The sequence below is a fragment of the Arachis stenosperma genome, chromosome 1 (assembly GCF_014773155.1).
Source record: "Arachis stenosperma cultivar V10309 chromosome 1, arast.V10309.gnm1.PFL2, whole genome shotgun sequence".
Classification (NCBI taxonomy): domain Eukaryota; kingdom Viridiplantae; phylum Streptophyta; class Magnoliopsida; order Fabales; family Fabaceae; genus Arachis; species Arachis stenosperma.
Window position 1 is genome coordinate 9,765,034 of NC_080377.1, and position 72,089 is coordinate 9,837,122.

The 72,089-nt window shown below is 29.0% G+C and overlaps 4 protein-coding genes across 5 annotated transcripts; 2 read left to right on the forward strand and 2 right to left on the reverse strand.

Annotated features, from left to right (window-relative positions):
* The first annotated feature begins 14,106 nt into the window (after positions 1 to 14,106).
* LOC130961815 (cold-responsive protein kinase 1-like) lies at positions 14,107 to 20,791 on the forward strand. Of its 2 annotated transcripts, none has more exons than XM_057887835.1 (8): positions 14,107 to 14,579; positions 16,771 to 17,177; positions 17,818 to 17,952; positions 18,118 to 18,245; positions 18,349 to 18,562; positions 19,273 to 19,504; positions 19,718 to 19,868; positions 20,349 to 20,791. In XM_057887835.1, the coding sequence occupies exons 1-8, from the start codon at positions 14,194 to 14,196 to the stop codon at positions 20,679 to 20,681; spliced, it is 1,986 nt and encodes a 661-aa protein (XP_057743818.1). In that variant the 5' UTR covers positions 14,107 to 14,193; the 3' UTR covers positions 20,682 to 20,791. The 2 variants fall into 2 exon arrangements, with proteins under 2 accessions (XP_057743818.1, XP_057743826.1); XM_057887843.1 differs by having other exon boundaries at positions 17,821 to 17,952.
* A 499-nt stretch (positions 20,792 to 21,290) lies between these two features.
* Positions 21,291 to 28,454, reverse strand: LOC130961829 (cysteine-rich receptor-like protein kinase 42). Its single transcript, XM_057887854.1, has 8 exons — positions 27,979 to 28,454; positions 26,472 to 26,872; positions 25,608 to 25,730; positions 25,387 to 25,514; positions 24,589 to 24,802; positions 23,213 to 23,444; positions 22,051 to 22,204; positions 21,291 to 21,903 (listed from the first exon to the last, which is right to left on the reverse strand). The coding sequence occupies exons 1-8, from the start codon at positions 28,359 to 28,361 to the stop codon at positions 21,580 to 21,582; spliced, it is 1,959 nt and encodes a 652-aa protein (XP_057743837.1). The 5' UTR covers positions 28,362 to 28,454; the 3' UTR covers positions 21,291 to 21,579.
* A 3,788-nt stretch (positions 28,455 to 32,242) lies between these two features.
* Positions 32,243 to 38,908, reverse strand: LOC130974923 (cold-responsive protein kinase 1-like). The gene is made up of 8 exons (XM_057899764.1): positions 38,431 to 38,908; positions 35,694 to 36,100; positions 34,553 to 34,681; positions 34,191 to 34,318; positions 33,351 to 33,564; positions 32,999 to 33,230; positions 32,691 to 32,847; positions 32,243 to 32,593 (listed from the first exon to the last, which is right to left on the reverse strand). The coding sequence occupies exons 1-8, from the start codon at positions 38,832 to 38,834 to the stop codon at positions 32,243 to 32,245; spliced, it is 2,022 nt and encodes a 673-aa protein (XP_057755747.1). The 5' UTR covers positions 38,835 to 38,908.
* A 14,681-nt stretch (positions 38,909 to 53,589) lies between these two features.
* Positions 53,590 to 68,052, forward strand: LOC130961838 (cysteine-rich receptor-like protein kinase 2). Its single transcript, XM_057887863.1, has 9 exons — positions 53,590 to 54,071; positions 56,180 to 56,568; positions 59,258 to 59,336; positions 59,368 to 59,396; positions 60,178 to 60,305; positions 65,737 to 65,950; positions 66,147 to 66,378; positions 67,141 to 67,306; positions 67,756 to 68,052. Exons 1-9 carry the CDS (start codon positions 53,665 to 53,667, stop codon positions 68,050 to 68,052), a joined length of 1,941 nt encoding a protein of 646 aa, XP_057743846.1. The 5' UTR covers positions 53,590 to 53,664.
* The last annotated feature ends 4,037 nt before the right edge of the window (positions 68,053 to 72,089 follow it).

A 72,089-nucleotide genomic window follows, 5' to 3' on the forward strand; every position in this document is an offset into this window, starting at 1 on the left:
TGAGTTAAATCGATTGATATTGAGTTGATTTTGAAATGGTATCCTTGAGGTACGCCACTGAGGCGATTGTTGGATTTAGCTTATTTTGAATTGATTTTCTGGTATTGTGTTGCTGGAAAGGAATGAGGAACGGTTTAGTTGGGACCCGAACCGGGTGGCAAAAGTCCAAGTTTTAGGGGAGGTGCTGCCGAAATTTCTACAAAATCCTACACTTGTTTGTAAAGTTATTTAAAAAGGGTTGGATTTGAGAAATTGTATTATTTGATTTATTAAGAGAATATTTATGTTTTCAAGCTTAATTTATTTACGGAACTTTATGCGTTGAGTTCGGCTTATTTAGAACTGAACTATTTTTACCGTTTGAATCACTGAAGGAAAGAATGATGCTTTAATATTGATTTCAATATAAAAAGGAGTTTTTAGTGATTTTTAAAGGAACCTAGACTTTTGATTGAGTAATCAAGTTTGAGGCATTTTGGAAGAGTTGGAAAAATGGGTTCCAAAAAGAAACCTGAAAGTGGTTTGATTCAAATGAACCGGTTCTGTTTCAAATGAGTTGATTTTTGGACCGGGTTGGAACTTGTGATTTTGTATGGCCGATTTTATAGTAAATTCAGTTTTATTTTGAACCGAGAATCTATGATTTTAAGAGTTTCAATGAATTTTTAAGGAATTTATATAAGTTGACCTTCCCTAAAGACTTGGGACTCTGCCGAGAAACTTTTGTTATAAAATCCCATTGTTGGATGGGTGATTTTGAATACTTTGAAATAAATCTTTAACTTCCCATGGTTTTGGAAGTTTTAGAAAGAGGATGCCGAGAGTGGCTTTGTTTTAAAAAGAGAACTCACTTTGAGTAAATTTGGCTTATGAGCCTAAGATGATTTGAGAAATGAGATCTTTAAAGCCAAAGCTGAAAAGAGTTAAAAAGTTGATTTCAAAGTGAAATGGCTTGAGAAAAGTGAGTTATGGCTTAAATGCCGGTTTTATGAATTTGATGATATTGAATGATGGAAGTACTGTTTTTGTTATGGGTCAGGATGGCTATGTATGATTATAAATATTGGCTGGTTCTGGATTGAACCGTGAGCCGGAATGGCTGTGTGTGATATTGATTTATGGCTGATTATCGAATGAGCTATAAGCCGTAAGGCCGATTATGAATTATGAATTTAAGCCGAAGGGCTGTATTTATTGATAAGTTGATTGGTTCTGGATTGAACCGTGAGCCGGATGGCTGAGATGGATGGTGATCCATGGTTGAATATATGTGCATGTATGCAATTGAATGATTTGTGAATTTAAGCCGAATGGCTGAGATGAAAGTTGTAAGCGAGTATGCTTGTTTTCTCTGGTTGTAAGGGTGACAGGGCACCGATACCCTCTAATGGCGACAGGGCGCATATACCCTCTAATGGCGACAGGGCGCATATACCCTCTAATGGCGACAGGGCGCAGATACCCTCTAATGATAATAATGCGCAACAGAGAGACTGTATCCGGGTTAGCTACCGGACACGTCGGGTTGGCTTGGTAACCGACAGATGATATCATCAGCCACTAGGGACAGGCATGCATCATATGCATCTATGTGACATTGTTTGAGTGTGCATATTGTATTTGGTTTGCCTTTGTGATTAACTGCCAATTGTTCTACTTGCTGTAACTGTTTGTTGGTGCTTGAACTTCCTATCTGTGTTTGCATCTAGGACCCTGTTGGATTGTGGTAATTGGTTAACGGTTGGATTGTGGTGATTGGTTGATGGTTGGATTGTTTGGGCCTAGGGCCGTGGTTGGAATGAGATGAACCGATGGTTGACTTCGGTTTTGTGTTTCTGATTTGTAATAAAATATGAAAGGCTATTTTGGTTCAGTTTAGGTAAACCTTTTTGAAAGGCTTTTGATGTTTTGAAAATTGAACGGTTCCTTTTTCAGAAAAGATTTCTGACTTTAACTTTATTGTAAACTGTTGTTTTTGAAAAGAGGCGTAAGATGGTCAATAATCACTGATACGGTTTATCTTCATGTATCCTATTACAGTAATTCCCAAAAACCCTCTACTGAGAACCCTTTCGAGGATGATGTTCTCACCCCTTACATTTTCCCCCTTTCAGGATTTGGGCGCAGAAGTTATGAAGAGTTTAATTATTTGTATTGAGATGCTCTGTATTGCTTTAGATTATTATTTTTGTACCCTCGCCTTTATCTTATTATATTCTGTAAGAGGGATAGGAATTGTATTGGTTAATGTCTGTAATATTATTTATATATATGTACGTATATATATGGATGTACTCTTTATGAGTTTCTGTAAGTTGTATGGTATGTATGGACGTACGTTGTATGGTGAAAGTATTTTTGGGAATGGTATTGCAGTTTAAAGTTTTTTTTAAACAGGCTCATATTTTATTATTAAATAGTATAAGTGTCGTCGTAATGTCCGAGCTATCAGAGTTCCGCAGCCGGAAGCGTGAGCTTTGGTAGTTAGGGTGTTACAGGATTCCCACAGAATCATGAAACACAACACAGATGTACAAAAGAACTCTAAGGACATCTATGGCTTTTTCTTTTAATTTTGCACTCTCTGCCTTTTTCCACTTTATGGATTTTTCATACAAACCTCACTGTTTGCCTTTTTTTCATAAGACTCAAGACATGACAAAATTAAACAGAAAATACAAAACAAAATACAGTGAAGGAGAAGAAAATTCTATTAGCTTTTGTAGCTCTGAGAACTCTGTGCCTTGCACTCTCACTCCTTGAATCAAACCCTGACTGTTCACCCTTACTAATAGGGAGAAGCCTTCAAGGTTGAAACCAAACAAACCAAGCTAATCTCCTTCTTCTTCAAAACAAAACCGGTTCGGCCAGAGAGAGAAGAGATAACCCATGCAAAACCTAACATGCAATTACCTCTAGTCCTTCCTTGGTCACCAATCTTCATCAATCCGAGCCCTTCATCGTTTCTTGCTCTCCAAGATGAACTCCTGGCCCTTGATGCTTCATGATGATAATAGCTTCATCTGTTCCTATCTCTGCCTCTTCCATCGCGTAGCCACTGTAACTACCTCCTGTGGTGGTTGAGCAAGATCAGAGACAAGCCATCCCTCCAAGGATCTTCTTCTCTGACCGAAATCTTCTCTACCATTTTTGGTATGGAGAAGCCAAGATCTCTTCACAAAATCTTACCACAAGTGAATGAGAATCTTAGCCACAGCATACTTTTAGTTTTCTTTTTCTTGCCATCATTGTGATGGTCTTGTAGCGTGCTTCTTCTTCTCTTCGGTGGCTAGCTGTAGCTTCCATGGTTTGCTGTGTAAAGACCGAAAACAGGAAGCAAAGTAAGAAAGAGAGGAGAGAGAAATTTGAACACTAACTAATGGATTTTGACAAAGTAAATTTAATTTTCACTTCCCTTGCATTAGGTAGCGTGTAGCATTGATGATGTCCATCAAATCAATAGCTAACTCTCTCTCATGTTTCCAATGTAAGTTTAATTCAAATTAAATGAATTTGAAATCCATAAGATGAAAGAGTGAGATCCGTTTGGAAGCAATGAACTTTTGCTTTCTTTGCTTAATGGTTTCAGACGATGTAAGCTTGCCTCTAAGTAATATAATTTTGGGCTTAGTTTAACATGATTCTGACCCAATTAATCACAAATTGCTTCAGCCACTTAATATAACATATTTTGAACAAGGCTAAGAAGCACATTGGGCTTTCAGTAATAAATCAAACATGCCCAATAATTCAGCCAACATAATCATATTTAACATCAAGGCTGAAGGTAAGATGCATATTGATGATTGGCTTTTTGACGGTTTAGAATTTCACTAATAAAATCTCGTTGTAAAGTATAGTTTCTAAACCAACAATAACCCTTTCATACAAAAGATTGTTTGTCACAAGTAACAAACCCCTAAATTTATAAACCGAAGTATTCAAACCTCGAGTCGTTCTCCCTAGGAAGTGCAATAAAGTGTCTTGTTATTGGTTATGAGTTATTTTGGGGTTTTGATAAGAGGCATGAAAGTAAATGGCGATGAAAGTAAACTAACAACTAATAAAACTCTTGGTAGGATATGAGAACTAGAAGTCCTATCCTAGTTATACTCCTCAATTGTGATGAGAATTGTTCATTGCTCCCACTTAGTTAACCTCTAACCATGGAGGTAAGTCAAGTGGATGAATTAATTTGATTCCTCTAGTCCTAATTAACTCCTAGAGGAATAACTAGCTTTAGAGGCATTCAAATCAATTAGCAACTTCTAATTATCAACCAACAAAGGAATTAGATAACTCAAGTGTCACTAATTACTCTACCTAAGCCAAGAGGGACAAAACCTACACCAAAATCCAACCAAGCATTTCATCAAACACTTAGAAGGCATAAAAGGAAAGCATAGTAAATCAACAACAAGAATGAAATCTAGCAACAATTATTGCAAAGAACTAACAACAACAAATCTAGGAAATCACAATTATCATGAATTGCCTCAAATTGCATTATTGAAAGAAAACAAATGAACAACAATCTATCCAAAACAAAATGAAGAATTACAATTATTAAAGTGCATAACTAGGAAGGGGAAGAAGAGAAGATTAAGACTTGATGAAGGAAAAGTGAATTAAAGCATGAATTAAACCTAGATCTAAGGAGAGAGATTAATCTAACCCTAATCCTAATTCTAGAGAGAAGTGAGAGCTTCTCTCTCTAAATTCTAAACTAAATCTAAGTATACTATATGCTAGACTTGTTTGATGCCTTCCCCTTAATCCTTCATCCTTTTATTCCTTTCTCCTAGCAATTGTTCAGAAACCCTCTCAAATCGCCAGGCACGTGTTGCATTAATGAAGTCATGTGCTGTCATCGACGCGTGCGTGCACGGTACGCGTGCGCGTCCCTGGCCAATTCTGCAATGTGCGCGCGAGCGCCTTGTGCGCGTGCACGTGCTTGGTCGAGATCAATTTCTTTGGCTTTTGTGCTTCTCTCCACTTGCATGCTTTCTTCCTTGCTCCCTTGATCCATGACTAGCCTATTTCAACCTGAGATTACTAGCAAACATATCAAGGCATCTTATGGAATCAAAGAGGAACTAGAATGCATCAAAATAAGGCTTAAAAAGCATGTTTTTACACTTAAGCGCAAATACGGGAGAGATTACAAAACCATGCCAATTCATAGGCTAAATGCGAGAAAAGATCATCAAAATACTCTAAATTCAATACAAGATAAACCCTAAAAATGGGGTTTATCACATATATGGGCTTGCAACATTTTCTTTTATTTTCGGCCCAATAGCAAAATCTGCACCAACAAAATTATTAATTAAATAAGTATGAATTAAGATCAAATTAATAATTTTGTAAATAATTATATTAATAATATTTAGTCATCATAAAAATTAATTTAGAGTTTTCCAAACTCATCAACACTAATGTAAGAATTCAATATGGATGCAAAAATATGGTGGTTGTTTAAAGAAATTCAACCTTAGCGAGCTTCTCAAAGGTGTTGTTGGTGCAGGGGAAGTCTAGTCGCTTCATCGGCATATCCGCGACGGCCATAATCCAGGACGATCATCCCTGTGGAGTACCCGCGAATGGATCGAGCCTCGGTTTCTGGTGTTCCGGTGCCGGAACGCTTGCCGAAACCATCACACCTTCCTCCGGCGGTTCCTTTGCTTGCATCTCAAACCCTAACGACATTTTCTGTAATTTTATTAAAAAGAAAAAAGGAAAAAAATTTCTACTTTTAAAAAAGAAAAATAACCTCTGAAAAAAATATGGATGGTATATGGATCTCAGAACTCTTCATTCTCTTGATCGGTGTCTTGAACTTGTTGTCAACTGCTCCTTCTTCATTGATGGCAGCAACACCCTAAACCCTGTCACTGTTCTTTCTACCTGAAGCTGTATCAATAGCCACTGTCACCTCTAACTTATTGTTCTTCATCTCTGCTACTCGTCAGAAACAGATTTGGAGTCCATGCCGTGTCTTCTTTGTTCTTTGCCAGACGCTCTCGTAACTGCAGCACTGACCACCGCCATTCTCTATCTTCTCTGTCAGTTATTGCTTTCATCACTGGCAAGCTCCTTCTTCTTCCTTGCAGCGTGGTGTTTCCTTTCTTCACCCTCATGTTTTCTTCTTCTCTGTAACATTATGTCTTTCTTTCTCTCTTCTCCTACCATTCTGTCTCTCTCTCTCCCTCACATCGTGAACCATATACCTCTATTTTGAATTTGAATTTTAGCAACAACCTTGCCCAGTGCTTTTCTTATTCACTCTCTCACGAAACTTTGGTTTTTTTTTTTTTTTTATTTTGTTTTTCCCTGCCACGTGTCATTCAATGAAATCAAACACTTGTCGAGCAACCAACCCACTACTACTCTCCTTTTATATATAAGGGAGATATGGATATACATGTAAGGCTGCACACGGATCAGATCGGATCGGATACGATATCCATAATTTTTCAGGCCGGATCCGATCCGATCTGCAAGTAATGCGGATCGGATCGGATATCGGGTATATCCGCATAATTCAAAAAAAATGTTTTCAAATTTCATTTGGCTGTTTTTACAAAAAAAAATTCATTTTTCACCTGTTTAAGCATATTTAATTCTAAAATATTATCAATAAAAGTTTCTCTTGAATAACAAAAAAAAAAAAAAAACACAAGATTTAAGTTTAATTATTCTAAGTCGAAGTACAACATAAAAAATAAAAAACAAGATATTATAAAATTAATAAAATAACACACTAAAATTCATATCACATTAGGGTTTATTTTCTTAAACTATGCTATTTATATGTAATGTGCAGATATGCGGATTTGCGAATATCACTGCCAAATCCGCAATCCGATCCTACCATAGTGCGGATCGGATTCGATCCGATCCGATGGCTCTGCGGATCGGATAATATCCGCAAATTTTGGATTGGATGCGGATAATTAATACGGATATGCGGATATTATCCGATCCATGTACAGCCCTATATACATGTACACCTGGAATGAAAATACTGTATAGCCTATATCCAAAGAGTGTAGCATTCTGTGTCTGAATTTGATGTTCAAATAATAATAGGAACATACAAGAAAAGAGCATAGAATCTGTTTGAGCTTTAGTTGAATTGTGTTAGTATTTGATCTTCAAAAAGGCATGGCTTGGCAATAGCTTAATTTTTTGGTTTTTTTTTTCACAGAATAATTAATTTTCCTTCTAACAGTGTTAAATGAAATTTTGTACTAGCTTAATTCATGGGTCATGGCCTAACCAAAATCCAACAATATTATAAATTCTATTGAGAATTAATTAGATGGCGACTTTTTTATTTAGGTCTTAGTTTATTTTTCCTTTGCATTGATTCGAATGTCTTAAACCGTTGACCTTGAAGTCGTTGATGTCATGGTTTGTGTAAATAGACTTTACCTGAACGAAACTTAAATATTTTTTTTTCTTTAGTAATACTTAGTTTTATATCCTATTCGTCAGATTCTTTTCACGAAATACTAATAGTATGTCATTGAAAATACAGATTTAATTTTATTTTATTTCATTAGAAAATTCTAAAATTTAATTTATTACATTTTTCCATTAATTTTTAACCATCCTTAAAAAATTCTCATGCTTAAACCAGAAATTCAGACTTCTAAAAGGTTATGGCCCCTATTTACTCTTATATCTTTCACAATCAAGGGACACTAAGTTAGCAATTCTCTTAGTCCACCTTTTAGTCGAATATCAGGAAATTCCTCAATTCACTCTATACTGACCAAAATCCTATCAATCCGACTACAAGATCGACTCCTGAACCACGTGAACTTCTAATCATTAAGAGGTAAGTTCACCAACTGCAACTCATATACCCAATTCTTAAACTCTTCTGCTGATGCCGGTAAACTACTCGTCCCTTTGCGTTCTTCAACCTGCAATATATATCTCATTAAAATCTCCTAAAAAGTAGAATGGACCCTGACAAAAGCCCACAATATAGCTCAACTCCTCCCACACCAACCGCTTTCCCTCCCTCCCATATGCCCTATATATCAAACAAAAAGCACAGTTAAAATTGTTTTTCATCAATACTCCTTCAACGCACAACCATCTCTCCCATTTATAACAGTTTTTGGATTTAAACATCTCATCATCCCAAATTAACAGCAAATTTCCAGAAACCCATGTAAACTCCACATACTCCCATCCCACAGTACTATACTCTCAAATTCGTGCAACATCAAACTTAGTGATCTCCTCCCTCTTAGTTTCAAGCAAACCTAACATGTTTAGTTTATAATTTTTCTTCAAAGATTTTACCATACTCAATTTTTCATTCCCCCTCAACTGAATATTTCAACAGCTAAAAATCACTTAAACATATTTTTACTCATCTTATTGTGATTCTTAGGCCGAGTCCTTGTGTTTTTTCTTTTTGTTTCGCAATCTTTCTCATCACCGCTATTTGGGGGATGTTCAATTCACATGTAAGCTGAAGGCCTTGACGGTACCTTTGCGAAAATGGCACAAGAATAATTTTGGGGACATGGATAAGAGACTGATGCTATTTGAGGAGGAAATTAAGAGGCTTGATAATCTGGCTAGTGATGGCACTTATAATGGTACGACGGAGGCTAGAAAGAGGGCGTTGGTGAGCTTTTGTGAGAAGTGATATTTTAAGAAGGAAATCCACTGGAAACTGATGTCTCGGTCTCATCATGCTAGAAACATGGATAAGAATACTAGATACTTTCATAACATCGTCTCAACTAGAAGAAGGAATAACAGGATCGATACTCTGATGATTCTTGGACGGCTAGTACAGAATCAATCAAGAATAAAGGTTGCAATTAGAGGGTTTTATAAGGACCTGTATCGACAGAAATATGTTCCGAGGATTGGTTTTCGAGATGGTTTGGTGAGGCGGATTGATGGAGCTGAGGCTGTAGCATTGGAGGTTATTCCGTCTGTGGAGGAAATTAGGGAGGCAGTTTGGGACTGTGAATCTTCTAAAACCCCAGGTAGTGATGGGTACAATATGAACTTCATCAAACAATGATGCGAGGAGATCGGTTAGGAGTTTACTACAGCGGTGATGGCGTTCTTCCAAAGTGCTAAGCTACCAATTGATGCAAATATAACGTGGGTGATGCTAGCTCCAAAATTTGTGGGTGCCAAGGAGATCAAAGACTTTCGACCGATTAGTATGGTGGGGTGTGTGCATAAGGTGATTTCGAAGATTTTGGTGAGAAGAATGAGAACAGTTATGCCGAGTTTGGTAGAAGAGATACAGAGTGCGTTTGTGAAAGGTAGAAAAATTCATGACAGTGCCCTAATTGCATATGAAACGGTTCAATGGCTCAAGACGCGTAGAAAGAAGGCAACAATTATAAAACTAGATTTTCAGAAAGCATATGATAGAGTTAGGTGGAGTTTTGTGGATATTGTGCTATAGAAGATGAGCTTCAGACAAAGATGGAGGAATTGGATGAAGGAGTGTGTCAGTACAGCCACTATGTCAATCCTGGTTAATGAGTCACCATCCAAGCCGTTCAAAATGGAGAGGGGCCTAAGACAAGGAGATCCACTTTCTCCTCTTCTGTTTGTTCTTGTGTTTGATGTGTTGCATAGGATATTGGGGGAAGCCATAAGGAATAAGCGCATTACTTCGTTACTGGTTGGGAGAGATCTTATTAAACTGTCACATCTTCAATTCGTGGATGGCACTATTTTGTTTTGCCCTCCGTAGATAGAGACAATTGTGAATTATAAGAGGCTGTTGCGTTGTTTGGAGCTGATGTCGGGTCTCAGCATCAATTTTGATAAATCGAATCTGATCTCGGTTAATTGTGAGTAAGAGTGGGTGGAGCATATGTGTGGCCTTCTAGGATGTAAGCAAGCTGTCTTACCTGTTAGATACCTTGGGATCTCTTTAGGGATGAATCCGCGTTTAGTGAAGACTTGAAAATTGATCATAGATAAGGTGGAAGAGAAGCTCAACTTATGGAAAGCAAATGTTCTAAACAAAACTGGTAAGCTAGTTCTCATTAAATCGATGTTGAATAGCCTACCGATCTATTACTTTAACCTGTACAAGATGCTGAAGGCAGTCACTGACAAGGTGATTGCATTACAAAGGAGGTTTATGTGGTGTAAGGAAGATGGTAAGTATGGTATACCTCTAATGAAGTGAGAAGTGGTTCAGGTGCCAAAAAAGGCGGGGGGATTGGGAGTTGGAGATGCAGTACTCAGGAACACAGTGCTCTTGTTTAAGTGGAGGTGACGATTTTTAAAGGAGGACTATTCATTGTGGAATAAGATTGTTTATTCTTGTAACAATTTGAACCCTAATGTAATGCTATCAAATCAGACTATACCGATAAAGGGTGGCCCATGAAAAGGCATCTATCAGTTGAATATCAAAGAACAACAAGTGAAAGATAAAATTGTTAGTGAGCTGGCGATGGAAGTAGGGAATCGAATAAAAACTCTGTTTCGGGAAGATAATTGGGTTCAAGGTGGTCCTCTGAAAGCGAGTTTTTCAAAGCTTTTCTCTATTTCAAACCAACAAGGATCTGTGATAGGGGACTGTGGCTTTTAGGATGGGTTTGAGTGGATTTGGAATTTTCATTGGAGGAGAGAGTTGTTTCAATGGGAGTTGGTACTTGTTCATCAACTTCATGAGAGATTAAGGCCACTGAAGCTATCAACTGGTAGCGAGGATAATCTTGTTTGGAAATTTGATAATAAAGGTATTTTTCTACTAACTCTTTTGTGCAGATGTTGCAATTAGAGATTCTTTTGAAAGAGATTACAAGCTATAATTTCACAAGTTCAATTTGGAAAGAGTTGGTATCGTCGAGAATTAAGTTTCTTTGGATGGTTTGTCCTAGTCGGTAGGGTGAATACTAAAGTGAGGTTGAGTAGATTGGACGTTATTCATCAGAGTGACAATATATGTGTCCTGTGTAAAAAGGAGATGGAATTTGTTCATCATTTGTTTCTTTTAAGTGAGTTTACGTGGCAAGTGTGGTGCGCTTGGTTGAGATGTTTTCATAGAGTTTGAACTGTCTCAGGAACCATTAAAGGTCTGTTTGAGAGACTGACATGCTTAATAGAAAAGAAGAGCAGAGGATGTGGCTAATTGAATTCTTTGCAATAATATGGAACATCTGATTGAAACACAATGACAAAATTTTCAACAATGGAGAAGCAAATGTTGAAGTCATACAAAGAAGAACGTTTTTAAGTTACAAAAAGTGGACTGATATTAATCTTTTTGGTTATTGATGATAATGACCAAAATGACAAAAAATTGATCACCTTTGTGATTGGATTTACTTTTATTGTATTTGTTTATTTGTTGCTCTACTTTAATATGTTGAGCTTTTTTTGTTTCAAAAAAAAATTATTACGTTTCTTTTATAACCTTCTAATTATTCTATTTTTTTTCTTTAGTTTCACAGTAAATACATGTGATATATTATTTTATGTTTAATTTTGCAGTCTATGACAACGTAATTAAAAAAAGTACACATAAATATAAATAATTTATTTTTAATACAAATAAAAAAAGTTCATTTAAATAAAAAACCCTATGAAATATAATTATCTCAAGAATAAACATTTATAGTTGACTTTATTCCTATTATATAAGTTGACTTATTTTGGGATTAAATATATTTTTATCTTTAAAATTTGTTAATGTTAAAAACTCATAAGCTTTATTTTTTATTTTAATTTGATGTTAAAAAAATTTAAATTATATTAAATATATCTCTTGTAGCTAACTTAAAAAAAAATTAAGACCATTTTAGTAACAATTTTCATAAGAATAACTTTTAAAACAAACAAATCAAACATAATTGTTTCTAAATTTTTTAAAATTTTAGCTGTCAGTGATATATTTGATAAAAATTAAAAATTTTTTGGACAAAATTTAAATAAAATAAAATTTAAAGATATTTTTAAAATTTTTAACAATTTTTAAGAATAAAAAATATACTTTACTTCTTTTTTTTTCTAGCATTATATAAGAATTAAAGTTGAAATAAATAACCAATTAATCTGAGTTACCGAGTAAATAAGTCACCCTGCTACCACAAATTCTAACAGCTGTGGAAACATGGAGCATTATTTCTGCATTTGGAACTTAGTTGAAGACCAAGACTTAATTAATGGCAAGTTGCAAGGGCAATGCATTCATCATGTTTTATCTTATTTTGTCTTTGCATCATATAGGAATTGAAGTTGAAATAAATAACCAATTAATCTGGAATATGGACTCTGTTATAATAATAAGGTAGTATTTATTTTTAAATATTAGAACTAAGATTGGAACTCAGTAGAGGACAATATTAGGTCTAATTGGATTGAGAAGGTTGGTATTATAAATGAGGAGTTGTCAAGCGGGTCATGTCCCTATTCTTTTGGTTATGGGCCACGCACTTCAACAAACCATGTTCATCATATGGTTTTTGGAAAATATGTGGAAATTTGATGATATTGAAGTGAAAGGGAGTATTAAGTGTAGAAATGTGACCAAAAGTGATGAATGCTATATGGAGTATAGACTGACAGTTGCTGGTGTTTTTTTGTTATTTTATCTTTTGATGTTGTCTTGATGTATTGCTATGATATGTCATGTTAGTTTTAAAGTTGTTGGAATTGTTAGGGAAATTTTAATTATGAGAGTCGAGATACAAAATTTTTATCCTTTAGTATTTTTAGAAAATGGGGATACAAGATATTTAAATTTTTGAAATTAGAGACTGAAATTTTAATAACATTTTTTTAAATATTTTTATTTAATTTTTAAATTTCAAATCTACTACTTAATTTTTGTATGTATCTTAAACTAAATATGATATTTAGACATAATTCAGTACAATATATTTTATACCAAACACAATACAAAGATTTAATTTAATTTTAATTACTGTCTTTTAATCTCAATCTCTCTTCTAAAAGCAATCTAAAAGATCTCTATGGAACATGGAGCATTATCCCTGCAACTGGAACTTAGTTGAAGACCAAGACTTATTAATTGCAAGTTGTAGGGGCCATGCCATTCATCATCTTTGATGTTCTTGTCTTTGCATTGTTGTCATGCTCTGTTGACCTTCAATTCCTTTGATGTCATGGTGCGTGTGGACCTGCCTACCCACAATTTCAGCTTTCTTTTTTTATTCTAATTTTTCATTAAACTGAACTATTATAATCTTTTTGGTAACAACCAAGTTAGATTGGTTTAATAGTTAATTTACTAATCCGCTTAAAGTAAGTGTCGAGAGTTTAAATCCTTAACATGACCACTATATATAATATTGTCGATTCATTGAAATTTTTAAATCCTTCAAGGAAGAAGAGAATTTGTTCTTTGCAAAGTGATTTCTACAATTCTACACTTCACTTTGTTTCATGATTAATGTTCCATCCTTTTGATTTTCTTTTAACCCTTATGTTTAATTTCCATTACAAGTCGAGGGGGAAAGTGTTTCTCAAATCAAAGATAAGCAATAATTATATCATTTTTTTTTATTTGTCGCCTAAAATGAAGTGGAAAATAATAGTTTAAATATTGATCCAAACGAATGGTGTGCCAACATTTTAGTTTCTTGCTTTCCGCTTAAAAAATATTTACAATTACTTTTAGTTTTTTACATAATTTTTACTACTTACAATAAAAATATGATAAGATACAAATAATTTAAATATTACAAATTTAATTTCATATACTATTAATATAAAAAAATTTTATACAAATATTAAATTGAGTATTATCACATAATTAAAATTATTTTTCTAAAATTTATTATTTAAAAAATTGTTTGAAATGGATGAACTTAATTAGAACACTCTGTATGAAACTAAGAAAATTTTTGAGAATATTTAAAAAGTGTTATCCATTTTAGTATATAAAATATCGAAAATATTTGATAACCAAAGAAAATCAACTAAAAATAGCCATAATTTACCTTATTTAACATTTATTAATTATTACGACAATTAATGAATACTAAATAATACAAGTTTTGCCTATTTTTTTATCTCCCTAGCATTATCCATAAAATATCTATATATATAGTCTATACATCATTAATGAGATCTCTCTATGTTCACATATACATGCACAACACCCAGCCAAATCCATAGATAATAATATCCCAACTTTCATAACCAAAACAATCAATGAATAAACCACTCAAACTCTTGGCCTTGACCTTAATCATATTATGGTCATGGTGGACTTCATTCCATTTCCATGGAGCATTAGGAGACCCCCAAACCCTTTTGCTCAACAAAGGTTGCAGCCAATACAACGCAACCAACTTGTCGAATTTCAACCAAAACCTAAACTCAACTTTGAGAGATCTTAGAAACCAAAGTAAGAGTATGGATTTTGGTACATCACACCATGCCGTAGGAGCGGATCCTGTCTACGGCATGTTTCAATGCAGGGACTACTTATCAAAGGCTGATTGTGCCACGTGTTTCTCTGTTGCGGCCGCCCAAATTCGCAATTGCTCCGCCGGAGCTAATGGTGCCCGGGTGATATATGATGGATGTTTCATCCGGTAATTCATACAAACTCCATCAACTATAGGTTATAAAATAAATTCTTTAATGAGGTCTAGAGTAAGAAAATTTAGACTTTCACAACTTTTTCTTTTGTCGACACCGTATATATGAGTTTACTATAGTTACAGTCCAATTATTTTTTGTTCCTTTTTTTTTTGTTTGTCAACATCACAAAACTCTTGAAATATTATGCATTTTCTTCCTTTATTTTTCTTCTAATTTTTCATCAAACTTAGAATTTATAAAGGAAGGAATATTTCACTTATAAAATTAAAATTAATGTTTAATTATTCTGTTTGTCTCTATAATTTTATTGAGTTTACAATTAAGTCTATATATATATATATATATATATATATATTAATTGGATTCCTATATTACTTTCAATTTTATAATTAGATACTTTTTTATATTAAAAATATTAAAATTAATAAAATATTTCTCTCAAAAAATATGTGATCAAAAATCTAATTAGTTTTTTAATTATAAATAATTTTAATTTATGAAAAAATATTCAGTTAATTTTAGTATTTTTTATAATAAAAAGATCTAATTACAAAATAAAAAATAATGTAAAAACTCAAATGAAAAAAATTTAAAATTTAATTAAAAATTTAATAAAATTATATAAATGAATAGAATAATTAAATCTAAAATTAATTATAATAATAAAATGTATAACCAGTGTATTAATGTCTAAATATTAAAAAAGAAGAAAAAAATGTTTCAGGAATGAATTATTAACAGGCGATGATATAATAATGCATGATTACTTTTTTTCTAGTTGAAATTTTTTTTTTGGAATTTCTCATATAATATTATACTAATTTTTAGTATAACATGTTAGAGGATAACGAAATAAAATAATATATAGTTGATTTAGTGGATTTTTGTGCAACTTGCATAGTTGCATGTTATTGCTATCGTATCATTAGGAATTTGATGAGATACCATTATCAATATTTTTATGTCATGCTTTATACACATTCCCAATAATAATACATAATACATTATTCTATATTTTATAGCCGTCTATATAGTATATATATATGGTCCAACAATATATTATTAATTATATTTGTCTATGTTGATGGCGCATAAATAAATTTAGATGTGCAAGTTCAGACTTTGTTGCCCGTTGCTTATCCAAATGCGTTGACCAAAAATAGTAGTATATAGGAATATGATTAATAACTTACTTTCATATGAATAGATATAAGAAAATGGAATGAGAGACAGAGTGAGGCAGAGTTTGGAACAATTATAGAAAGAAATTAAAGGAGGAGGGAAAGTGAAACTGTGGCGGGAGACAAGGGATTTCTACCTAAAAAGAAATTTTAAATTTTTTTCATGGTATTGTGCAATGTTTATCCTTATCAAATACATACGAAATATGAATTTTTTTGATAAATTATTTTGCAACTACTCTTTTCATAAAGTTATTAACATATTTTTTTTCTAATAATATATCTAATTTTTAATAAATCTAATTTTAATATACTAATAGTATAAAATATAAGATTCTGAAAACTAAATCGGTCATAAACTGATCAAGTTATAAATTTAAAGATTTAAACTATTCTGATATTCAAATTCGATACAGATAAAATTTTTTTTTTTAGGCTTCTTTTTAATTTGTACTTCGTAAGAATTAGTCGATATTTACAATTAAATCCTCCCGTTTCTCAAGATTCTATAGGTATTTCTATATTTCCTTTCTACAACTTATTCCAAGCTTCAAAATACAAGTCATTTTTTTTAATATAAGAGAAGATCAATTTCCATTTCTATAAAATGGGATATGATATTAATTGAAATTGAATTAAATATAATAAAATAATATTTTTATGTATAAAATATATAATTTTTTTAAAAAATATATTTTTTGTGTTTTATTATTTTAAACCAATTAATCCTTAAAAAATTACACCACCGTTTGAGTTTGATTTAATTCTCAGGCAATCGTCAAATTACATATATAATTAATAAAAAAGATGGTTACTTTTACTAACATAAGTTACATAATTGGATGTATATACAAAAACTACATTAAACTTATAATGTATCAAAATTAAATTCATTTTTAATAAACATAAAATTAGTTTACATTTTTCGTAATTAGAATTTCCAACATCACACTTAAATATTTTATGATCAAAATAATAATTATTCTTTGAATGTATTTAGGTACGAAAGCAATGAATTCTTCAACCAAACAACTCTACCGGGTAACAGCATGATTTGTGGTAACAAAACTGCAAGTGGAGGATCAAATGCTTTCAATGGAGTTGCACAAAAAGTGCTACAAGATTTGCAAACAGCAACACCAAGAATTCCCGGTTACTTTGCAGCTACCAAGACACAAGTAGCCGCCGGCGGCGGCGGCGCAATCTATGCCATCGCACAATGTGCTCAATCCGTGTCTGAGGGAGGTTGTTCGGAATGCTTGAATGTTGGTGTCACCAACATTCAAAGTTGTCTTCCTAATACAGATGGTAGAGCATATGATGCTGGTTGTTTTATGAGATATTCTATGACACCATTCTTTGCTGATAACAAAGTTGTTGATGTCACACCATATTTGAAACAACAAGGTATATATACATTATAGAATAAGAAAAAGTATAGGTAGACAATAAAAATATTAAACAATGTGAATAATGAATATATTGAATGTTCAATTTATTAGGTATGCGGATAGTTATTTTAATATTAAGATTTAGGTGAGTAATTTGAAGTGTAGTGTGTTTTACTTGAATTTTAGAGTCCGTTGTTCATATTATTCAAGAAAGTCATTGGTTACTACAAAATTAGCCTTGAAAGATTTCGGTCGCAACAAAATTATATTAAAAAAGTTTTGGTTCTTTTACGGACAATTTTTCTTTAAACTATCGAAAATTGACAACTACTAAATAACTAGTATACATAATTATTTAGTAGTTGTTTTTAGGTTGTTTAGAAATATTTTTTTAGTAATTTTTGATAGATAATTTTATCATTTTACTCTTCTTTTAAATTGGCTTTCTATGCATAAATGTATATTTACAAACCATTATGCATCTAAAATAGTAGATTTCTTGGAACTAAGGCAAATGTATGAAAATGAGTTATTTATTAAATATTTACTTATTTAGTAGTGGTGAAAATTTGTTATTTTTCTTGATGTTATATTAATTACTTGGAAATGAAGTCAATGCAAAATTTTATATATAATTATTTTTCCCCTTGTCTTAGAAGGAGGAAATTCAAGCAACAACAAAGGGGCTATTATTGGTGGTGTTATTGGAGGTGTAGTACTTCTAATTATTCTCTTTGCATTGTTTGTGTGGCTTAGAAGAAACAAAAAATTACCAACAAGAGGTCCTAGAGGTGAGACACTAATTATTGTGAAGTCTAATAATATATTTTGATGGTTCTTACTAAAAAAAAAAATACAATGCCACATCATTTAATGTTTGGAAAATATAAATTATGCATGTAGAATAATTCATTTATTTAAGAGATTCAAAATTATTTGTATGTTTTTTTTATCAGGTGACTTATTGGGAGCAACTGAGTTGAAAGGTCCAGTTACTTATAGGTATAAAGATTTAAAAAGTGCAACAAAAAATTTTAGTGATGAAAATAAACTAGGAGAAGGAGGTTTTGGAGATGTATACAAGGTAATTAATAACCATGTGTTTTTTAAGTATAATTATTATGTTTATGCTATGTAGAGGTCATTATTATATAAATCAGCATATAATAATTTAATTTATGGTACAGGGTACTCTGAAAAATGGAAAAATAGTTGCTGTGAAGAAATTGGCTTTAGGCCAATCAAGAAAAATTGATGAAAGTTTCGAAAGTGAAGTGAAGCTTATAAGTAATGTTCACCATAGGAATCTGGTTAGACTTCTTGGATGTTGTAGTAAGGGCCCAGAAAGAATCCTTGTTTATGAGTACATGGCAAATAGCAGCCTTGACAGATATTTATTTGGTAACTTATTTCTTTTTTCAAGCTAACTATTTTCTTAAACTAAAATGTTGTTGACCAAAAAATAAGTAACAGATTATGTAGGACTGCACATAGATCGGATCGAATATAATATTCGCATTTTTTCAAGTCGGATTTGTTCTGATTCGATCCGATCCGCATACTTGTTGATCAGATTGGATTAGATATATCCGCATAATTAAAAAAAACTATTTTAAGATTCTATTTGGTTGTTTTTAAAAAAAAAATATCCAAAAAATTTATTTTTCACCTGTTTTAGCCTATTTATTCTTAAAATATTATCAATAAAAGTTCTCTTGAATAATAAAAAAATAATAATAACTCAAGATCTAAGTTTAATTATTCTAAGTTGAAGTACAACATAAAAAATTAAAAACAAGATATCATAAACTATGCTATTTATATGAGACGTGCGAATATGCAAATCAGATAATATCCGCAAAATTCGGATTGGATAATATCCGTAAAATTTGAATCGGAGGCGAATAATTTTCACGAATATGTGGATATTATTCGATTTATGTGCCACCCTAAGATTAGGAGTTTCTCATAATATTATTTATCTAACATTTCTTTTTTTGTCTTAAAAAAAAGAAATATGTATTATAAGGCTCACATAACAAGCTCAAACTAATATGCCTTGATAGTTTTCCTTTTTATTGACCATTTATTTATTTATTTTTAAAAATTAGGTGAGAAGAAGGGTAATCTGAATTGGAAACAAAGGTATGATATAATTGTAGGCACAGCAAGAGGTCTTGCATATCTACATGAGGATTTCCATGTTTGTATCATACACAGAGATATAAAAACTAGCAACATACTATTGGATGATGATCTTCAACCTAGAATTGCTGACTTTGGTTTAGCAAGGCTTCTACCTGAGGACAAATCTCACCTTAGCACAAAATTTGCAGGAACTCTGTAAGTCAAAACAAGTGCAATAATATATGGTTACACTGCTAATCTCAGGTGCAATCAACTTCACGTGAAATTGATAATTAGTCAAATTATTTAATGTCTCTCAACTATCAATTTCACGTGAAGTTGACTGTACTTGAATTTTCACCTAATTTCAAATAAGTTATATTTTTTTATCGATTATGTTATAAAATTGTGCAATTAATTAATTGACAGAGGATATACGGCACCTGAATATGCAATTCATGGTCAATTATCAGAGAAAGCTGATGCTTATAGCTATGGTGTTGTGGTCCTAGAAATTATAAGTGGTCAAAAGAGTAGTGAATTGAGAGATGATGCCGACGGTGAATTTCTCCTTCAAAGGGTATGCGATTTCAAAGAATTAAACCCAGCTTACCTGTCAAGGATTATTTGATTTGTGAAAAAAAAATAATTTTTAATTTTTTTTTTCTAAGACTTTGTAGAAAAAAAAGTAAAACAATTTCATTTGTTTACAAATTTTTTTAAACAGCTAAAACTAAAATAAATTGTTGAAAATAAAAATATAAAAATTTTTACAAATCAAACAATTCTAAAGCACTCTTTTATAATTCAAAATTTTTAACAAATTTCTAATCATTTAAGTAATTGGTTTAAGCAGTTTTTATTATTAATTTAAATAGTCGGTAACACATTAGCAAATCATTTGTTATAAAAGTCACTTAGACTAATTACTTAGATAGTTAGTCATTAATTAAAAATTTTTAAATTGTGCTTTGTTCTTCAGATAAAGAATAATTAGGGAACAAAAACAACATTTACTCTAACTATTATAACTTTGGTTGTAACAATAATTACTCAACAGGCATGGAAACTGTATGAGAAAGACATGCACTTGGAGCTAGTGGACCCCACATTGGACCCTGAAGAGTATAGTTCAGAAGAAGTGAAGAGAATCATAGAAATTGCTTTGTTATGCACTCAAGCATCACCTTCCACAAGACCAACAATGTCCGAGGTGGTTCTCTTACTCAAGAGTAAGAACTTATTGATGGAGAATATGATGAGACCTACTATGCCTGTCTTTGTTCATTCTAGTAATGTTAGGTCTCAACATGACACATCTACTTCAACTGCTTCATCATCTGTCTCTGCATCCAAAGCTACAGTTTCCACTTCAGTACTATCTGCTCGCTGAATAAGTGAATATGTGTATGTGTTAAAAGAAGAAAAAGATTAGGCTTTTTAATTTCTTTCTTTAGTGTTCTTAAGATTGTACATTAAAATATTAAATAATAAATACTGATATGTTATATGGTGTTTGTTTTGTTCATAGTATGATATATTAATGATATATAAATTTTAAAAAAATATATATATAATATACATATTTAGTAAAAAATAAGAGTTAAGGCACAAATATAATATTAGATTTGATATTTAGATTTTTAATATAATTTTGTATTTTTTTTTATTTTTAAATTTTGTTTTGTATCTTCGTCATCTTTATCATTAATAACAACAGAGATAAAATTAATTTTTAATAACAAATATATTTATGTCTTTTTATTAGTCTCTTAATAATTTAAGAGACTATATATTTATGTACATTTATCACTATTTGATATATTTGATCATTTTCAAGCATTGTGGTCTGTAATCTAGATTTCATTCTCGTTGATTTAGGTCTTGTCAACTGCTAAAGCAGGACGTTCACTTATTACCAATAAAATAGTTTTACACGTCTAATTACGTAATGTCACACTAACAAAAATAACTATTTTTACATTAATTATATGAATGATCATTAAAAAAATAAATGTAATTATATGATTGTATAAAACAATTTATAATATCAGTGTATCAAAATTAAACTCTTTATATATATACCCTAATAAACTCTAAAATATGAAGCACAACTTTTGGTCCTTCATCTATCACTTTACATGTAGGTAGTAACGGATAGCGACAATTTTGAAGACAGATTGCGATAATTTAAAGAAACTGTTATCATTATCTGCTGTCTTTTATCTAACAACTCTCAGTTATCAACTTGACGTGAAGTTGATTGTACCTAAATTTTTACCGAATCATAATCATCTTGCTGATACTATAGAAGTGGAGACAGTAGCATTGGAAGTAGTTGTAGAGGAACCAGCGGTTGAAGCAGAAATATCTCCTCTGGCTTTCATATTTGACTCAACAAACACAGGCATTGAAGGTTGCATATTCTCAAATAAGCCTTTGCTTTTTAGTAACACAACTACTTCAGACATTGTTGGTCTCATTGATGCTGATGCTTGAGTGCACATCAATGCAATTTCTATTATTTTCTTCACTTCCCCTGTTTCATATTCATTAACTTCTATGCTTTTGTCCACTAACTCTATGTGCATTCCTTCCTCGTGCAGTTTCCATGCCTATTAAATTTAAAAATGCAAACATGAGCCAAAATGTTTTGAAGGAATACAAGGTTTAAATAAGTTAACCTTTTCAAGAACCAAATTCAATATATATTAGCAAAATCATATTTAAATTAGAGAAAAATATATAGAAAATTTTCTTACTCGTTGAAGAAGATATTCATGTCCATTATCGTCAACCTTCATTTCGGTACTCTTTTGACCACTTATAATTTCTAGAACTACAATGCCATAACTATAAGTGTCTGCTTTTTCTGATAATTGGCCATGAATTGCATATTCAGGTGCTGTATATCCTCTGTCAAGTTCATAAAAGTTATATCATAGTTAAATAAAGTATAAATTAGATTTAATTATTTTGTCAGTTTTTATAGTTTCACTGAATTTTTAATTAGATCTTTGTACTTTTTTTTATTGAGTCTCTGTACCATATTAGATTTTGTAATTAAATCCTTACTGTGATAAAAACGTTGGAATTAACAGAATATTTCATTAAGCAAAATGAATATACCTAACACTTGACTGAATATTTTATATAGTTTAACAGAATATTCCGTTAATTTCAACATTTTTGTCACAGTAGAGACTTAATTACAAAATCTAATATGATATAGGAATCCAATTAAAAAAAAATATAGAAACTTAATTAAAAATTCAATGAAACTACAGAAATCGATAGAATAATTAAACCTATAAACTATTCTTACAAAATAAGTGTATCTTTGGTAATGAGACTAATGATTTATTTACATTCAAATTATTTAGTAGAACCTAACATTTAATTTTCTTGATATAAGATATTTTTTTCACTTTCTCAATTAAAGAAATAATGCTCTTTTTAATTAGATGAGTCTCTTTTTCCTTCTAAAATAAAGATTCATGGAAACAAATTAAACGATTTTTTTTTCTTTTTTCACATACATATAAGGTTACTAAACAAATATAATAAATAGGACAAACATTTACAATAAGCAAGCTTAGTAAAATATTTTCAAGCATGATAATTTTGGGTATACACTTAAATAGGTTCTTGAAAATTTTAGCATCGAATATTTTTAATTTTAAAAAAAATCATTATGTTAAAATCATTAAACTTTACAAAAATAAAATATATAAGTCTTTTCGTCACATTTTTAAGGATCTATTTATCCATATAAAAATAAAAGATTTAATTAATAACGACTTATATATCTTATTTTGTAAAGTTCAAAAATCTCAATTTAATAAAATTGTTTAAAAAATAAAAACATTCAATACGAAATTCTTTAAGAATCTATTTTAGGATATACTCTATTAATCAACTTACAATGTTCCTGCAAATCTTGTGCTAAGATGAGATTGATCCCCTGGAAGAAGTCTAGCCAAACCAAAATCAGCAATTTTAGGTTGAAGATCATCATCCAATAGAATATTTCCACTCTTTATATCTCTGTGAATAATAGAAACATGGAATTCCTCATGAAGATAGGCCAATCCCCTTGCTGTCCCTAAAATTATGTCACAACGTTGTCTCCAATTCAGGGAGCCTTTCTTGTTACCTGCCTCACAAGTGCGAAAACAGAGTATACGTTTAGAGAATGTAAGGCTCTTTAAAAAATAAGTTTAACTATTTAGTTGGTTTTTATAAATTTATTAAATTTGTAATTGGATTTTTATATTTTTTTATTTAAATTTTTATATTGTTTTTAATTTAATAATTAAGTCATTTTTATATAAAAACATTAAAATTAATATTTTTATTAAAAAATATATAGTAAAAGATTTAATTAAGTTTTTAATTGTAAATACTTTCAATTTGTAATTAATTCAAATATTTTTTATATTAGGAAGGATTTAATTACAAAATTAAAAACAGTGTAAAAATTCAATTAAAAGAAAAAAAAGGTATAAGAACCTAATTATGCTAGGTAATCAAATGTAAAAAAAAATTATGTTAGGTAATCAATGACTTTCTTGAACAACATGAACAATAGACTCTAAAATTGGTCCAATTCAAGTAAAACATACTACACTCTAAATTACTCATCTAAATTTTAATATTAGAATAACCATCCGCACACCTAGTGAATTAAACATTCGATATATCTATTGTTCACATTATTTAATATTTTCATTGTCTATCTATATCTTTTAAAAAAATAACATAATCAAATGGTTAGCATAATTAGTAAGTTATTATCTTTAAATTTTAATTATTTATCAAAGATATAATAAAACAGAGCATTAAAATTTATCTAATTAATAAACAGTACAATACTAAATCCTCTTTATGTGGTAAGAAATTGTTTAAGGAGAGTAGTTTAGTTTAGTTCAGAACCCTATTAGGAAGTAGGAGAAGCAATTTTTTTTAATTATGAAAAGTCACAATACAATACGTATGTTGATACCATTAAAATAATTTATTTATAAACTATTATTAATAAAAATCTTTATACTTAAAGCGATAATATTGATTTAATTCAATTAATTTAGTTACTAAAGTTACTAAATACAATAAAACGACTTTGTTTCATTCATCCATACAAATTTAGTTACTAGATTTAATAACGTAAAAAATTAAATTAAGTATTTTCTAGTATAGTCCTAACTCCTACAACCTTAAAGATTAAAGTAACCATTTAATCAAAAAATAAATTATGGAGTAATAAAATGCATAAATGAGAGATGGATGTAGGTTATTACCAAATAAGAATCTGTCAAGGCTACTATTTGCCATGTATTCATAAACAAGGATTCTCTCTTGGCCTTTGCTACAACAACCAAGAAGCCTCACCAGATTCCTATGGTGCACATTACTAATCAGCTTTACTTCACTCTCAAAATGATCTTCCATTTTGTCAGTTTGCCCCAAAATCAATTTCTTCACTGCAACAACTTTTCCATTTTTAAGAGTACCCTGCTTAATAAACATGAATATTATCAAAGTTTAAAAATGAAAATGGTTTATTTTAAAAAGATTTAATTATTCTGTTGATTCTTATAATTTCATCGAATCTTCAATTAGGCTCTTTTTTTTTTAATTGAATCTCTATATTATATCAAATTTTATAATTAAGTTTCTGTTGTCACAAAAACATTAAAATCAACTGAATATTCTATTAAACAAAATAGAATACAGTCAAGTGTTAGATATATTCATTTTGTTTAATAGAATAGTCTGCTAATTTTAATGTTTTGTCACGACAGAGACTTAATTACAAAATCTAATATAGTATAGTAATCTAATTAAAAAGAAAAAAAATATAGAGACCTAATTAAGAACTGGATAACACTATGAGAACCGATAAAGTAATTAAATCTTTTAAAAATTATTTTAAAAATTATCTTATTTTTCTTTTAGATTCTTTGAGCATGATCTTAATTGAGTAAGCTTTTTTTTTTCCAATTTGGGTACTCTTGTATTAATAATCTCTAAAAGATGTGATTAATTTTCTAGAATCCTTAATAATTAAAAAATATAAAAAAGAAACTTAAATTTACCTTGTACACATTACCAAAACCCCCTTCTCCTAATTTATTTTCTTCACTGAAATTTTTTGTTGCAGCTTTCAAATCATTATACTTGTAACTAACTGGACCTTTCAACTCGGTTGCTCCCAATATATCCCCTGCCAATATGTGAAAGCATGAATTGCTTAACAAAATAAAAATAAAAATAAAAACATTAAATTAAAAAAGTCTTCATTTTCTAATTGTTTTACCTCTAGGAACCCTTTTGGGTTTTTTGGAATGTCTATACCATGCAAATAATGCAAGTAGGATCACAACAAGAACTACACCTCCACCAACACCACCTATAATGGCCCACTTCTTGCTTGAACCTCCTACATTCAAAAGGCGAAAATTAATAGTGTCAAAAGTGATTAGTTTAACTTAATTAATTAGAGGTTATTATAAAGATATAGCGTAATGGTAAATCTTTCAAAAATATATTTCTAATCATAATTCATATATATAAATAACAAAAAATATTGATTTTTTTGGTGATGATTTAAGATATTAAATATATTTGAATATTTTTGTCTAGAAGCTAAAATAATACCTAGAAAGACGTTTATATCAACATATAAATATATAATTACTCGACAACTAAAATATAAACACATGATTGTGATTGTACAATAATATATTTTTCCCTTAATCAAGTTAATTACATAAGAGACGAATTCATGTATAATATTGTGGGAAAAGTATCCCGTTAGAATTTAGAAATTTTAATAATAATAATAATAATTATTTGTTTTATTTATGTTATGAAATTTAATGCTATTAGTTTAAATTATTCTAAAAAATATTTTCTTATTAAACTTTACCATTACTATCAATTTTTTTAATATTTATGACTCGTTATATATTATTAGGGGTTAAAATAGGCGTAGCTTGTTATAGACTATTTACTAAATAGTGAATATTAAACATGACCTATTGACAAATTTGGCTTGATCTGAAACCTGATAAAAAGGTTTAATAATTTTAAAAAATAAAAATAGTAAAATAAATAAATAATAAAATAAAATTAAAGATATTAAATATATTTAAAAAATGGTATAAAAATGCATATATACCTTGGGTCAAGTATGGAGTGATATCAATGGTTTGATTATCAGAAAAAAAGGGAGTCTGTGAATATCTCATAAAACAACCAGCATCATAAGCCCTACCATCAGAATTAGGAAGACATGTTTGCAAATTGTTGTATCCAACATTCATGCATGCCAAACAATCACTTTGAGTGGCAGTTTCAACACACTGTGCAACAGCATAGATTGCACCACCATTATTATTAGCCAATTGTGTCTTAGTGGCAGCATAAAATCCTTTGATTTTTGGTGTTGCTGTTTGGAGATTCATTAGAGCTTGTTTTCCAGCTGAAACAAAATCATTGCCTCCTTTTCCTGTTTTGTTCCCACATTTTACACCATTCCCAGGTTCAGTTGTTTGGCTGAAGAAGATATTGCTCTCATACCTTATATAATACATTTTCAAAAAATATCATCATGTTAAATCACAATCATAATTAGTATTAGCTTTCCTTTTATTTGCATATATCTTTTTTCTATTTTTATTTTATTTATCTTATATTAAAAAATTATTTTTAGAGTTTAATGAAGATAGAAAAAGACACATAAATAATTTGTATATTACAAAAAATAATTCGCATTATAACATGTGTATATAGCTGTATTAATTTTGAAACTCATAACTAATTTATAAACAAAATTACTATAACATAAAGAAAAACGTTTTCCTAACATGATATGTAGGTTAAATAGGAGAAAATAAAAGAATAAACAAATTAAAGTAACTTTTAAGAAATCATTAAAAGTAAAAACCTTTTTTTATCAGATAAAATTATTTCTTATCACCATGAAAATAAAAAAGAAAGACACATTATTTTTTAGGTTAAATTGCATAGTTAGTCCCTACATTTTTAGTGAAATTATAAATTAGTTCTGTACTTAAAAGTTTGTAATTAGTCCCTAAAGATAATTAAAATTTGTAATTTAATCTCCACCGTTCAAAAAATGATCTAACAAAATATTCTCAAAATATGTTGAGAATATTCTATTAAAATAGAAAATATGCTGAAAATATTTTGTTAAATCAAACACTTTTTGAACAACGGGGCTAAATTGTAAATTTTAATTCTATTTAGGAACTCAATCACAAACTTATTTTGCACATGGTGTTGAGGTTGACTGATATAAAGGTAGAGACTAATTTGCAATTTCATTAAAAATGTAGAGACTAACGATATAATTTAACCTTGTTTTTATTAAAATTAAAATTAAACAGGCCTAGTTTAACTCTAAAAATTAATCGAAAGGATAAAAAGATATCTTATATTTATCAATCATATCAAAATTATATTATTAAAAAAAGTGAAATTTATATAATTTTTTTTTGGAATAATACGATGGAAATTTAGGTGCAATTAATTTCATGTAACGTTAATAACTAAAAATCGTTAAATGATTTAACGGATTTAACTAAATTGATAAATTTTACGATTCTCATCACATGAAATTAACTGCACCTGAGTTTTTACATTCAAATAGCAGATACATATACCTTAGGAAGCAACCATCATAGATGACTCTGGCACCATTACCATTTGAACAATTCCGAATTTGAATGGTAGCGTTGTTGAAGCAACTCAGACAATCCCTTTGAGAAAGATAGTTTCTGCACTGAAACATTGTGTATGTGATAACCTCTCCCCTCGCTTCTTGTGCAGTTCCAAAGTGCTTGCTTTCATTCACTATATCACTCCTAAGCTCCGAAAACGTTCCATTGATGTTGGCAAAGAAGCTTCTCAAGTTGGTTTCGTTGTATGAACTGCACCCTTGGTTTATTAGATTCACTTGAGGATCTGCAACAACAACTGCACCGTGAAGATGCCATGTCCACCACCACCATATTAGGGTTATGGTCACCACCTTAAGTTGCAACATCTTTACTTTTTTTTTCAGTTCTAATATATGAGAGAGAATATACTGTTATATATCAAGAAATTAAGCTTGGCTTAGCTTGTATATATTTTTGGCTTTGCCTTCTTATATATATATATATATATATATATATATATGTCATATGTGTGTGGTGGTCTATATTTATATATAATTATATCTTCAAAAATGTTTTTATGTGTGTGGTGGTATATATAATTTTTGGCTTTGCCTTCTTATATATATGTGTGTGGTGGTATATATTTGTATATAATTGTATTTTGTCTTTCTTAATTACCACTTGTGAGAAAGTTGTAATCATTAATCAAAGTTAAAATAAATTTCGGTAATATAACTACGTAGATGTTTGATAACAAAAAAAACTAATAAAAAAATAGTTAAAAATTATCTTATTTATAATATTTATTAATTATTATTAAAATTAATAAATATTAAATAAAATAAATTTTGATTTTTTTTGTTTCCTTAATATTATTATATCACTATATATACCGTTATTATCAGTATAAAATGTTAGTTTTGTTGGGAGAAATAATAAATATCAGTCAAAATAAATTATAGTGTAAAAATATAATGTTTGTTATTTTTTATTTATCAAATATAGAGATAATAATTAATTTAGTCTTGAATTTTTATCGGATAATCAAATTGGTTCATGAGTTTTAAAACTGATCAACAATTTAGAGACCAATTCAATTAATTATCGGGTGAAAATTTAGATACCAAAATGATTGTTATCTCTCAAATATATGGCATAGTTATGTATCTTGGTTATACCAATGCAACTTATATTATATTATATATATAATCACTTTTTTCATATGTGAAAATTCATTCTATATATATTACAAGATGAGAGTATTAGAAAGAGGAGAAGAGACGGTGGTGGGCGCGGCCGGGGCAAGTCAAGTGCCGCCATTGCCCCCACTTTGAATATTTCAATGGTGGGAATCTCAGTCCCACTCACTAATTAAAAATATTTCTATATCACAATAATATATATAATATAATATACTATAATTAATTAATTATCATTCACAGGTACGACAATTCTAATAAAGTAATAATTCATCACTTATTATATATAATAAAGTACGTAAGCTACTTTAATTTTATGCATTTACATATCAAATATGTACCAAATCATTTCTGGTATTAAAAATATAAGTTATTGCTTATATATTACAACACAAAAATTTACTAAAATAGTGATCGATTTTAATGATTAATAAAATTAATTGTTAATAGTAATTGATTTAATAATCAATATAAATTTTTATGGAATAAAATAAAGTTAGTAACTAAATCAGTAGCTAAAATTATAACTGACATCTTAAAATTATTTATTTTAAAAACTTAAATAGTTACATTATTTTTATGAGATCGTAGAAATCTATATAAATTGCGATTTGCAACAGATTAAATTAATTAGGTTATTTTTATTACTAGTGTTGAGTCCAATGTCATATCTAAATTTTTCCACAAATTATTGAAAAATATCTATATCAACCATATGAATAATGGAGGAAGAAAAAAAAAAAGAAGAACGACACTATTTTCAATATTGTAGACAAAACTACAAAAACCATTAATGAATAATAATGAAAATGAATTTTTGACCAGAGATTATTTATATATTAATTATGACAATGGATATATGTTAATGTGCGTGGATTAGGACCAATGACACAAAGGTAGCGGAGTCAATACGGATCATGTTATTTACCAAGAAAAGATTAGCCACCAAGCATTATATATACTTCCAAAATATCTTATATTATTATTATATATTTATTATATTCTTTTTTCAATTTACTTGCAAATTGAGCCAATGGTTTCTCTAAGATGTGTTAAACTAACCGCCTCTCACTAGTAATGACATAATCATGATATTTTGAAAATTCGTCAGCTCCAATCCTAACGGTATCTGTGGGAAAAAATTTGAATATATATAAGAAGTCTTATCAATAATATAATTAATAAAATGATAACAAATTACATTATTTGTCTCTTGTAAAATAATAATAAATTACATATAATCACTTTCTTGATTTAATTTGTCATTTCTATTATTTTCCTAACGGAACATTGATTGAGATAATTTCTAGAATTTTATATGAGAAAAATATTATGATTATTGATGTTATTTATTGTAATTAAAATACAATCCATATATGTCAGTCTCTTTTATCCAAATAAAAAATAAAACACTATATGTCTCACACTCTAATTTATTAAACTAATAAACAAGGCGTATATAAATTATAAACTAAGATATGGATGGAAAAGTATATACTATAAACTTTATGAACAAGATATGTAGTGACTTTAGTTTTAAAAATATAAATATAAATAAATTATAATTTATTTTATAAATTAGAATTTTTTATTTTTAAAAATTATTTTATTATTAATAATTGAACTAATTTTATAACTATTTGAATTCAATTAAATACATATTCTTATATATATATATTTTATGATGAAATATTTTACATAATTAAAATTATAATTCTATTAACTTATAAGTAATGAAACTTATATGTATATTTTAATTTGAGTAATTGATATTTTAATTTAAAAATAGAGGTTAGTTAATAATATTATTATCGAATTCGATATCCGCCGATATGAGTAAAATATCAGTACTCTTTGCTAAGCTTAACTTTACTAATGCTTCACCAAATACCTTTCACCTTTAAGTTACTAATGTCATTTAGATTAGTAACTCATATATTATTAATTTTATATATAAATTATTATTATTATCGTTATTATTATAATTATTATTATTATAACTATTTGACTTTTTTATTTTCGATTACCTAGTCTACGCTTTCATTTATATATATATATATATATATATATATATATTATTTACTAAAGTTCGTTCCTGTATATATTATTATTATTATTCACTATTTAACCTAATACTTCAATCATTATATATCCACTAAAATTTATTATTATATATATATATATATATATATATATATATATATATATATATATATATATATATATAATATTAGGTTTTGTAATATAATATTATGTTATTATAATTCATTCTTTCTTTTAGTATAAGTATAATTAATTATTATAATTTCCTTTCATAAAGTTCATTTATATAATAAAGGAAGCCAAAGCGACTTGCTTTCTTAAGTCATAAGTATATATAAAGAAAGTATATATATATATATATATATATATATATATATATATTCAGTTTTCTTTCAATTTTATCTGTCCGTTTTACGAATATCTATGCGAATGTGTCACAATTTTTTGTTTATCATTTTTGTTTAGTTTATCATTCAAAACTCCTAGATATGATTTTATTCAACTATATATATATACATATCCTTTTCTTTTAGAGGTCGTAATACTTTATCACCTCTACTTTACGACTTAAGTGTAAGGCTCTGTGTAGTAGGATAATACAGGATATACGTATAAGATTATTACATAAAATCCAAAACTTATGAGATATAATAAATAGACCAATATTCTATTTTTTTGGTCCAATAATATTGATAATTATATTTAAAGGTAAAATATATTTTTTATCATTAAGATTTATAATTGTTTTCAAAAATTTTTCTAATATTTAATTTTATTTAATTTTATTTTTAATATTTTCGATTTATTCAATTGTGTGCTTAACATTTTAGATTTGTATCAAAATTATCTCGAAACGTTTTTAATTTTGTTCCCAATATTTTAAATGTAGTTAACACTGAAAGATAATTTTAATACAAATAAAAAATATTTAAAATAAAATTAAATACAATTAAAGATTATAAATATTTAAAAAAAATCACAAACGGTTAAAGACAAAAAAATATATTTAACCATATATTTAACAATCATCTACCTGATACTATAGAGTTAGTAGAGACAGTTGCATTGGATACATTGACCCTAGAATTAGTTGGTGTAGAGGAATTATTATTTGTGGCAAAGATATCTTCCCTGGCCTTTAAATTTGACTCAATAAAAGTAGGCATTGAAGGTTGAATATTCTCAAATAAGCCCTTATTATTGCTACTAAGTAAGATTACTACTTTAGACATTGCTGGTCTCATTGTGGCTGATGCTTGAGTGCACAACAAAGCAATTTCTATTATTTTCTTCACTTCTTCTTTATCATATTCATTAGGGTTTATGCTTTCATCCACTAACTCAATGTGCATGCCTTGTTCATATAGTTTCCATGCCTGTTGAAAATAAATTCAAGAACAAAAGTTAAATGGTAATAAAATGTTTTTATTAATAAAAAAAAATTGATACCAAATTATAGGATAAAATTCTTACTTGTTTAAGAAGGTATTCTTGGCCATCGTCAATATCAATGTTCACTTCTGTACATTTTTTACCACTTATAATTTCTAGAACCACAATTCCATAGCCATAAACATCGGTTTTTTCCGATAATTGGCCATGAATAGCATATTCTGGTGCAGTATATCCCCTAATAAATCCATTTTATATATATATCAAAATAAAAATAATACTCTTTGAATAAAAATATATATATAACAAGTTTATGCATCTAAAAATTTGTAAATTACACATTTAAATATTCTTTAAATAATAAAATTATTTGATTTATTTTGACTTACATTGTTCCAGCAAATCTTGTGCTAAGATGGGATTGATCTCTAGGTAAAAGTCTGGCTAATCCGAAATCAGCAATTTTGGGTTGAAATTCATCGTCCAAAAGAATATTACTAGTTTTTATATCTCGATGTATAATAGAAACATGAAATTCTTCGTGTAAGTATGTTAAGCCTCTAGCTGTGCCTATAATTATATCGTAACGTTGCCTCCAATTAAGAGAACCTTTTTTGTCACCTATAAACATAGTTTATGTTAATTAAGATATGATAAAGATTAAAGAAGAAAAATGAAAGAGAGATTGAAGAAGTAATTAAGTAATAGTGGTTGTATAATTAAAAGATTGATAATACTAACCAAATAAGAATTTATCAAGGCTCTTATTTGCCATATACTCATAAACAAGGATTCTCTCTTGACCTTTATTGCAACATCCAAGAAGTCTAAGAAGGTTACGATGATGCACATTACTTATAAGTTTTACTTCAGTTTCAAAATCATCCTTCATCTTCTTGGATTGGCTTAGAATCAATTTCTTGACTGCCACAACTTTTCCATTTTCCAGAATTCCCTGCCCGGTTAATTTAATTTAAACATGAAATGATTTAAAAAACAAAAAAAATATTTAGAGAGGTGGCATATATATAGCATTAGTCTTAATCTTAAAAAAAAAATTGTTTACTTATTCTTTTTCTTTTTAACAATTAGTTTTTGTGGGCTTTGTTGTACCTTTTGCATGGGCTTCCCCTGTTTTTTGGAACCCAATAATATTAATTTATCAAAAACACAAGTGAATATTGCTGCTTTGTAATTTATAATGTCACATTTTTTAGAGAATGGAAATTGACACTTTTATTTTAATAATATTAATTTTTTTTTATAAATTTATACAAATATATATAGGAATGAAATTATTATTTTTTTAATTATATGTTATTTTCAAATTATCTTCATGATAAAAATTTTATCTTAATAGTTATTAACACGGGCAACAAAATAATAAGGATGAAAAGTAATTTAGAAAAGTCTCAAAAAAAGTGACAATATCAAATTTGATAATAACAAATCACAACCAAAATTAAATTATGCTCTAAAAAAATGATTTACCAATAATAATAGTAGTATTTGGGCTTCAAGGGCCCTTGTTAATAATAGGTGATTTATTCTATAAATATATTGAGTAGCGTTATTGTTTACCTTGTATACATCGCCAAAGCCTCCTTCTCCAAGTTTATTATTTTCACTGAAATTTTCTGTTGCAGCTTTCAAATCATTATAGCTGTAACTAATTGGACCTTTCAATTCAGTTGCCCCCAATATATCACCTGATAATAAGTAAAAGTTAATTAATTAAGTTATAATTTCTTTGTAAATTAAATGTAATATATTTGAAGGTTTTATATAAGTATTCCTAAACATGTAAAGTCTACTGTTGTCTAATATCAAGCATGAATCGTGAACCTTTTTATAACGGTTAATTATAATTAATTAAGAAATTAAACCAGTCCCAATCACCATGTCAAATTATTAAAAAAAAATTCAAGTTGTTTTACTTGTACCTCTATGAACCTCTTCCTTTTTCTTGTTGGATCGTTTATACCAGAAAAATAATGCAATGAAGATGATCACAAAAAGAGCAATGCCTCCCCCAACACCACCAATAATGCCCCATTTATTGCTTGAACCTCCTATAATATAAGGCAAAAAAAAAAAAGTATTCAACAACAAAAACAATAAAACATTGTCCCACTAAATAAGGTCTGCTACATGAATCAAATTAGTCCATGTCATGATGAAAATTCGATTAAATTTTTATATTGGCTGAGACTGACTATATACCACAAGTGTAACATAAGTGGAGTATTATTCTAATTAAGACAAAAAAAATGTTATGTATATATTAAAAATTAGTCATTATAATAGTTATTATGTATTTATATATAAATATATATTATGTTGTTCAATTCATTTTTAATAGATATTTTATATTTTAATATTTATTTTATATAAATAATTAATTTAATAGTTAATTTAATAAGCGAGCATGGTTGAATCAAATAAGATTATAAGTATATAATAAAAAATATTAAAGCATACTTAATTAATCTGTTAAACAATCAAAGAACTTCAAATAACTTGTAAAGAGAGAGGATATTGTCACTCTAAAATGGATAATGTTACTTCAATTTAATAAGATTATATTATAGATATATTTTGTATATATTATGAAGAAGTTTTTTAAATGAAAGTGACCATCAATTTGAAAATGACAATATCTATCTTTTAGCTTATATTATTGCTAAACAAAATCTTGGAGAATATTTAAAGTGTGTATTTTTTTATTCAATCATACATGCACGTACATAAAAAAATAACCATTAAATTAGGTATTGGTATAAAATATATATCAAAATATGAAATATATATTAAAAATAAATTAAATAATATATATTTATATATAAATATATAATAATTGATTTATTGTCTGATTTTTAATATGTAAATAATATTTTTGTTTTTCATTATATATGTGTATGTGTGAGTTTGTGTAAAGAAAATTAGGAGCACTTAGTTGTCTTTTTAATTTAGTTTCTTACTTATGTTTTAGTATCTCTTATTTGGTCTTGATTAAAGAAAAACAGAGCATCATAGTACCTATTAATAATCAATTAGTTAATTCTATAATAATAAATTGCTTACCTTGTTTTAAATAGGGAGTGATGTCAATGGTTTGATTATCAGAAAAGAAGGGTAAATTTGAGTATCTCATAAAGCACCCTGCATCATAAGCTCTACCATCTATGTTGGGAATGCAATTACTCTTTAAGTTAACAAATCCAAAAGTCAAGCAATCCAAGCAAGAGCTTTCAGTGGCGGTTTCAACACATTGCGCGACAGCATACACGGAACCGCCGCCACTAGCTATTAGTGTTTTAGTGGCAGCAAAGAAGCCTTTGATTCTTGGTGTTGCTAATTGGAGATTCTTCAGAGCCTGAGTTACAGTTGCACCAAAAGTAGTAGCTGTGTCTGATGTAGGCATGCTCCCACATAATACACCATCGTTCCCAGGTTCTGTGGTCTTGTCGTAGAACATATCACTGTCATATCTGATCAATATATTTTGGAAACATCATCCAAATTGTTAATAATCAAACAATAACCAATAATGGTGTTAGAAAAGTTTTGAAGTCGATTCCATGACTCTAAGTTCATTTCATACCGGATTAGACTGGAACAGAGTTATATACATTCTTATAATAAGAATATACTTTTTTATTATGAGAAAAGGGTAATTTTAGCATATCTAAATAGATATATGTTTACATATAATAGATCCTTGTGTTGTTTGTTCTATTTAAGATTAAAAATAGATATAATTAGATCCACTTTTTACTTCTGTATTATTATTTTAGACTTTATTTACTTCTTTGGACTACTAAATATGTCATTAAATCGATAATACTAGAAATTTATAAGCGTAAAAATTTGATTGAAATAAAAATTATACAAAATGAAATAAAATATTTTCTAAAAAAAATAATTTTTAATCAATTTATTGTTAAAAATCAAACCACTTTAATTCATCTACCATTTTTTGACAAATTTGGTTGTTTTCTTTAAAATTTGTTGTATCTGAATTATTTTTGTTATGAACCAGATCAACTTAATAACTGTAATGGATCCGGCCTATTAAGTTTCATGGGCCCTCAACAAACCGGCCCATTCAAGGCATATCCAAATTCTAATAACCTGTTAAATCTCTCTTTATCTAAGCAAGCATTCTTTCTTGACCAAAAAAAAAAAAAAAAAAAGCAAGCATTCTTTGACTTTTCAAGTGTAGTCTTGTATAATAACCAATTTTTAACTAATCTAATTGAACCAACGATTAGTTCAGTTAGATTCTCATGTCCATGGATACTAGTTAGGGAGGGGTTGGAGTCCTCCACCTTTTCCACGTTCTAAATTTTTGTCTCTTACTTTTTTGAGTTTTCAAAATACTACTAATTAATAGTTCTCATGTTGGGGTGGTAAAGTCAATTTTATTTGCGTTTTTCCGTTTAATGAATTGATTCAACTTGATTGTTCAATGAATCCAACTATACCTTGGGCAACTAATAATAATTACACTAACAATTCGAATGTATTATTCAATTAATTTTCTACTTCTATTAGAGAGTTTTAGAGTAATAATTGAAGTGCGTTTGTATACTTAAAAAGATTTTGAATTCAAATTGAAAAATTAACCACTACCAAATTAGACCCTCTACATTATATTCTCTAATAATTTAGTCAACTAAAATAATAGTGATTCCCAAGATGGAAAAATCATACATCTTTGTAGTAAAACAAGAATGATATCATCACCCAACTAATAAATTAATGGTGTACCAAAACTAACTTAATAATAATCCTTTTATTATTTAAAAAAGAAAAAATATGAAAAACAATGAAAATATTAAACAATGTGAACAATAGATATATAGGATGTTTAATTCACTAGGTATACTTATTCTAATATTAAGATTTAAGTGAGTAATTTAGAGTATAATATGTTTTATTTAAATTAGACAAATTTTAAAACTCATTATTTATATTATTCAAAAAAGTCATTAATTATCTAATATAACCCTTTAAAAAAGGGTATAGCTGTACTCAGCAAGCACAGGGAAGGCGATGGCCAGTTGGTCACCCTCCACCAATTTCAAAGTCAACAGAAACTTACATGTAGCTCAACACTTTCTTTTTCTAATTATATTAGACATATACACTAAACATTCATCATTAATTAATTATTTATATAAAATATATATTAAAATATAAAATATATATTAAAATTAAATTATACAATATATATTTATACATTAATTTAGTAGTTAATTTTTTATATATACAAAATATTTTTTTATTATTGTTGTGTTTGTCTATTCATAAGATGAGAGTTATTAAATTCATGTTCAAACATATTAGAAACTTATTAATCTTTTATTAAAAATTAATTTTCTCTTTATATATATATAATGATTGGGGACCAAAGTTTAAGAGCGCAAAGGCAGCCGTAATTTATCTTTTTTGGTTCTTTTAATGCTTTCACTAACTTTGGTTACAATAATTTTATAATTACAATTATAAATATTAAATGTATAAAATTATAGATTGTAAATTAAATAAGATTATTTTAGTTATTTTTTTGTTATATTTAATTATACTATCATGACATGATATAAAAATTTAAAAAAATAAAAAAATGATATATATATAATTATATTTTAAATATAAAAAATTCAAATACATTTAATTTGATGTGTGAAATTGAAAACTAAACGTGTTTAAATAATTTAATAAATTTAATTAAATTATTATTTATCAGTTCTTGTTTATTAATTTCACTGTAAAATTATCTGAACATGTTACTGTTTACCTTCAAACAAAAACATACCTTAGAAAACAGCCGTCAAAGGTGACTCTGGCACCATTACTACCATCGGAACAGTTGCGGTTCTGCGCGGCGGCGGCGTCGAAGCAAGCGAGGCAGTCGGTCTGAGAGAGGTAATCTCTGCACTGAAAGAGAGCATAAGTTGCTACCTCTCCCCTTGTTTGTTGTGATGTTCCAAAATACTTTCCACTTCCCGTTATCTCTCCCCTCATCGTTGAAACAGTTCCATTCACATTGGCATGTAAATTCTTCAAGTCTGTTCCGTTTAGCGAGTATGAACTGCACCCTTTGTTTATTAGATTTGTTTGTGGATCTGCAACAACAACAACTGCACCGTGAAGATCATCATGCCATGTCCACCACAAGCAGATCGCGGTTATGGTCACTATCTTGAGTTGCAGCATCATATATGTGACTTTGAGAGAGAACTGAGTCAACTATCAATGTAAGTTTGATTTAGCTTTATACTCATTTCTGTGATATTTTGGGATTATGTGATGGGGACAAAAGCTGAAGACTTGAGAGTGATTTATGAATTATGATCCGTAACCGGATAGAGAAGAGTAATGTCACTCGCATCATAGCCATTGATTTAATCTAATGGTTTAGAATTTTCCTTTCTGAAAAACGACCATTATGTCAAATTCTCATATTCACCATTTCCATGCTCCATTAATAGCATCTCAAATATTGAGTTCAATTTTATTTTAGATTTTATAAAATATTATATTAAAATAATTTTAATAGAATATTTTTAAAATATTATTTTTAATATTTATAAGAAATAAGTTTATTTAGGATTAAAATTTGTATTAAAATTAATAGATAAAATAAAATTAATTTTACTTAAAAAAAATCACATTAACTGAAATATTAAAATAGACTAGGAGGAGGTGGTTTTGGCAATGTATATAAAGTAAATTTAATTTTAGAAATAAAATAAATAAATAAGATCATAAAAGAATGTTAAATGTAAAAAAAATTATTATTTTTTGTCGGTGCAAATTAAAAATATATTATTAAATTATTAGAATAAAAATATTGAACGGATAATTAAATGTATTGACAAAAATTAATAAATTTTGTTAGTATCAATTACTTATCTATGAACAAATTAAACATTCAAACTCATAGATCTAAATAGAAAAGTTAAACCCATACTAAGCTTTTAAGATATAAATTTTAAATCATTTTCACATAAACTTTCCAATTTACATGTTATTGAGCAGGTTTGAAAAATGGTAAAGTTATTGCGGTGAAGAAATTGTTCTCACTTCTCAGGTCAATCCAAGAAGTTGGAGGATGACTTTGAAAGTGAAGTGAAGTTTCTAAGTAATGTTCATCATCGAAACCTTGTTAGACTCCTTCGATTCTGCAATAAAGGCCAAGAGAGAATAATAGTTTATGAATATATGACAAATGGCAGTCTTGATAAATTGTTATTTGGTAAGTTCCATTAATCTTGAGCACTTTTCTTTTATGTACTCTACTTCAGTTTTTGGGTATGGATATTTTATTTACTCTTCCATTTTCAAAATAAGTATTTTTTATTTTTAAATTTATTAAAAAATTAGTATATTTAAACAATTAATTTTTAAATAAACTTAATAAATAAAAGAACAATTATTATTCTTATTATTTCCATCGTCTTATATATTAACAACAGTATTGAAACAGTCAAACTGTTGAGTTAAGAAATAGATTATTGGACTAATCACCCAATTAGTTTTGGTTACTTTGGTTGGAGTATTGCAAGTCAAAATTTCTTGTTGCAGCAGCCCAATAAAATAGACAAGAAAATCAAAGCTGATGGGCTGTACAAACAAAGGAAGTCCAAATGAATCAAAGCAAATGAAATCAGATGGGCCAAAGAAATCAAACGGGTTGCATGAATGATAACCAATCCAAGCCCGATTGCATCTCTCATTCAAATTCCTCCAATTTACTTTCACCAAAAGCAACGTTTATTTTTTAGCTAATCACTGAAAAAGAAAGAAAGGTTGAGGTCTAATCAACTAAATCAAACCATATCAAGCTAAGGCAGAGGTCAAAGGTAACATACTTTCTCTTGCATGCATATTGTTTTCTTTTTCTTTTCCCAACTTTTTGCCCATCCGAAATGGGATACATGGGAAAGATGATCTCTATTCAATATTGCTGTGTATCTACGGTTAAAAGTGTGTCTTGGGAACCAAGTAGTGTTTCAATGGCTAAGATATGGGTTTATCATTAAAATTATTTGTTTCTGCTGCTCTGTGACTTTCAGTCAACAAAGGTCAGAACCAAAGTTTCTAATTTGGGGATTAATTGAAAAAGTGACATGGTGAGTTGGTGAAGCACAGTGCTCTAGGGTTGACCTAGGAGAGAGCAACTCAACAACATGCAAGGAGATACAAAAGAAGATTTCTCATCATTCTAAAGCTAAGGAGAAATAACAGAGTTTTGTGAGTTGTGTTCTAAGAAGAGTTCTCTGAAGAAGTTCATCAACTTGGACACTGCTTCCTAGTCAAAGGGGCATTCCGCCAGAATGAGGAACTAAATAAGAAGTTAGCAAATCTGGTTCATCACATAGTAAAGAGGCTATTGAAGCATTAATCTCCTTCATGTTTTACAGATTGTAATTTATTTTTCAATGTTTATCTTTTTGTAATTTCTTGAGGTAAAAGATTGAATGAGAGAGTCATTGAAAGAGCCTAAGAGTGGAAAGAGGCAGAGAGATACACATGAGTTAAAAGCCTAGAGTGGTTTCAGATTTCTTTAGGTTGATTCTGTGTCTTGTATCTTGTACCTGTAAGGTATCCCTTTCTTAGTTGGGTTAGTACTAAGAGCAAATAGTTAGGTATTAGCATAACCAAGTCAAGTTAGGGTAGAACTTGAGTGTGAAAGGATTGTGTCAATCATGTGGAATTGGTGTATGTAATACTTTAACTATAGTAAAAATTCCACCACTATTGCATTGCACAAGGCAACCGAACCAGGATATATGATGGTGTCAGCTTCTCTCTTCCCTGCTCTGTTCTGTTTTATGATATTCATAAGACAAAATGAAATTGTCTCATAAATTTTTCGCTGATGAGTTCAAACAGATTCAAACTGAATGTTTGTTTTAAATGGTTAAGTTAATTAAAGTAAAAAAAGGTCATAGATTCAACCCCCCTTTCTCTAAGCCTTCTACAACCTTCACAGATAACTAAGAAAAAAGGTTACCTAAATTGAAAGCACCATTATGATATGGTTTGAAACTTATCTATAATATAATACTTGTTAAAAACTAAGACATTATTTAAATTTGTCTTTAAAAAAATTTCTTAATCAAATTATAGTATATCAAAATTTTAAAATTAATCATATTTGTCATTCAGTCGTTCCATTAATAATTTTTATCAACAATTAATGTTATGAAATGTTAATTGACAACATACATGATACCTGTCATGTCTAATTAAACATTAACCAAATATGTTTATGAAAATCTATTAATTTAATTAGTTCTTTGTCCCAATTACATAAATTATATTTTCAATATGATCTAACGACTAAATTGATAGATTTTATAAAATATTTGGTCAGCGTCCAATTAGACATGTTAGGTGTCATGTATACTATTAATTAACATTTCACATCATCAATCCTTAACGGAAATTGTTAATGGAGTAACTGAATGATAAATAGATTAATTTGTAATATTTAAAAGATCAATTTGAGTGATAAAATCTTTCAAAAACAAAATTAAAAAACGTCTCATTTTTCATAGATTAATTTGACTATTAATCCAATAAATTATATTATACATATTAATAAATATTTAAATTCATTTTTATATTTTGTTATGTCTATATATATCATATTTATTTTAAATACAGCTTTATCAAATAATATTGTTGTAACTTTTATTTATTGAAAGTTACTTTTGTTGAGTTTGGAAAACTTTAAAATATAACGATGATGAAACATTATTAAAAATAATTAATTGCAAAATTATTAAGTTATTAATTTCATTTGATTGATTAATAGTTTTGCTAATGTGCAGATTTGGCTATTGGGCGAAAAATATCATGGTCCAATATGTTGAGGAAACATTCCGTCTTTGGTACAAAAATATTTTAAGCATTATGGCTGAATTGTTTGTTGTGTCAAAAAATGTTAATTGGTCCAGAGAAATAATAAGAAGCCCAAAATAATTTCCTTTTGATCCAACAAAATGGTTGGTCTGAAATGAAAGAAAAGAAAAAAGAAATGGTACATGCTTTCCACGGTTACATTTTTTCAATAGGTTATGAAATTTAAAATTTAATTAATTTGGATTTATTGCATGCATTGGTAACAGGAAAGAGAAAGTTCAAATTGATTTGATTGATTTTAATGCTTTACACGTTACTATGCATAGGAGAATAGCAGTGGGATTTAATTTGGTTTAATTTCATCCATTGCTTCAAAGTTTCCTTCTCTCTTTTCTCTCTTCTCTCTCTTGTTTTCAGATTGTCACTTCCATCAGAGATGAAGATGAAAGAAGCTATCAGTAAAAATCACAGAGAGGCTAGGAAAAAGTAAGCGGCTAAGGTGACGATGGCCCGTGCAAAAGGAAGATCCAAGGTATGGTATGGTTGAGATCTTTTCCACTAAAAGCAAGATATGGTGAAGAAGATTCAAGATCTCCAAGCCTAAAGTATAAGCAATCCGATTCGGTCAGAGAAGAAGATCTCTGAAGTGAAGCTCGTTTCCACTTTTGTTCATCCATCACAGAAGGTAGCTACTGTAGTTACGTGGAGGGAGAAGCAAAAATGGAACAGATGAAGCTGTCAAATATCAAGATTTCATCAAGGGTCAGAATTCTTTCTTGGGAACAAAATCAAGATGGAAGGCTCAGATTGATGAAGTTTGATGAGAAAGGATGAGAGAGAGATAAATGCATGTTGATTTGCTTTCGGTTTTCCCTCTCTCTTCTCTCTGTCCGAACCAGTCTTGATATTGAAGAAGAAGAAGAAGGTGACTTAGTTGAACCGGATTTCAACTTTGGAAGCTTCTCCTTTTATAATAAGGTTGAACGGCCAAGACTTGAAGTAAGGAGAGAAAGCACAGAGTTCTCATAGCTACACTAAGCTTACAGAGTTCTTCTCCTTCAATGTGTTTTATTTTGTATTCTTTTCTTTAGTTTTGTCTGTCTGAGTCTCATGGTGAAAAAGACAAACAGTGTGAGGTTTGTAAGAAAAAGCCAGTGAGAGGTAAAAGGCAGAGGGTACAAAATTAAAGAAAAAGTCATAGATGTCTTAGAGGTCCTTTGTACATCTATGTGTTGTGTGTCATAATTTTGTGGGAATCCCCTTGCAAGTTGGGTTAACACTTAGCAGTTGAAAATTTGGTAGGTGACCAAGTAAAGTTCAGATTTGGGGATAGATTCTAGACTTGTCCCGGATAGGAAGGGTAGTTCCTAGGGAGAATTAGTTTTTGTAATCAAAAGATTATAGTGAAATTCCGTCACTGTTGTGATGGAGACTGGATGTAGGCTGCATTGCACCTAGCAGTTGAACAGGATACATCTTGGTGTGATTCTCTCTTTCTCTTCTATCCCATTTTCGTTTTGGCTGCATAGGAGACGAAATTAAAAATATCTCCTCACCAGTTATGAGATAAAAAGAAAATGTTTCTTGACTAGTGACGAGACAAAAGGCAGAAATATCTCCTAAAATATTCTAAAAGGCAGCAAGTGTTACATAGCAAAAAAGAGACTAAGATTCAACCCCCTTCTCTTAGCCACTGATTACCATCAACTTTTATTTTATTGTATAAGATAGACAACACCTGAATATGCAATTTACGGCCAATTATCAGAAAAAGCTGATACATATAGCTATGGTAGTGTGGTCCTAGAAATTATAAGTGGTCAAAAGAGTACTGAAATAGTACATAAAAATAATGAGAATCCTCCTCAATCCTAACCTATGCAACAAGCTCAACAACCTCAAGAAGTGTCATTAAGGAGATCCATAAGAGAAAGGAGAAGTACAATTTCGGATGAATATGCAGTATATCTCAAAGAACATGAGGATGGCATTGGTTTGACAAAAAATGACCCAATCAATTTTTTTCAAGCCATGCAAAGTTCTAACTCTAAAAAGTGGATCGATTCCATGAAAGAAGGGATGAAGTCTACGAAAGACAATGACGTTTGGGATCTCATAGAATTACTTGAAGGTATGAAACCAATTGGTTATAAATGGATATTTAAAACCAAAAGGGATTCTAAGGGTAATGTCGAAAGATATAAATCTCGTCTAGTCGCTAAAGGCTTTACTCAAAAGGAAGGCATAGACTATAAAGAGACTTTCTCTCCAGTATCATCGAAAGACTCTTTTATAACCATAATGGCACTGGTAGCTCATTTTGACTTGGAGCTATATCAGACAGTATTTTTCAATAGTGACATTGATAAAACGATGTACATAATACAACCAGAAAATTTTGTATCAGGTGATTCAAAATCTATGGTCTCAAACAAGATTTCCGTCAATGGTATCACAAGTTTCATCAAGTCATTATCTCATATGATTTTGAGATAAATATTATAGATGAGTGTGTATACCGCAAGTTCATGGGAGTAAATACATCTTTTTGGTCTTATATGTTGATGATATTCTACTTGCCAGTAACGATATAGGCTTGTTGCATGAAACTAAGAAATTTCTATCGAACAAATTCAAAATGAAAGATCTTGGTAATACCTCTTTTGTATTAGGAATCGAGATACTAAGAGATCGCTCTCAAGGTATTCTTGGATTATCACAAAAAAACTATATCGAAAAGATTTTAAGTAGATATGGTATGAAAAGTTGTAAACCAATGGACACACCCGTAGCTAAAGGAGACAAGTTCAGTCTCAAACAGTGTCCTAAAAATAATCTTGAAAGGACAACAATGCATGATAAACTGTATGCATCAGTACTAAGGAGCTTAATGTATGCGCAAGTCTGCACACGTCCCGATATATCATTTATAGTGGGAGTGTTGGGTAGATACTTTAGCAATCCGGGCATGGATCATTGTATAGCTATTAAACACATAATGCATTATCTGAAGAGAACAAAGGATTACATACTTATTTATCGGAGATCAGAAAATTTGGAGATCATTGGGTACCTGATTCCGATTTTGCGGGATGCCAAGATAATAGACGCTCTACTTCAGGCTGTATCTTCATTTTGGCTGGAGGAGCTATTGCATGGAAGTCTAACAAACAGACTCTTGTAGCTTCCTCAACAATGGAGGCAGAATACATTGTTTGCTTTGAGGCATCCAAACATGACATATGGTTGCAAAAATTTATCATTGAGCTTTGTATAGTAGATGATATTCAAAAGTCATTAAAGATAATTTGTGACAACAAGTCAGCAGTATTATACTCTAACAACAATAAGAGCTTGACAAAATCGAAGCATATAGACATCAAGTTCTTAGTTGTTAAGGAGAAAATTCAAAAAAAAAGATTTTCATAGAACATATAGGAACAGAATATAGCTAGCAGACTCATTAACCAAGAGATTGATCCCTAGAGTCTTTCATGAGCACACTGCTCGGATGGGTGTTAATATTTATGATGCATTGGTTTAGTGGAAGTTTATTTTATGCTATATGTCCTATGACAGATATTGAGTTATTTTTTCTGCAGAATTAAGTTGATGGTTTATTTCATGTTATGTGAAATGTTCATTTTACAATATATTTGTTTTGTATTTGATCTCAATAAAGTTTTCAAGTTGGACTAGCTGGAAATAGACATGCATGAGATCACTTGGCATGTAATTTCCATATTACTCATCCAAATTTGATTTATATCGTTAAGTATATTAGGATAGTGATTGTCGTGGTTTAGTCATGACATTTAATGTGATAAAAGGTGCGGTAATTTCATATCTAATGTATGAGACGAAGATTAGAGATTGTTAAAATAATAAGGAAAATAGCATTCAGATGCGTGCATAAATTTTATAAGATGTGATTATGTTAAGAAAGAATATATGTAAGAGTGACAATTCAGCCGCCTAGGGATACAGAAAGTTTTGGTTGAGAAAGATTGAAAGAACCACAAGATTAAGACAATCCTTCTGTCTAATTTCTAATTTCTATTAATAAAGGTACGCTTTCGCATTATGATATATTTTTTGGTGATTCAATATGAATGATTTGAGTTATTGAAATTAATTTATTCCAACACTAATTCATCGCGAATTAGAGCTCCATTTAAAGGTTTGTCGCCAGGGACGGATCCAGAAATATTATTATGGGGGGAGGCCAATGACATATATAATATTAAAAAAGTATGCAAAAAATTATATAATGTAAGATGTATTAAAAAAATATACTGATAGAGAATATATTTTAAAGTGCAAAAAATATATGTATACTTTTTACTAATGAAGTAGTCGATTCTTGGCATTATAAAATTCATCGATAATACAATCTGTGTCAAATTTTTCAGCAATTTTTTTCAATATAATTAAAAGACAATTAACAAGAAATTCATATTTCATTTTATTTCTGTGTCATTCTTCACAATATTCATAGCTAAAAAAGATCTTTCAGTTGTAGTAGTTGAAATAGAGAGAATTATTACCAAATGAATAAAAAAAGACGATCACAAGAAAAAAAAATATACTTTGTGGCATTTAAAAAATTTTATTTAATTAAAAAATATTAGTAATAATATCTTTTTAATATTTTTTAATATTGTTACTTACTTTTTAGATATTAAAAATCATTAATATTTAGGTTGGACTAGACTATTATTTATAGGATAAAGTATACTTTTTGTTCTTGAAGTTTGACAAAAGTTTCAAAAGTACCCCTAAGTTTTATTTTGTTTCAATTTTGTCCCAAAAGTTTTCAATTTGCATCAAATATATCCTTGACGACTAAATTTTTAAAAAATTTAAGACCAATCTAACAATAATGTATGAAAATTATGTTTGATTTGCTTATGTTGAGGGGTTGTTCTTATGAAATTGTTGCTAAATCGGTCTTAACTTTTTTAAAAAATTAGCCGTCAAAGAAATATTTTTTATACAAATCGAAAATTTTTTGGACAAAATTAAAATAAAATAAAATTTAGGAGTATTTTTAAAACTTTTATTAAATTTCAGGGACAGAAAGTATATTTTACTCTTATTTATACTAGACTAAATATTAAATAAATTTTTTAAATAATTAAATCATACTTAATAACTTACTAATATTAATTTTTTTAAAAAAAAGTTGGGGGCGAAGCCTCCACTCGCCACTCGTATGTCTGTCCCTATTTGTCGCTAACCAACGGACGCTGCATGCAAGGAGTAAATTTTATTATTGTGCCATTTTAACATAATAATATATATAAAAAATGAATTCATATTGAGGAATTTTTATAATTTCACAAAGTTTTCAATTACATATAAAAAACATGATTGTTCATAATTAAATCAAACTTGGTTTCTTCATTGGTAAGAATTTGAATATAATCAGAGTTTGCTATTACTTAAATAGTTAAATAAGTGTATGTAACTAAGCATTGTTTAAATAACTGCATGAATAAATTAAAGGACAATATGCCAAAAAACGAATATTGCCAATACATATTTGAAGTGTCATAATTATAAACAAATTTACGAGGTCACCTCTAAGTTTTTGCCGTAATGTCAACATAAGAGTTTCTAGAGAACGCAAGAATGAGAGTGAATGGAAAACTAAACTGAATATCATTGAACGAGTAACGTGTTGCATGCGCTCATATTATACATGTATGTATGTCTATCAGCAGGGACGGACCCAGTGCACAGGAAACGGGGGCATTTGCCCCCACTAAATTGAAAAAAACAAGTAATAGTTTTATATAAATATATATATTTGCCCCCAATATCATTATACTTTTTGTCTCCACAAAAATTTACAAAATTTTGTCAGATTTATGTTAAAATAAATTTTTATTAAATTTAATATGTAACAATGTTTATTTTGTTAAATTTGATTTAATATAAAAATTAAAAAGTAAATAAATTAACTCGATAAAAAACTAATGAACAGTATTAATATAATTTTTAAAATTAATTAATTAGTTAAATATCAAACTAAATCTCAATCTTTTAAATATAAATAAAATTATCAATTTTTTTTGTCTTAAAAAATTAGTTGAAATAAGAAAAAATAGTATCTATCTATTAATTAATATTTTTTATTTTAAAATTATATAAAAATTTTTAATTTTATCTCTTAAATAATTTTATTTGTAACAACTATTTTGGATTAAAAAGTATTTTATGTCATAAATATTATAACAAATAAATTTTTTAATTCAATGGGTGGTAATTAATATTTGAAAATTATAATGAGTAGTACTGTAGTAGAGCAATTGTTTAAAAGCATAGAAGTTAATTTTGATATATTAAAATATGTATATTTTTTTATATAATCATTTAATTACATTTATTCTTTTAGATACAATTTACATGATGAATATAAAAAGTTATTTTTTTTAATTATAATACATAATTAAATAGATGCATAAAATCTTTAATCTGATAGTGTATTAAAATTAAATTAAAAAATATATAAAATTTTAATTATTTTAAAAATAAAGGGATAAAAATAATTATAAATTAAATTTCTATTATTTTATATAAACATACTTTTTATATATAAGTTTAGTTTTTTTTTGTATTTATATATAATTATAGTTTCAAATTATAAATACTAGTATATCAATAAGCGCTAACATGCCAACTAATTCACTTTTTTATTATTAAATGTGTATAAAAGTAAATAAAAGTAAAATTAGTTAGGATGACAAATTATTTATAATTTAATTAAGATGTTTTAAGTTCAAATTCTAAAAATAAAAAATATTTTTTTATAAATTATATATAATGAATAGTATTTTAAGAACGAAAGTGTTCATTAACTTTTTTTAATTTTTATATTTCTATTATATTTTTAGTATAATTAATAATACTCAATAACATTTATTTTAGTATAGATATTTTTACCTCTACTCCTAAAATTTTTTGGGTCCGTCACTGTTTATCAGTGTATATAACTATATATATATCAACAACTAACTAATATAGACTCTAGCATAATTAACCAAGCAATCATATTTTAACTAACTTTGCATAACAGCGACATACACATATGTACTCTTTGACTGTATTTAGAAAGGAAATTGAAAGGGAGATTGAGAAACAGAAAATGGGATATAAAAATTAGAAAATAAAGATTAAATTAAATTTTTATATTGTGTTTAGTATAAAATGTATACGATTAAGTTATGTTTCAGTATTATATTTGGTTAAAGAAAAATATAAAAACTTAAAAATAAATTTAAAATTTGAAAAGTTAAATAAAAATATTTATTTAAAAAATATGTTATTAAAGTTTCAATTTTCGTCCTTAAACATTTTAGTTTTACGTGTCTCTATTTTCTAAAAGAGTCCCGCTAGGAAGACAATAAACTATTTGTACAATGATTTTGAGATTCACCAAAGATCGAACTCTTACCTTTTGGATCTAGCGCTCTAATACCATGTCATGATGCACTCATTCTAAAAGCTTCAGCTGATAGAAAAAAATAACACTAATAGTTATATCTCTAATACTTCATAAACCTCTATTATACACATTATACAAATATTTCATTGGCTACTCATACTTTTCCTTTCTAAATTTATTGAATAGACTAAAATTTTGTGTTTTAATTTTTAAAACTAAAATTTTAGTTTTAATTTATAGTTATCAAACATAATACTCAATCTCAAGAAAACAAACTCAACCTTACATCGCGTTACAAATTCAGAATGGCTTTAAGGACGGCCCGAGTTTATTTTTAAACTTCTCAAACAATATAGATGATAAGAGTTTAGTTAGGATATTAGCTATTTGTTCTGTATGTAGAAGGTATGTGAGTGACACCATATTAAAGGAAACAATTATAAGAGGATATTTGTTTAAATTATTCAAATCCATAATATTTAACTAAATATATTATCCAAATAATCATAAGAAGATAAAGATGACTATGATCAAAATAAAGTAGTAGGGGCCTAGGGGGAAGAAATTGGCCGGCCGAGCCGGATTATTTTGGCTAAAGATTATTAAACAATGTATGGTATGCATATTTATTTATAGTATGTATTGTATCTCACTATTGCTCTAATTATTGGGCGAATTCTATGATATTTTTTATTATAGTGACTAAATTATCAAATTTATTTTTAAAAGTAAATAATAAAATATTTAAAATAAAAATAAATATTTAAAATTTATTAAATATTATTTATTTATTTATTTTTAATAAATTAAACACAATGTAATAAACTTCATAGTATTTATCTCATTATTGTCTTCTTATATTTGTTTTTTACATACTTTTAGCTATGCTTCCATCGATATTCTTGTTACACCTTGAAATTTCATCTACAGTCTAATGGCGAGGGGCAATATATAAAGTTTATATATAAGATAATGAGTAATAATGATGACTAGCTAGCTAACAAACTAAAACTCAAGTAACATAATTTTTTTATATTCATTTTAAAATTATAAGTTTGAGCTTTTTTATCTTTAATAAAATAAATGATGACTAGATCTCGACCACATATATCATCAATGTATAATCATTTATTGAAAATATTATTTTGGAAATTTTCAATTTATAATCATTTCTAATTTTCCTAAACCTAATTTATTCACTACATCCATATAATTTTAATCTAAAAGTTATCTATTCTATTTTTACTGTCCATATTATTAAAGAAATAAAAAAATAGTTAAAATTTGTGTTATTTAATATTTATTATTGTAATAATTAATAAATACTAAATAAAACAAGTTCGAACTATTTTTTATTATTATTTCTTATTATCAAACATTTCCATTATGTATTGTGTATATAGTAGAAATATGGAGAAGTGTTGGTCTTTCTTTTTTAAAATATTAAAAACGATTATACTACTTGTACACTAAAATTAGTCATTACTAGTATAAAATATATATATATGTTAGAATACAAATAATACACATTAAAAATAAATTAAATCACAAATGTATTTATATACAAATACATTAATAAATAATTTTAATATACAAATAATATTTTTATATTTAAAATTATACTAAAAATTAAACATTTTTATTTATACTTAGCATCTCAACTAATTTCATGTGTTACTATTTATTAATACACACAGTTAATTTATGAAAGATAAATGCCTATAAATATATAATTATGCTATATGTAAAAAAATAAATCAATTACCAAATCAACTATTCGAATAATACAACATATATATGTTAAAAAAAGTATATGTAGATAATGAGAATACTAAACAATGTGAATAATGAATATATCGAATGTTCAATTTAATATGTATGTAAATGATTATATTCATTATTTTTAATTGGATAGTTATTTTTTTTGACTTGGTTTACTCATGCACAGTTAATAATTACTTAATTAGTGGATATTTAATTCATTAGATATGCGGATAATTAATTATTATAATCTTAAAATTTCGGAGATAATTTAAGAGTAAAATATTTTTTATTTTATTGTGTCAATTTTAAAGTTTATTGTTTATATTATTTATAAAAGTCATTGTTTAACTAAAATTTGTATGTTAATTAACAACTACTATAACATAATTTAATGTGAAGTATTTAGTTAACAACATTATCCGATCCCTGCCGTCGGGAACCTCAGAGGAAAGTTGACTAACGTTTCTCCACATTTTATACTCGCATTATTGTTCCAAATAAAAAGCTAGAGGTTGAAAAAAGTGGTATTGGAAGTTTCACCCCAACATACCTAGCTTTTTTGTCTTCTCGATTTGTTAATTGTAAGGACAATGAAATAATGGATCCACTAATGTGTATTATCAATTTTATTTTTAATAATCATTATTTAAGTTTTTATTATATATATATATATAATAACTTCTTTAATAATCTTAATTATTTTCACAAATTATATGTAGAGACTTTTCTAAGTTTGTATTTATTGACCAAATCCAATTCTCAATATTACTTTTAGGTTATTTTTCTTATATTATTGTGTCATTAATTCTTTTTATATATTTTAATATTTATTTAATTTTATATAAATAATTAATTTAATGACTAATTTCACTTACACATACATACATAACATGATTATTTTTTTAACATTACTCAACATATTTATAAAAAAAAAGCATTCTTCTAACAATTTAATTATATTTTTATAAAAGATTATTATAACTATGACTTAATTAGATATATATAAAATTATTTTATACGCACGATGTATCAAAATTATATATAGGGATGTCAATGGGACAGGGCGAGGGCGGGGGCGGGGGATGCTTCCCTACTCCCCATTCCCGCCTTCAGATTTACTCCCCGATCCCGCTCTCGTTTCCTCCCGTGGGGGAATATTGCTCCCCATTCCATTTTCCACAGGGTCCCATTCCCTGCAGGGACCCCATTCTCCATCTATCTGATAGTTCTAACTAATTATTAATTTTCATATGAATAGAGATGTAAGTATCCATTCTATACAAAAATAACAAGATTTTATACAAAAAATTTAAACGACAAGATGGTGACTTCTTTCGAAATGACGCAGTGGGGAACGCAATGGCGAACTAGGGGATAGAGAAGTGGACAAGGTGGGAGACGCAACAATAGAGAGGAGAATGGACACGATGACAAAGTTATGGAAAGGAACGCCGCAAATAGAGAGCACGACGCAGTGATGATCATGGCACGGTGAGGTGTGACGATGCGGTGAGAAGGAAAAGCGGCGAATATATATATGTGTGTGTGTGGGTGTGTGGGTGTGTGTGAAATGACTAAAAAAGATATATGAGAAATAAACTATTAAGGACAATTCAATAAATTTATAAACTTCGGGGATTTGCGGGGATGGGGCGGGGATCCCCGCTCGGGTCTCCGTTCCTGCCTCGGGGGAATTTTGTCCCCCATCCCTATCCCACGTCCCCATCTCCATCCCCACGAAAAAAATTTTCCATAGTCAGATCCTCATTCGGAACAGTTTCTGCAGGGATCCCCGTGTCTCGGAGAGTTTTACCATCCCTATATATATATATATATATATGTGTGTGTGTGTGTTCACATACACATACAATTAGAAACAACCATGAAACCATATTCCATTATCCCACTCAAATTCTAAGTACTCTTATTGAATAAACATTAAAAGAAAAAAAAATAGTAATAATGTTGAAATCATTACCGTTATCACTACTCAAGGTCCTGGCCTTGATCTTCAAAATTTGGTCATGGTGGACCTTATTATTATTAATGTTCGAAGGAGCCCTAGGAGACCCTCAAATCAATTCACTAATCAAGGCTTGCGGAAAGCTGGTCCCAACCATCAGCTTGATCAACTTCAAGAAGATTCTGAATGCAACATTGGAAGACCTGAGAAACCAAAGCACAAGAAAGAACTACTTTGGCACTTCACATAATGTTATGGGAGATGACACTGTATATGGCATGTTCCAATGTAGAAGATACCTTTCTAACACCGATTGCGCCGCCTGTGTTGCCGCTGCCACTGCCGATATCCTTAGTTGCTCCGGTGGGATTAGTTCCCATCTTGTATACGACGGGTGCTCCCTCAGGTACGTATTCGTATATATATACCACCCCACATACACCCCCATTTTATCATTCTCCTACAAAACTCATATTATTATAAACAACAAATGTGAAATATTAGTTATATAGCATCTGTTAGATATATAATTATTTATGTTGCTTTCGATTTTATCAGCTTAAATTTTTAGAAATAGTGGTAGCATGATAATAAATGACGGATTTAAAGATTTTAGAAATGGGGTCAAATTAAATATAACATAACAAAAAATTAACAACATATAATTTATAATATATAGGTCAAAATTAATATATAGAAATTAACATTTAGCTATATACTTTAAAATTTTGGTATTTTTAAATTTGTTTTGTGATATTTTATATAACTAAAATATCAATTTATCATCTGAAATAAATTTTGAAGCATTATCTTTTTTAATATATACAATTATATAATCTGCCCAAAATTCATCTTTCATATTTTTAAAGTCTTATTTTAATAATTTTTATTATTTAAAAAATCTATTCAGTTGTTATTATTGTCATAAAAAAAATCAAAACAAGAAATTTTTTTATAGTTATTATTTTTTTTATATTAATCCAAACCTATTTTTTTCAATAACTTTTCAATTATTTATATATTTATACGCTTTCATTGTTTTTTAAATCTATTTGTTAATTGCTACTAATATATTATAATACACATTATAATTTATATATATTAAGTTATTAACATATGAATTTTTTTAGTATATAATATACTAAAATATATTTAATCTATAATATATATATATTAATTATATAATAATAATAAATTAATAATATTAATTTTTTTAAAAAAATTTGAGGACCATGGCTATCTTAGGCCCCTTGAATCCGTCTCTAATCATAATATATATAATATCAGAATTTTGACATTTTGTATCTAAAAGACCTATAATTTAATTCTTAATGAATCTCAGAAGAAAAAAAAAGTATAAAACAAATAAAAGAAAAAAAGACTATACAAAAGAATTTAAATAAACTAAAAAAACTCTTATTTAAAAGAATATTAAAAATAAAATTATTCATATTTTTTTCTATCAATTTAAATATTTAAAAAGAATAATGTTTATTATTGCCTTTTTTATTTTTTATTATCCTTCCCATTTATTATATCTATTTTTCTGGTTATTTTTATACTAACAAAAGAGTTAGAAAACAAATTTGTTTAACAAAATGTCCTTATTTAATAACTAGTTCATTGAATTGATTATATCAACATTTTAATGTTTAGTATACTTAAAATTATTCTGTCAAATAAAAAATAATTATTATTATTTATAGAAAAATATTATATAAATAAATTATTTTTGTAACTAATTTTTTTATGCGTCTTTTTTTAATTAGTTTTTACTGTGTCAATATACTATATGTTATATCAATTTGATTGAATTTAATTATTAAAATAACTTAATTATATAATATTATTGCTATTATTTATATATATATATATATATATATATATATATAATTTATCTAAAAAATTATATATATTTTAGAACTAATGGTTTTATAGTATGATATTAGAATAAAATTATGATTAAAACATATAAAATATGATATGATATTTATTACTTATATTTTTCTAAAGATAGAAAAGATTGAATATAAGACAAACATTCTTATGCATAATAATTTATTGAATAATATTACATAATTACTAAATATTAGTATTTTTTTAGTACTTAGGTAACAATATTTTACATTCATATTTATATACGTTTTGCACACAAAAAATATATAATTTATACTTATATTTACTAAAAATTTGCATACATAAATTAATATAGTTTGTATTTATATTTTTTAGAATTTGTATACACGAATTAATAAAATTTAATTAAAAATGTTAGAATATATAATTTAGTATTTATGATAGTCAAAATGATGACCAAAAATAATACTAATTAAAAATTGTTGGTCTAAAGAGTTTTTCTAATTTACTACTGTTGATCAATCAAATTTAAAACTAAGAGTTAATAATTGAAAAACAAACTCATCAAGTCTTTTATTAATAATACCAATCATGCTAAATTAAGGTCAGATTAACATGAATTATATATATTTAATATAGAGTTGAAATTGTTTTTAGATATGGACCATTCAGCTTCTTCACTGATGCCATTCGTGGTGTCAATGGTATTCTGTGTGGAAATCAAACTTCAAAGGGAGAAACCAATAAGGATGATTTTAGTGAGGAAGTAAAACAAGTGCTAAACAAGCTACAAATAGCAACACCCAAAATCCCTAATTACTATGCAGCCACAAAGACACAATCAATCTATGCTATTGCACAATGTGTTGAAACTGTTTCAGCAAATAGTTGTCATGCTTGTCTCAACCGTGGATTCAACGACATACAAGGTTGTCTTACCTACACAGATGGTAGGGAATATGACGCTGGCTGTTTTATGAGATACTCTCACAAACCTTTCTTTGCTGATAACCAAATCATTGATATCACACCCTTCTTAGACAAAGGTATATTCTTTTGGAAGAATTTTAAGTATATTAGGTATATTGGTATTCTAACAATTTTAACCATTGATTTCAATTATAAAAAAAAAAGGATTAAGTACTGTTTTCGTCCTTAAGATCTTGGGTGAAAATCAAATTCGTCCTCAATATTTTTTGTTATTAAAATCATCCTTAACGTTATAAAATCTTATAAAATCATCCTTTTATCTATGAATAACATTTTTTAAACAATTTTACTATTAAACAAAAATAAATAAAAAAACAAAATAAAAAACTAAAACATATAACCAACGGAGATCCCTCTTCTCTTACAATAGCAACCCCTTCATCTTCTTCTTCCACACTAAACCAAAAAGACGTTGCATCCTCCCACCCGAATCTTCCAAATTCTCTCCTCGACGGACTTACCCTCCTGTAATGATGCCGTCGTCGACACCTCTCTCTCCACCCTAACACTCTCCCGTCTCAACGAGTGTCCTCACTGTACTCCACCATGGCACCGCCGCCCACGTCCACCACTACCTCCACTTCTTCCATTGGGCCGACCGCCAGCCTACTTCCACCACACTCGCCGCACCTTTTCTGCCATTTTCCTAATCTTGGCTCGCACCTGATTAATGCCAGACATCTACAAATTACTCAAATTACTCAAATCCTTCATTGGATATCCTATTACGGGTAATTCTAAGATTGCACTCCACCTTGGTAAAATCAGTTTTAAGGTTTTGATTTGGATACCTTTGATTACCATGGGCTTTTGAATGTTTTTGTTGAGAATAGTTATTTTGATGCTGTTGATGTTATTGTTAGATAGATTAAAATGAGGGGTTTTGAGAATCAGTATACCGCTTGTTATGAAGAGTATGTGCAAGTAGGGAAGGTTGGATGAGGTTGAAGGGTTCTTGCTTGGCTTGGTGGATGGTGGCAAGGAGCTTCATCGCTGCGAGGTGAGTGTCTTTGTCGGTGTTTTGTGTGGGAGTAATAGGTTTCATCATGCTGTTAGGTTGGTTAGGGAGATTAGAGATAAGAGAACTTGGGTAGGTAGCCAGTTGGATGAAGCCTTGGAAGAAGGAAGATAAAGGGAACATTCTTGGTTTGGTGTTTTATATTAAGGGGGGATTGTTTTTATTTTTGTTTAAGGGTAAAATTGTTCAAAAAATATTGTTTATAGACAAAAGGATGATTTTATAACGTTTTATAATGTTGAGGATGATTTTAATAACAAAAAAGGTCGAGAACGAATTTGATTTTCACCCCAAACCTTAGGGACGAAAACAATACTTAACCTTAAAAAAAATATAATATATATTAATTAAAATCTACTGGTAAGATTACTTGGTATTTCGAATATATTTAAAAAATTTTCTTATACTTTTTATGAAAAAATAAGTACGGAGAATTAAATTTTAGTTAGTCAATACTAATTAATTTTAGAATTTATTATTTATAATTTAAGGTGTAGGATTAATAGTTTATAATTTAGGATTTAAATTTAAAAAATAAAATAATTTTAAAAATGCCAATTAATATTGAATGAAAAAATTTGTTATTATCTGTATTACTTTTTTATATATATACTTTCAATCTGAATTTGAGTCTATCAAAATCTATTAGATGCAGAGACAGATTTAGGAGACCAGAATGATTATGACCTCTCTAAATTTTAAAATTTAAAATATACTTGATATATTATCTAAAATTTTTAACAATATACTTTTTAGTTCAATAGTTAAAAGAAAATATTTTATACTCTAAAACATAAATTTAAATTCTATTTTATGCATTTTAAATTTTTTTTTGTTTTTTCAATTTTTTTTATAATTCTTCTATCTATTATTATATAAAAATACTTTAGTTTTTATAATAATTCTTAATTGAATATAATAAAAAAAATATATACATAAAATTAAATTAGATTAAATTTTATTTTTTTATGATATTAAAATCAAAATATATTAAGTGAATTATTTATTAATATGAATATATCTTATATATTATATTTATTAATTTATTTTAAATACATATATTAAAAGCATTAGAGAAACAAATTTATATTATTTATGTTATGTCTTTTATAATAAGGATAAAAATTAGAATTTTATGAAAAAAAATTGATATAAATAATTTTTTTAAAATTAATTTTATTTTAAAATAATATTAAAATATATAATTATTTTTTTTATTAAAACTTTCTGTTTTAATATGGCACTTTTTATTTTTTGTTTTTAGCCCCTTCTTTATAAGATTTCTGGATCCGCCACTAATTATGTATATTGGGATTGCTACTTCAATTAGTTTAGAATAATTATCGCATTATTATTTTTGTTAACCGTGTCAAAAATATAATTAAATAGTGATGTTATATGGCTAAATTATTTTGATAATTAAGTTAATTTAATAGTTTTTTATATAATAAAAATTAGTTGAAAAAAAAAGAGAAGACGCACGCATAAGAAGAAGAAAAAAGATTTGATTAAATTTGATTACAAAAATAGTTTACCCACTCAATATTTTTCATAATCAAAACATGTTTTAAATGATAGAAATAAAATCGAAATAAATTAAACGTTATTCATTTTTTTACTTTTTTTAAATATTAAAAAAATAGATTTTACTATTATTATTATTATTATTATTATTATTATTATTAATTTTTCAATTCATGAAAACTTCTCCACTCTCTCTATTACAGGTGATTCACGCAAGAAGTTGTATATAATATTTGGTGTTTTGGGAGGTGTAGCTCTTATTATTATGGTCTTCTTTGGATTGTATAGTCGTTAGTTTATGTGCCGGACTTAGTTTCAAGAAAACCATGAGAGTTCCTAAAGGTAAAACTAGCTGAAAAATCTTCGGTTATATATATATGGTGTTTTTATAAATATCTATCATTGTATATATGGTTATTAATTTGTTTTTTAAAATTATATTTTAAAAGATACAATCATAAATCCGTAAATTAAATATTAATTTAGACAGTTGTGTGTCATATGGCATAATGGTATGATAGATTAATATTACATATCACAAAATTTAAGATGATACTTCAACTAATTATTTTATAACATATTGTATTAATATGTTATATCATCATATCACATAAAATTTAAATTCTAAATCATAAATTCTAAAATTTAACATGATACGGTATTATCTAAATATGAAAAGACTAATTTGACTAACAAAATCTTTTAAAAACTTATTTAAAAAAAAGAATAAATATTCCATCCAATTTCTGACAATTATCTCGAAATGACAATGAGGTCTCCAAGAAAAAAAAAAAACACCCAATCTAGTCTTTGATATTTTTTTTTGGAATTGATTAGTCCATGTGCTAAAAAAAACAACATTGACTTTTTTTGATACAGGAGCTAATCAGTCCCATAAAAATAAATCTTAAGAGCCGAATTGGGTATTTATTTTTATCAAAGACCTCATTGTCTTTTGAGATAATTGTCAGGATTATTTTAGATTTTTTTCACAAAATTTAACTTTCAAAAATGAATCTCAACATCATTAGCATCTCTTGTATAGATAAGCACCTCGACCATTTATTCGTTAAGAAGCTTAAACTTGATTTTTTAGTTTTTTTATTATTTAACGTATTTGCAGGTGAAATACCAGGAGCAACCAAGTTGAAAGCACCAATTAACTATAAATACAATGATTTAAAAGCTGCAACAAACAATTTTAACGAAGAAAATAGACTAGGAGGAGGTGGCTTTGGCAATGTATACAAGGTAAACTTAATTTTAGAAATCAAAGAAAATAAATAAGGTCATCAAAGGAATGCTAAATGACAAGAAGTATTTATTGTTTTTATTTGGTACAAATTAAAAATATATTATTAGATTATTAGAATAAAGATATTAGACTGATAATAAAAAATATTGGCCAAAAATAATTAATTCTGTTGGATCTTATTATTTATCTATGAACAAATTAAACATTTAAACTCATAGATTTAAATAGAAAACTTGAAGCCATACTAAACTTTTAAGATATTAGAGTATAATTAAGATCAACTAAAATTAATTAATATCATATATATTTATATAATATATCTATATATTTATTATAGGATTTTATACTTTAATGACTTTAATTCTTCTAACACCTATATATATCCTTGTACATTGTATCTTTTACACACACTCAATAATACACTTTTCAGATTGCTCTCTTATTTCTAATATGGTATCAAGAGCATAGGTTTTTTTTTTCCATAAAAATTCGTTCATAGCCTCTTATTTTCTCCTTCCAATAGTGTTCTTTGCCCCTTTTTTTTATCTTTTTCCACGCTTTGGTTCATCACCGCTTTTATTGCCATTTTTGTCTCGTCGTTGCAAGTTCAACAAGTTCAAAATTGTCACCAGAAACTACTGGACGCGTTGCCTAAAGCTCGTTGTCCGCTTCAGGTTCTCCCTCCTTGCAGATGCCTCCAGCACCGTTGGATCACTCCCAGGATCAACAGCACCGCATTGCACCATGTGTCATGCCAGGTAGAACCCATGGATCCGCTTTCACCCGCGTCACGCCCGACCCGACCCGCCTCCTGATCCGTGTGCCACCTCCTCGCCGCGTCAGCGCTGAAGAGTTTTGCTCCTCTTCTCATGTGTTGCCACGTGTCCTTCCCCTGCTGACGTGGCAACTGAAGTGGCAGACAGTGAGACTCTCCCTAATATTTTTTTGTGACCTCTTTTCAATTTTATCCTCCATTTTTTCATTTTTTTCCTCGAATTTGCAGTTTTTCTCTTTTTCGTCTTTGTTTTTGATATTATGAAAAAATCGGATGTCTTTCAGCCTATTCCTGTTATCTTTAATGGCTCCAACTATGCTCATTAGGTTGAAGTTATGTGAGGAGTTTTTAAAGAGCGAAAATTATGGTGTTACGTAACTGGTGATGTTGTTTGTCCTGTTAAGCCTATTATGACTGAAAAATCAAAAGATAGGACTTCCAAATCCAAGGAAGATGTTGAAAAAGACTTTGCAGAAAAATTGGAATATTGGGATAGTAAAAATCATCAGATTATCACTTGGTTTCGTAACACTTCTATTCCAAGCATTCATTTATGATTCAGGCGTTTTGAAACTACTAAAGATGTATGGGATCATTTGGTAAAACGTTGCACTATTTCTGATCTCTCACATGAGTACTAACTGCTAAAGGAGCTTCATAGCCTTAAGCAAGAACCTGGACAAGCAGTTTTTTATTTTCTTCCTCAGATGAAAATTATTTGGGATCAAGTGACCTCTTGTGAGCCTGTTCTTAAAGATTCCACTGATAATAAGGCATGTGAAGATCATCGGAACCGAACATGTCTCATACAGTTTCTTATCGCACTTACTAATGACTATGAGCTAGTTAAAGATTCTCTTATTCATTAGAATTTCTTGCCCAGTCTTGAAGATGCTCTTCCTCATCTTAAGTCTGAAGAAACGCGCTTGGGGTTGACTTTCCCTAAGAGTGAAACTGTCTTTACTGCCACAGATAGAAAAGATAAATTTTGTCGAAATTGTAACTATTTTGGTCATTTTTCTCAGATTGTCCTTAATTCTATTGAATTTCGTAAACGCAAACAAAAAGACCACATTGGCTCTAATTTCTCGAAACTGTTCTGCCATTATTGTAAGTTCTCGAGACACTTGATTACTACTTGTCCTACTTGACCACCACGTTTGAATTAGAACAAGTATCATTCTCGTCCCACCAATGTGCTTGCTTCTACTGTTGTTGCTGCTATTGAATCCACCAACTCTACCTCTCTCAACCCACCTTCTGTCTTTCTATCCGACATTAAATCTCTTCTTAAGCAACTTCTCTCCTTTTCTGGTAATACGTTTGTTGCTCTTTCCACTCCTCCAAGTAATTTAAAATGGTATTTTGATTCTGGTTGTTTTAATCACATATCTCTTTTGCGTCATCTTTTCTCGTCGTTATCTACCACTACTAATACACCTTCTGTCAACACTGCTAATGGTTCCATCTTGCATGCGACACATATGGGTTTTATTTCATAGTCAAATATTAATCTCCCTAATACGTATTAATTCCAAAAATTAAACTTTAATTTTATCTCTGTCGGTCAACTTGTTGAACTCAGTTTTGATGTCAATTTCTCTATTTTTGGTTGTCGCGTGTAGGATCGTCGGACGAAAAAGATTATTGGGACTGGATGTAAGGTCGGAAGATTGTTTGAGCTCGAGCACCTTCATGTTCCTTCTCCGTCCCTCTACTTTTCACTTGTGGCACCGCCGTCTTGTCCACAACTCCTTAGAAAAATTGCGTCCTCTTATGTCTACGGGTGTTTTAGGTCAAGTTAATAATGAGTCTTTTAATTACATTTCTTGTCAAATTGCAAAACAACCTACTTTATCTTTTCATAATAATTCCTTTCTTGTTTGCTCACCTTTTGATGTTATTCATTTTGATGTTTAGGGCCCCGCTTCCACCGCTTCTATGAGAGGGGCTTGATACTTTGTAGTCTTTATTGATGATTATTCACGTTTTACTTGGGTTTATTTGATGACTAATCGTCATGAGCTACCTCAGATTTATATTAACTTTGCCATTATGATTCGAACTTAGTTTTTCAAAGTCATTAAAATTTTTTGACACAATAATGCTATAAATATCGTGACTCCAAACTTTTAAATTTTCTCACTGAACAGGGTACTTTGTCTGAGTTTTCTTGTCCTGATACCTCTTAACAAAATGGCATAGCTGAACGAAAACACCATCACATTCTTGACTCTGTTCGTGAAATACTTATTTCTTCTTCCTGTCCTGAGTGTACTTGGGGTGAAGCTGTTCTCACTGTTGTTCATGTTATCAATAGGCTCCCTTCTTCTGTCATTGATAACACTATTCTCTTTGAGCATCTTTATCATATTTCTCCCGATTATAACTCTCTTCGCATTTTTTGTTGTGCCTGTTTTGTCTTTCTTTAACCTCATGAACATAATAAACTTGAACCTCAGGCTCGTGTGTGTTGTTTTCTTGGTTATGGCACTGAACACAAGGGCTATCGTTGTTGAGATTCTATCTCTCGACGTATTCATATATCTCATCATGTTGTATTCTAGTAGCATCACATGTTCTCTAGTTTTTGCTCTTTTGAATCCATTCCTTCTATTCAGTCACTATTTTTCACTAACGACAATGTTGATCTTTTTTCTAGTGATAATACTACATGTTCTATCTCAAGTCCATCCATCGATCCCCTCCTATTCCGTCTTCTCCATCTCCAGATGATTCTAGATTGGACGATGGTCCTGCTCCTACTGTCATGCCTCCTCCCTCCACTCGTTCTTCTAGGGTAAGAATTTTACCTCCTTAACTTCTTGATTATTATTATTTTTCTACTATTCTTCATCACCATGAACCTAAATCATTCCAAGAAGCTTCCATAAATTCAAGTTGGCAGCAAACAATGCTGGAAGAAATCCAAACGCTTGAAAAAGTATACACTTGAGACTTGGTTGACCCTCCTTCTTATCAGAAAGTTGTGGATAGTAGATGGGTATACAAGCAAGATCAAGACTTACTCTGATGGTTCATTGACCATTATAAGGCACGATTGGTTGTTCAAGGTTGTACGCAAGAGTATGGTCTTGATTATGAAAAGATTTTTGCTCCTGTTGTTCGTCTCACATCTGTTCAAGCTCTTCTTGCCATTGTTGCGGTCAAGAAATGATATCTCAGTCAGATGGATGTGAATAATGCATTTCTTAATGGGGATTTGAAAAAGAATGTCTATATGAAACCACCTCCAGGATATTCTTGTCCTTCCAACAAAGTCGGTCTCCTTCGGAAGGCACTTTATAGTCTTAAGCAAGCTCTTCGTGAATCGTTTGACAAGTTCAGCATCACTATATGCAATCTCGGTTTCACTTGCAACCCCCATGAGAATGCTCTCTTTATTCATAAAAGTGAACATAGAATTATTCTTCTACTTTTGTATGTTGATGACATGATTATTATTGGAGATGATGTTGATAGTATCTCTGATCTCAAAGCCTCCTTTCACCATATTTTTTAGATGAAAGATCTTGGTTCTCTCAATTATTTTTTTGGTCTAGAAGTCATATCCATAGATGATGGTATCTATCTCTCTCAAGCTAAGTATGCTTCGGATCTTCTTGCTCGAGATAGTCGCACTGAATCTACTCCACTTGAGTCTAATGTTCGATTTACCCCTATGGATGACACTGTTTGGATAATTCTTCTCTTTATCGACAGTTGGTTGGAGGTCTCGTCTACTTGACTGTCACACGACCGGACATCATCTGTCCAATTTATGTTCTTAGCCAGTTCTTGTCAGCTCCTCGTACTTCTCACTATACGACAGTTTTTCACATTCTTCGCTACATCAAAGGCACTCTATTTCATGGTCTTCATTTTTCTGCTCATTCCTCTTTATCCCTTCAGGCATACTCATATGCTAATTGTGCTGGTGATCCCACTGACTGCTGTTCTACTACTGGTTATTGTTTATTTCTTGGTACCTATCTTATTTCCTGGTGAGACAAGAAGCAAACGTTCACTACTGATAAAGCAAAGAAGCTGAATATCGTGCTCTCGCCGACACCACTGCTGAGGTTGTCTCGATTCGTTGGCTTCTGAAGACTTTGGTGCTCCTCAGTTGTCTCCGACTGATGCTTTTTGTGACAACCGCAGTACTCTTCAGATTGCCCATAATGATGTTTTTTGTAAGCGCACCAAACACATTGAGATTGATTGTCACTTTGTTTTGCATCGTCTCCTTATTGATGCTATTAGTCTCATAGCTGTTGGAACTCTGGATCAAACTGCTGATATCTTCACAAAGGCTCATCATCCTAATTGTTTTCGGACTCTAGTATCTAAACTTAAGATGGTATTCTTAGCTCCCACTTGAATTTGAGATAGATGTTAGAGTATAATTAGGATCAATTAAAATCAGTTAGTATCATTTATATTTATATAACATATCTGTATATTTATTATAAGATTTTATGCTTTTATTACTTTGATTCTTTTAGCACCTATGTATACCTTTCTACATTGTATCTTTACACATACATTCAATAATACCTTCTTCAAAATACTCTCTTATTTCTAACATAAGATATAAATTTTAAATTATTTTCACATAACTTAAACTTTGCAATTTACATGTTATTGAGTAGGGAACTCTAAAAAATGGTAAAGTTATTGCGGCGAAGAAGTTGTTCTCAGGTCAATCCAAGAAGTTGGAGGATGACTTTGAAAGTGAAGTGAAGTTTCTAAGTAATGTTCATCACCGAAACCTTGTTAGACTCCTTGGATTCTGCAAAAAAGGTCAAGAGAGAATAATAGTTTATGAATACATGACAAATGGCAGTCTTGATAAATTGTTATTTGGTAAGTTCCATTAATCTTGAGCACTTTTCTTCTATGTACTTTGCTTCAGTTTTTGGATATGGATATTTTATTTACTCTTCCATTTTTAAAATAAGTATTTTTTTACTTTTAAATAAACTTAATAAATAAAAGAACAATTATTATTCTTATTATTTCCATTGGCATTGAGTCTTATATATTAACAATATTGAGACAGGTAAGAAAAAAGGTTGGCTAAATTGGAAGCAACGTTATGATATGGTTTTAGGCACAGCAAGGGGATTGGCCTATCTACATGAAGAGTTTTATGTTTCAATCATTCATAGAGATATCAAAAGTGGCAACATCCTCTTAGACCATGAACTTCAGCCCAAAATTTCTGATTTTGGGTTGGCAAGGTTTCTTCCAAGTGACCAATCCAAACTCAATACTAGATTTGCAGGAACATTGTAAGTTTTCAAATTTATCTATATAATACTTGTTAAAGTAGTTTGTACCTTCACAAAAAATAAAAAATAATTTGTATATATTTTTAAAATTAAAATGTCTAATAAATTATGGGTTAATAGTCAAATTAATTTTTAAAAGTTAAGACATTTTTTAAATTTATCTCTGAAATTTTTTTTCAATCAAATTATAGTATATCAAAATTTTAAAATTAATCATACTTGTCATTCAGTCACTCCATTAATAATATTCATCAATAATTAATATTGTGAAACGTTAATTGACAACATACATGATATCTGACATGTCTAATATTGAACATAAAAATCTATTAATTTAGTTCTTTGTCCCAATTACATAAATTATATTCCCAATATAACCTAACGACTAAATTGATAAATTTTCATAAATATATTTGGTGAGCGTCCAATTGGACATATTAGGTGAGCGTCTAATATTATCCATTAACATTCCACATCATCAATCGTTAACAGAAATTATTAATAGAGTAACTGAAAGATAAATATGACTAATTTATAATCTTTAATTGATAAAATCTTTCACAGTGAAATTTGGAAAACGTCTCATTTTTTATATATTAATTTGACTATTAATCTAATAAATTATATTATATATATTAATAAATATTTAAATTCATTTTTATTTATTGTGTCTATATATATCATATATATTTTAAATACAGTTTTGTCAAATAATATTGTTGTAACTTTTATTTATTGAAAGTTATTTTTATTTTATTGTAGGGGATATACAGCACCTGAATATGCAATTTACGGCCACTTATCAGAAAAAGTTGATACATACAGCTATGGTATTGTAGTTCTAGAAATTATAAGTGGTCAAAAGAGTACCGAAATAGTGAAAAATAATAATAATGATGATGACGACCATGAATATCTTATCAAACAAGTAAGATATTTTTTTAATTAATAATTATTAAATAATTTATTTAATTATCTTTAATATTTTAAATTCATTTGGATATTATTTTTAAAAAATATATTTTTTTTAAAAATTTTTTATAAAAGTAAAAGTGATTTTATGTTTGGATATTTTATATAAAAAGATTTTTTTATTTATTAATTATATTTGAATAAAATAAAATAAAATAATATTTTTTTGTTTATTTATTATGTGAAAAGTATTTTTTTTTTTAAAATATTTTTTAAAAAAACTGTAAATCGTAAATTTTTAAAAAAGATATTTTTTAAAATTTTTTTAATAATTTTATTTTTATTATTAAAAATTTATTAAATATACTATAAAATAAAAAAATATTAAAAAATATTTTTTTATTTAATAACACCCAAACAAATACGTAAAACCACTTGTTCTTGATTAATTATTCACATTAATAGGCATGGAAACTTTATGAGCAAGGCAAGCACCTGGAGTTAGTGGATAAGAATTTAGACCCTAATGACTATGATGCGGAAGAAGTGAAGAGAGTGATAGAGATTGCTTTAATGTGCACTCAGGCATCACCATCAAAGAGGCCCAAAATGACTCAAGTAGTAGTCTTACTCACAAGTAAGGCCCAATTTGAGAATTTGCAACCTTCAATGCCTGTATTTATTGAGTCAAACTTGAAATCTCAAGGAAGCAATTTTGGCTCAAATGCTACCGTCTCTGATTCTATTTTATCAGCTAGATGATTATAAGATGAAGGAGTAGTAATTTCACAAAGTTTTTAGTTAGATCTCAAAAGCATGATTGTTGATAACTAAATCAAACTTGGTTTCTTTATCGGTAAGAATTTGAATAGTTTAAAATTTACTATTAATTAGATAATTGATGTGATTAAGCATTGTGTAGGTGTATGGATGAAGGACAATATGTTAAAAATTAAATGTCATAATTATAAGCAAGTTTTATTATCATGAGATCACATCCATTTTTTTTTTTGTAATGTCAAAATTTTGCACCATTTATATATTCATTAGAATTCTTGCCTATATAAAGGCATGAATACACATGTGTAACGTGTGCAATGACATCCTCATGAGTTAATATTCATCCATTTGGTTCGTGAAGAAATTTGAGGTGAATTTAATTTGACTTTTAAAATATTAATAGACTTAAATTAGATCCTAAAATTTGCAATTGTAATTCATATTAGTTCTTGAGCTGATTTTCGTTAAGAATGTGTTGATTTGATACATTAATTTGCTGTGATTTAGATTTTTTTGTTTAGGTTCTATGTGATCAAGACTTATTAGAGCTTTGAGAAGCTTGATTGTTGCTCCGGAGTTCCAAAATTTTCAAATTAAACTTGTTATTATCGTCTTCGTGAGCAGGGGCGGAGCTAGATGAAATATTAGAGGGGGGCAAAAAATATTTACACAATAAAATAAGACTAAAATAAAATTTTAAAGGAGGGCTAAACTGAAATTTACATATAATTTACATGTAAAAAATTAAAATTAGGGGGGGCCGTTGCCCCCCTCTTCTTATACCTGGCTCCGCCACTGTTCTTGAGGATGTTAGAAGTCCGTCAAATTTATAGCAGAAGGTTTAGTAGTTCTCAGTCACATAAAATCTAGGTAAAAAGTCTAAATTTTGATAAATTAATGTGCAAAATTAACATGTCATTCACAAAAATTAGTTTAAAAACTAATACGAGTTACTATTGTAAATTTTAGAATTCAAATTGAATTAATTATAATTTTAAAGATCAATTTAAATTCGACCTCAAATTTCAGAAATCAAATTAAATATTAACTCGATTCTCATACTCTTCCTCCTCATATATGCATGCACCAAGGGAATTTGAGAGTAAAAATTATTTTGAAGTTAAGTTATTTATGTGAATGAGTGAACTATTTTTACTTTTTTTTTTATACAAAATAATATAGACATACTAAAATACACCTACTTATAATTGATCTAATAAATCAAACTACTTTCACTTTTTTTTTTAATACAAAACAATTTCTTAATCGAGTAAACTAACAGAAATGTCTTCTAGAGATTTATTCTTTAACGAAAATACTCTTAAAAGATTTTAAAACGAGACAAAAGGTTTATCTTTCGAAAAATACATTCTTTTGTGAAGGTGAGAATCAAATTTGTAGTTAATTGGTTCGAATTTTTGGGCTTCTGTCTAAGCTCTCCATAGTGTGAAGTATGTGCACACATTATATTTGTATTACGCCTTTGTCTTTGTGTAAAGTGATTTTGTATTTTCCTTCAAGAACCTCTTTTGATGTTATGCGATGTCATAACAAACATGTTTAAATTCTATGTCATTTAGAAATGTTATATGGTTTCTAATTTAAACCTATTTTATGCTAAGTTAGAGCTAGCAATTTGAACAAAATTAAATTTAACAACTGGTTTAGTAAATGTTCGAATGTATAGTGAATTCACCAACAAAGAGAAATCGAGACCTCAGTACTTTTAAGTGCACAAGCCGAATTGATACTTGAAATGACATTCTGAAGCTTAAATGAGTAAATAATCAAATAGAGTCGTAATAGTTATTTGTGGAGTGTTCATACAGTTTGTGGTACTCACAATACTTGTTGCGACTTCTTCCTTTTTTATTTTTGATCGGACGCAGGGGGAAAGCTTTTCGGTGTGACAAATTTCCCTGTAGACATCAACAACAAAAATTCGTAGCGGGGTGTAATTGTGATACCTCTTAAGTTTCTCCGAGTTATATTCTTCTTTCTTCTTGGTTTCTTTTTCCTTTTCCCGTGCCTGATGGAGATGTCCTAGTCGCCAGTTTGGTTCTTGCAGCCTGGCGTCTTCTTCCATATTGATGTATTTTTCAACCCGCTCCTGTACATCACTCAAGAAAGTCGGATATCTCTTCGAGATAGATTGAAAAAAGGGACCTTCTCGAAGACCATTGACTAGTCCCATTATTATTGCCTCAGTGGGCAAGTCTTGAATTTTCAAGCATGCCTTGTTGAATCTCTCCATGTAGTCTCTGAGAGATTCGCTGACTTCTTGTTTGATTCTGAGTAGACTGGGCGTGTGCTTGACCTTGTCCTTTTGAATTGAAAATTGCGTAAGAAATTTTCGCACAAGGTCGTCGAAACTAGTAACCGACCTAGGTGGCAAGTCATCGAACCATTTCATGGCCAACTTTGTTAAGGTTGTCAGGAAAGCCTTGCAACGAGTAGCATCTAAGGCGTTAGCCAAGTACATTCGATTTTTGAAATTACTTAGGTGATGCCTCGAGTCGGTCGTCCCGTCATACAGATTTATGTCCGGACTTTTGAAGTTTCTAGAAACTCTAGCCCACATGATGTCTTCAGTGAAGGGATCTTCTCCTCCCAACGGGGTATCTTTTCGAGTTGTGCATGAATTCCGACCTCGGATGTCGGATTCCAATTTCGAGAGCTTTTCTTCCAACTCTCTTCGCCGTTTAATTTCTCTCTTCAGGTTTCTTTCTGCCTATCGCTGTCGCTCTAACTCCTGCTCTAATTGTTCAAGTCGGCCATGATGTCCATGTAGCAGTCCCATAAAGTCGGTGGAATGAAGTTGTTCTTCTCCTTCTAGGTAACGAACCTCGAAGGGGATCCTTCTGTGGTGATGACCACCTGAGGTATCTTCATCGTGTGGTTCCTCTGTTCTTGGAGGAGGTACTACAAGAGTTTGGTCATTGTTGACCGTGTCTTGGTACTCAGGATCTTATTCCGACGTTGTGCGTCCGTCTTCAAAGTGATTGTCCGCCATAAAGTGTCGATTCCCAGGTCTCCGGCAATAGCACCAATGTTCTGAGAATTACTTGGAACCAGACTGTCCCTGGGCCTGAATGTAAGGTTCAAGCTCTCAGAGAGGTAGTCTCGGACTTAGTCTGCGTCAAGCAGCCGTCGTCCGAGTTTTTTGTGAGAAGATGAGGGTGGTATCTGCAAAACATTCCGATTCCTAAGTCAACAAGGGTCTTAGCAAGTTTAAGTGTATTGGGACTTAAGTATACTTGAGGGTGTCAGCGTATTTATAGGTGATAAGCCAATAATCACTGTTGAAGTAGTTCCACTTCTGATGGTGGATAACTGTCCCTTTATTTAGAGATTGTTGGGATCTCTCTCCTAGAAGTAGATGAGAGATATTTGGAGTTGGTTATAACTCCTTTAGGAAGGGAGTTATCACCTTATAGTGTTCTACCCGATCTTTTAAAATCGGTCATGTGGTAGATGTCTTTTTATGTGTTTTTAGGCATAGCTTATGTTTTTTTGATCAGGTATGAACAAGTGTAATATGAAAAAGGTAAAAAAAAATCCCTTTAATTAGTGTATCTTGGTTTATTCTTATACTATTGGTTTCTTTTAATAATGATTCTTAGTTTTCATGAGAATTGACAAAGATAATGAATATTGAATAACTATTGATACGCTAAATCGATTATGCGGCCTTCATGATAATATTCTTTTCCTGAATAGATCGAATGGAATTCTCTAATATCTTAAACTAAATTTAGGTTAATTGTTAGTTAAAATCTTGATTTGCGGACTTAAATTTAACATAAAATAGTATAATATTTTTAAATAAAAAATAAAAAATTAACTTTTAATTGATCAATATTAATCAATTTTATTTTAGAATTTATAATTTAAAATTTAAATAAATTAATGATTTATAATTTTACAATCTAAATTAAAAAAGTTATTGTTAGGGAGGTTGTGAATATAGTTATATTGAGATTGGTAAATAGGATACCATTAAAAATATTAGTGAACTT

What these genes read in the sequence shown, in the direction of transcription:
- LOC130961838 (XM_057887863.1), top strand. Translation starts at nt 53,665, where the DNA reads ATGTTGAAATCATTACCGTTATCACTACTCAAGGTCCTGGCCTTGATC. An exon ending in TACGACGGGTGCTCCCTCAG is followed by an intron (nt 54,072 to 56,179) that starts GTACGTATTCGT and finishes AATTGTTTTTAG; the next exon opens with ATATGGACCATTCAGCTTCT. An exon ending in AACCATGAGAGTTCCTAAAG is followed by an intron (nt 59,397 to 60,177) that starts GTAAAACTAGCT and finishes ACGTATTTGCAG; the next exon opens with GTGAAATACCAGGAGCAACC.
- LOC130961829 (XM_057887854.1), bottom strand. Translation starts at nt 28,361, where the DNA reads ATGTTGCAACTTAAGGTGGTGACCATAACCCTAATATGGTGGTGGTGG. An exon ending in CACTCCATACTTGACCCAAG is followed by an intron (nt 25,731 to 26,471) that starts GTATATATGCAT and finishes TTTTGAATGTAG; the next exon opens with GAGGTTCAAGCAAGAAGTGG. An exon ending in ACAAGATTTGCAGGAACATT is followed by an intron (nt 22,205 to 23,212) that starts GTAAGTTGATTA and finishes TGAACTTGACAG; the next exon opens with AGGATATACAGCACCTGAAT.
- LOC130974923 (XM_057899764.1), bottom strand. Translation starts at nt 38,834, where the DNA reads ATGATGCTGCAACTCAAGATAGTGACCATAACCGCGATCTGCTTGTGG. An exon ending in CCTTGATAAATTCTTATTTG is followed by an intron (nt 33,231 to 33,350) that starts GTTAGTATTATC and finishes CTATGTTTATAG; the next exon opens with GTGACAAAAAAGGTTCTCTT. An exon ending in ACAAGATTTGCTGGAACAAT is followed by an intron (nt 32,848 to 32,998) that starts GTAAGTCAAAAT and finishes TGGATTTATTAG; the next exon opens with GGGATATACTGCACCAGAAT.
- LOC130961815 (XM_057887835.1), top strand. Translation starts at nt 14,194, where the DNA reads ATGAATAAACCACTCAAACTCTTGGCCTTGACCTTAATCATATTATGG. An exon ending in ACCAACAAGAGGTCCTAGAG is followed by an intron (nt 17,953 to 18,117) that starts GTGAGACACTAA and finishes TTTTTTTATCAG; the next exon opens with GTGACTTATTGGGAGCAACT. An exon ending in CCTTGACAGATATTTATTTG is followed by an intron (nt 18,563 to 19,272) that starts GTAACTTATTTC and finishes TTTAAAAATTAG; the next exon opens with GTGAGAAGAAGGGTAATCTG.